At 43.4% G+C, this 72,089-nt stretch overlaps 1 protein-coding gene and 1 long non-coding RNA gene across 4 annotated transcripts; one reads left to right on the forward strand and one right to left on the reverse strand.

The window, feature by feature from the left end:
- The first annotated feature begins 13,672 nt into the window (after positions 1-13,672).
- On the forward strand, positions 13,673-19,492 carry LOC129202579 (uncharacterized). The gene is made up of 2 exons (XR_008575746.1): positions 13,673-13,724; positions 18,282-19,492. It is a non-coding gene; the product is annotated as an uncharacterized LOC129202579 (long non-coding RNA).
- Positions 14,670-51,310, reverse strand: SNX10 (sorting nexin 10). 3 transcript variants are annotated; one of them, XM_054815604.1, is made up of 7 exons: positions 51,241-51,310; positions 34,894-34,949; positions 29,226-29,312; positions 27,108-27,208; positions 26,429-26,527; positions 18,224-18,439; positions 14,670-17,771 (listed from the first exon to the last, which is right to left on the reverse strand). In XM_054815604.1, exons 2-7 carry the CDS (start codon positions 34,915-34,917, stop codon positions 17,693-17,695), a joined length of 606 nt encoding a protein of 201 aa, XP_054671579.1. In that variant the 5' UTR covers positions 34,918-34,949; positions 51,241-51,310; the 3' UTR covers positions 14,670-17,692. The 3 variants fall into 3 exon arrangements, with proteins under 3 accessions (XP_054671579.1, XP_054671580.1, XP_054671581.1); XM_054815605.1 differs by lacking the exon at positions 51,241-51,310 and adding an exon at positions 50,956-51,159; XM_054815606.1 differs by lacking the exon at positions 51,241-51,310 and adding an exon at positions 50,162-50,461.
- Positions 51,311-72,089: the final 20,779 nt, after the last annotated feature.

Genomic DNA, 72,089 nt, shown 5'->3' on the forward strand with positions numbered 1-72,089 from the left:
TTCAAAAAGAAATCCTTCCTAAAGCAGGCTGAAAGGTCCTGCGATGACCTTGGGAAACCTCATCCTGAACATATCTGGCCCAAAATTCGGGGTGGCGTTGATTCAGATGAGACGAGCAGCAACGTAATATTATTGCCCCTTTACTGAGCATAAAAAGACTGGTGCGGAGGAGGCCTGCCATTCATTTGCCCAGGAGGCTTGGAGACAAGTCTCTTCCTGCTATACAAGATGCACCCAAGCCTTATTCCCTGGAGCAAGGGCACCTGAGAGTGCCCGAGAGCTACCTGGGCTGCGGCACAAGGCTGCTGCCTCTTGATCAAACCAGCCACAACCCACTGGGCTCTGGCATACCAAAACCTAGAAGAACAAAGTAAGCCTTAAGCTCTTCTTGTGAGGAGTTTCATCCTAATTATTCATTATTAGGGGATTCTCATGTGTGAGTAGCAAATTCCTCTTTCCACAGTAGTACGTAACACCTCAAGTTGTTTTTTTTCCTCTAGACTTCCCTTTGTTCAGCCTTTATCATCCTTCCTCAAAGGATGCATGCAGAAAACAGTTCCTCTTGGAGAAGCTTTGTTCGATGCTGAATGATCAGGGCATCTCAGCACTGGAACAACACCAATAATCATACCAGTGGTTGAAATAACTGACTTTTTCTTTATATGTTTAATGCCTAGCAGGAATGATTATACAAAAAAAAAAAAAGAGAGAGTGTGTGTGTGTGGTGTGCTAGCTGCCATTATATTTTGCAATGACATGGCTGTGAAAGAAGGTAGAGCTGTTCAAGAATGTGTAGCTAGGTAAAATGGGATGAGTCTAAGCATAGGAAAATTGTGACAGAATATCAGGAAACATTTCCTCACAGTGAGGCCTTCAATTGTGTAATGGTCACCCCAGGGAAGTGGGGCACTTGAGTAATTTAAAATTAGAGTGGGTAAAGCACAGGGGAATATCCTGTTGGGAGCAATCCTGTATTGATAGTTGAATAGGCAGAGTCACCTAATTGGTCTTTTCAGGCAGAAGTGGGAGTCTGCGATGACTGATCTGTCCCTTAGGCATTAGGTTGCAGAATGACCATTTTGCATCACTAAATGCCTGTTCCCGATTTTCTGGTTGGGCAGTTTAATGCATTTCTAAGCTTGACTAGCAGAGATGAATATTGTTGCATCCTATATGGGGCATAAAAATGTTAAGCTTGAAAGAAGCTCTTACGGCAGATAAGAGGATTTGTGATTCTGATCCAAAACGTTGTGATTAAAATCTAACAGTGTGATGCAAAATTTAATGAATTGCTGTCGGTATCCTTTTGCTTAGGGTTCGATTTCACAATCCGTTTAATTTTGCACCGCTCCTCACAGCAGCAACCATCCCACCCCACAACACCGGCAACCTCTGCCTTCCCATCTTCTCCCTTGTGCCAGCACTAGCGACTGTGGGGCTGCATGGTCAGCTAGATCTCTAAAAATGAAAAGTTACCCTGCGACCCCCCCCAAAGACTAGTGCTCAGCCAAATCAGCTCTCAAAGCAGCTGCCTGCTGAGCTGCGTGGATGCTGAGGCCAGCAGAAGCGAGGGATACAGATACGCAGCTTCAGGTTGGGGGCTTTCAGTGACAGCCCAGACTTAGGTCAGCTTCTGCTGATCAGCAAATCCAGCCCTCCTTGTTTTAATGCGTTGAAAAAGTAAGGCACAGCCAGCATAAGCACTTTGCTGCGGTCGCACGGTCAGTCTCGAAGAGCTTTAGCTACCCTAGGGTCATCGCGTGATGACCTCCCCTCTGAACTCCCCAGTGGAAGTCGGATCCCATGCAGACCTGCATAGCGTGGGATTCAGCTCATCTCATTTAGCAGCCCAAAAGTTAGGCTTCCAGCCTGAGCTTTCTGCAGCCCAAGAAGAGAGCGGGTGTCTCCAGAGAGTGATTCACCTCCTGTATCTTAGGCTTAGCCTCAAGCACCAGTTTCAGGCTGGGATGAATCTCAATGACTGTGGAGGGAGCCCAGATGACTAATTCAGACTAGGTATCTAATTTTCGACAGCGAAAGTGAGCTGGGGTGAATGCCTATCCTTGTATATAGAGAATTAGCCCATGAAGTGTTCACGCTAATGATAAGCTTCAAAATGATATTGAAATATTGTTTTAAATATACATTTAGCAATCAAATCTTCTTTCGGAGAGGGAGCTCTGAAAAATACCTTTTGGGATCAAGAAACGTTCTTTGTGGTCCCACAACGACAGTTCTCTGTCTCAAACAGGTGTTTCATCTCTCTCACACATTTTTCTCAGACCCCAAGAGGCATAAACTCACAGATTAATTTTGTTTTGTTTTTTATTAACTAGAACCGTTTTTTCCTTAATCTGCAAAAAGCAGAAACAACTTGACAGCAAGGTAAGGCGAAGAGGTGCTAAGAGTCATGTGGGCTACAGCCCTGCTGTTAAAGCCAATTAGTTTGGCTCGTGTTCCCCTGGGTCCAGGCAGAGCCACGCAGCTCCTCGCTCAGGTCACCTGCTCTCGGCGATACGTGAAGGTTTGTGATTGCGTGGACCAAATCGCCCACGGCCCAAGGAATACTCAGATGCACCACTCCACTCAAAATAGATGGTATCGCGATTGCTACACCTGGCTAACAAACTAGGACCTCTAAGCGATGAGCTTTTATGCTACATATATGTTCTAGGAAGACAGACATTGTGTGCAGACTGTGGCTCTGTGACCTGTGCTAACGCAGGACATGGTAAACAGCACGAGCAAACGCACGCTGTATCACCTGCCATTTTGTACTGGCTGTGTCCTGCCCCCACCCCCCCGACAAATGTGTGGTCACATTTGCTCTTGTCTATAAGCATTCATTCATCACCTTCAGTCCTAAAATACCAGGAGATAAATACAGCACAGTTCTTCCCTTTTAAATCTATAGGAACTTCTGTGTCCTAAGAAAAACAAGGCACAGGCTAGAACATTGGCTTTAAACTACATAAAGCTGCAGAAAACCAGGAAACCTCTACTTTGATAGCTGTCTGTTTGCAGCGTGATGATAAAGCGCAGCTTCCCAGCACAACTTAAAGACTGCCCTTATTACAGGTTTAAAGCAGAGATGAAGGAACTGTATAGCGATTTACTAACATTCTTAGATGATGAAATGCAGTAAGAGAGGAATGATAACTTTCCTTTTCAGCAACTGCTCTAACCTACACTAATGAGTAGACTGTTAGGGATTTTCTTCACTTAGCATTTCTCATTATTAATAAATTTTGCACTGACAACTATAAAGTGAACACTTTGGATTTATGCACCTAACCTAATTACATATGCTGCATGTACGCATTTCATTATTTACTTGACAGATTCATTCCTTGATACCATAAATAATTAAAGAAGGATCAAATATTAACAATCAGATACATGTTAATTCTCCTCAAATCTGGGGAAACAAACACATTTTATTTTCTGTTCAATAAAAATGGAATAAAATGCTTTCATTAGAAGGATTTTAAAATAGGTAAAGTTCTTGAGTGTCATTTTTATTTTGCATACAGCAAAAATTAAAATGTCCAGCTGCTCTCTAGTCCCTTTACAGGAACGTATATAGCAATTTTAATAAGTATAAAAGGTTAGTAATTCCTTTTTGACAGTTTCTAAATGAAACATTTTGGTTTAGTGTTTGTCAGGCAATCTCAGAGGGAGGTGACTTCAAATGTAAAGTCTGATCCTGTCCTCATGAATGTCAACAACAAATTCGTACCGACTTCAGGTAGGACAGCATCCATCCCATTATTTCCTATGCATTAGTGGTTCTTGTTTTTCCAACATGAACCACCAAACTCGTCCCCTCCCACCAAGCATTATCAGCTGAGCGAGGGCCTGATCCTGCTCGCTGCTGAGCGCTGGCAGTGCCCGGGGGTAGCCAAGAGCCCTGCATGAGCAGCACCTCCGGGGTTCAGCCCTGCTGTGAATAAAAGGTGAAATTCTGCTCCTGCCCCCTTCTGCCGCTGTCTTACATCCTCCCTACAAGCATCCTGCTCCAGTTTTTTTTTGGGGGGGGGGTGGTTCTGCAGAGGGTTTCTGCACAGCAGGAACCTGCCGAGGCAACGCTCCCTGGCCCAGGAGCCTGCCAGGTCCGTGTGGCCCCTCCAGGGCCGGCAGTGGCCGGGGGGCACGAGCTGTCCCCCAGCCCCGGGAGCCACTCGGGGCCTCCAGAATTAGGTTTCTGCTCACAAAAGCTACTGCTTAAGCTTTGAGTTATAATTAAATCTTCAGGCGAATTATTTGTGACGGAAAGCTGCTCCCAGTCACAAACCCGTATGAACTGTCTTGCCTGCTGTGCAATTTAAATTGATGTTTAAATATTTTTATACACATTATTCAATATCTCCATTTGATCAAAAATATTCTCCAATTTGAACAAATTTACTTTTGGATATCACATCCCACAATTTTATCATTTTAAAGGTGTTAAAAATTCATAGATTGCCACATTATTCATCATGCAAGATTAATGCCAGCCTGACAGGTTTTGCAAAGATCTGGGGGTTTTTTTTCTTCCAAAGTGCATATACCATATCTGTATGAGATGTACCTTGGTTGTTGAATATTGATTATTCACATCTCCTTTCTTATTTCTGATGCTAAAGAGAGAATATTAGGGTGTGATTGTCAGGGTTAGTGTCTCTCTGACCTACACATGTACTATTAATAATTTATGAGTTGATTTGAAATAGATCTCTGTGAAATGAGCTGGCAATAAGCAGGGCTGTCTAAGATGACAAAGATTCAGAACAGGCCAACTCATGTACATCAGCTTCCCGGTTTCAATCTGAAAACAAAATGAAACAAAACCTCAATATGCCTTACGCGGTAGTTAGGGATTTATTATTTGAATACACCAAGAAATATAACTGCTCCATATTAAAAGTTATGTCTGGATGATGCAATTGATGTATTAGTCAAACTTTCTAAAGTATTATGCTTATTCAACTATATAAATATGATGCAATCTGTTGATCAACCCTGCAGTTGCTTTACGAGCATCTGCTTGCAAATACAGAGCCAGCTCGCAGACTCCTAATTCCATTTAAGAGTTGTGTCCCTGAACCCAAAGAAGATAAAAATAACAAAGGTCAAGATATGCAAAGGCAGCTGCTGGATTGGCTTTAGGTTGCCTAACATCTAATGGGAGCTCCTCAAAAATTAGTGTTATGGGGTTTTTTTTTGCTTCAAAAGCCTTCTTTCCGTACACTTTACCTCTTCATTTAGAAAGCAGACCTGTTGATGTTCACAGGCTTACTGAGGATGCCCAGATAACATTTAAGGGGCGTCCTCAGACCTGGAAAAGGCAGTCTGTCTGCCCATCGTTGACGCCAGGCATGTCCCGACAAAGTGCCTCTGGCAGATCCGCACCCCGCCGGAGCTGCTCTGGGAGAGGAAGGGTCTCCCCTGGCAAGGTGCGGTGGGAGCAGAGAGCCCTGCCACAGCAGGGCAGGGGTGGCCGCCCTCCGGGACCACCCAGTGTGGGCAATAGCAGCAAAAGAGACACAGCTAACCACAACAGGGATGCCCACTGCGTTTCAAAGCGCACTAACTTTGTAGTCACACCATCTCTCTGCCAGTTTGCCCAGGAAAAACACATCTAGTAAACTGCGAGCCTCATCGCCTAGCATTGGGATTCTCTGTGTCTACCACCTTTTCTTGGCTGCTGGGCTAAATGTGTTTGTTGCTGACTGACAAGGTGCATTTCTGGTTCCCTTGTCAGATGCACTGCTGTGATCCTGAGCTCTTAACCTGGATGGAAATACGGCACATAAGGAGGGTTTTTTTAAATGTGACACGATACAAAAATAAATGGGGAAAGTAAAAGTCTAGCTGACCTTACCAGGAAGGAGACTGTTCCTTAAAGTGCAAGCACCTAACAGTTAGGCACAGGGAAACTGGTTAATACCTCATTACAAATCTGAAATGAAGATGTTCAACCAAGGAAATTACATTGAGCAGCAGAAGCTAGAGCAGCACAGAGCAGCGTGTCAGAGTTACGGGGGTGTTACGGTGACACAGAGACAATGAAACGGGATGACACAACCTCTTCTCGGTAGGAGGGTTTTTTCCGTCTGTCTCCTGGGAGTTTTGCTGTGCATCCTTTGTAGGAAACCTTTCCACCAAAAGTGGCAGCAAGCCCTTTGGAAGTCTTATTAATATTCTTCCTTGGTGCTGTAAAGTATGCTGTAGACAGGAGATGACAGTTACCTTACCGTGAGGAAGGGAAGAGCAGGGGGCGAACACCAGCGACTGACATACTCCAGTAAAACTGCATTGCTGGCATCTCGGAACAAGAAATGAATCAGGAGGGAGAATCGACGTGTAATCCCAAGCCCAGCCAGCAGCCAAAGCGGTTATTTATTATTTGCGGTACGGAGCACCGAACGCATGCTTCCCAGACAAATCGGAGGGCAAGGTCCTTGCCCTGAAGAACATACAATTTATGCAGCCGACCCTGCAAGATGCTGCGGGTCCTCCCGGGAAAAGCGGAGCAATTTCATCTCAGGATCATTTTGGTACATCTCAGGAGGTCTCGCCTCTCTTGCTAACACAAATGGTTCTTCTGACCTCGGGGGGTGACTCCTCTAAGTGAGGATGGTTTGGTTGTTAATCTGTGACTGGCAAAAAGCAAAATCCTTTATCTGCCCAATGAGTTTCTGCATGTGCACAGTATTAATACCTGCCTAACTGAGAGGGGAGCTTGAACTCCTCAAATCTATCAGGGGAGCTGCAAAGCATCCTGCATTCAAGTGGCAGAAGTTGGCAGGCATCTCTCAGCAGACCCCAAAGCACCGTTTCCTGGGGGAAAAGCTGGGCAGGGCAAAAAAAATCCCAAGTATTCAGTTCCCAGACCCACAAAATGCTTTGTAGACTCCCAGGCCCTGAAGTAGCCCAGAATACTCCTCTCCTTACAGGATGCAACACATCAGCGCACATCCAGCTCATCAATCCAATGCATCAATGAGTTTGCCATCTTCAGAAGGAAACGTAAACCTTGTCTTTTTACAATGGCTCCAACATCAGCCAGGAACAAGGAGGGACAAACTAAACCAAGGAATTTCCTAATGGCTCTCTTCTGTGGGAAAGAGGAAAGATAACATTGTATTTCTGGCTTTTGGAAAGGACAAGAAGTCTCTTTATTTACAGGCAGTGGCCTGGGCTGATAAATGCATTGTAGGAAGCCATTGTGATTAGCAAGAAACAGGGGAGGAGGGAAGAGCCAGTAAAGATCCAAGTATGGCACAATGCTCTGTCCTTGGCACAGTCTTCATCTCCTGCTCAGAAGTCATCATCGCTTTGTACAAACAGTGCAGAATCAAGGATAAGCTCACAGACCCTTCTGGTGAAGCGTCTCAGTCACTGCCCCGAGAAAAAGACCTGGTCAGAAAGCAAAATATGAACCTTAGGAGATTCTGCTCGGGTTTAATTAAATGGGTTGTTGCAATCTAGAAAATTGTATTTTCTTATTATGCTTGTATTTGAAGTCAATTTTTGAGACTTGTTTTTGCGGTCATATGGAAGGCCAGGTCACAGATACCATCGGCAAAATAAATTCACGTGGTGCGAGGAGCTGGAATCAGCTGAACACACAACACAACTTTGGTACGGGAAGTTTAAAGCCCAGGTTTGCAGTGCTCATTCACATAAATGGTCTTTGCTCATGCTAGCAGTCCCAAATTATTTTAATAAGTGCTGTCATGGATGGATGAATAAAGACTGAAAGATCTGGACAAAATCAATCTTTCCTTTAGTTTTTAGTCAACCTCAGCCCTGCTCCCTTCAGTCCAGTTCCAATGATAATACCATCTGATATCAACAAGACCGCACCACTTCTGCAAGTGTCCCTCAGAGAAAATCCTGTCGGTGCTGCTTACTTAACCAATGCAAACAAGGTACCCTAATTGCTTCTCTCTTCTCACTTCTGTTTTTTTAATTAGCGAGAGGAGTGAGCAACCCCCTTTTTCCAAAATAGACACAAATCTCTGTTCTGAATGCTGCAACCCAAAGGATAATTAGCCCAAAATTTTCAGATGCAACAGATGCTGGAGGGAGTTTGGTTTCCAAGTGCACAGCGCTTGGAAGCAAAACCCAAATCCCTTTCAGGTGTTTCAAGTCAAACATCAAAAACTGGGGGCTCTCTGCTACCTCTTAGGAACACTTTGTGCTGATAGCTGGGGTGAGATTTTCACAAGGAGCGTGGCACGTTGTCCCTCCCAGCAGGTAAAGTGGTGGAGCCCAGCAGCGGGAGGATCCTTGTTCCTCACTTATCTGCAACAGACAACCTGTACATCCCTGTGCGTCACCTCACTGCTCCTCAGTTTCCCCAGCTGTAAAATAGTAGATCCGGTTTATTGTAAGGCTGAATTAATCCCTCATCACAAAAGGTTTTGAGACTCCAGACAGGAAAGCTTTATCATAAACACAGACAAATTATTAACTTCCTATATCCAGCCAGTAATGCGCTAACTCTGGTGCCAAGGGGGGAGCTTTGACTTCCCAGCAAAATTCAAACCATCCAGGAGCCAAACTTGCTTTAAGACTTCCTTTTTTGTGTGACCAAATCGGCAGCGTTTTGATGGATAGACAGTCATATCCCACCTCCCCTCCCAGTGTCTTAGATCATTAGAGGTAGCAAGAGTTGTGGGTCTTTTATAGAGTGGAAAATAGAAATAAAAGAGAACATTCGTATAAACAACACTCATAAGGCATTTCTTGCCATATAATAAGAAATGATCCTATTGCTATATACAGGTTACTCTCCCAACAGAGTTATTTCTTGGGGCTAAGTACTAGTGTCCCAGGGTGGACATCCGTAGGGTTACTTTTCTGTCATAGGACCAGGTGTCCCAAGGCTCTCACATGTCAGGGGAGCAACTAAATTTTCTTAGGAACCAGGATCCCTAAATAACATTAGCTTTTGAGAAAAACTCTCCCCACACCTTAGGTACCTCAGTCTCATAATTCAACACACAGAGCCTTCAAATGAGCATTGGAAGTAAAAAATGGTGTGCAGACACAAATGGGAACGCAGGTACCTTGGACTTCATGGGTGAACTCCTGTCCCACACTGAGGTCTCTAATTAAAGCCCAATTTCATGGTAAGAGTGCTGGGTACAGACCAAGTTGTATGTTACTACCTGACGGCCATTGCCTTCAAGGGATGTAAGCACTGGGTCAGACCAGCAGTCCTTGTGACTCTGAACCTGCTCTTGCACAGGGGCCACCAGCAAATGCCAAGAGAAGACCACAGGGACAAGACTGGCGTAGGGTGATGCCTCCCTCCTGGGACACCTGCCCAGCACTGGCTTCATGGGGACAAAAACACAAGCCCAAAATTTGGTAAAAAAAATAAGAAATAATCATGTATGCAGAAGAACACCACTCAGGGAGTGAGCTGCTAAAATATCTCAGGGGGTCCAGGCCCAAGTGAGGGATGTTCTGAAGAACTCCGGGCTCCATTTTCTAGTGTTTAACACCCCCACCTGACCCAGGCTCTTAAGAGAGCTTGGCCACCTATGGCTGCTGGCTGCCTTGTCCTTCCAGAAACCCTTTTAAGAATGTATTGCTTACACAGGAAATAAAATAGAATCAAGATTCCTAACGCTCAGCTCAGAGGTGTGACTTCTGAAAAATAACAAGTTCTCCTTTTCTGAAGCACAAGGAGATACTGTTCTTTTAAAACTGTTTTAATTACCTGTGTAAATAACAGGAAATAAGAACCTATGAGAGGTCTTAGAAACTGGAAATATATGGCATTTTGAGAGCATGAACATACAAAAAAGAAAGAACAGATCTGATGGTCCACTTTATCATCGCTATTATTGATCATTATCGTGCATTGAAGACTCAGGACTTAATGTAAACATAAGGGCAACAAAAACTTCTAGAATACTAGGAAACAAATCCAGAACTTCATCTACTGCCTATTGTCTTTCAGAAACAAAAATACATGTTCACCGTATTTGAAAATTACTGTTTGAAAATGTTCTCTACTTCAAAGCAGAAACGTTTCTGTTTTCAGGAAAAAGATAAGTATAGCACACTCAAAAAGGCCACCTATTGGTTCAAACAAGAATGTCATTTTTAATCTGAGTGCCATTGGGAAGACAGAATTTTTTCACCTTCAGCATAAGCAGCACAAAGTTTTTTTTCAATTGACTTCAACTGAATCAGCACTTGATATTTCTTAACCACATCTACTGTGAAATTTGCATTTAGTATTTGCACATAAACTAAACCCGGCCTTTGGTATTGGTGTAAGTTACAAAATATCTGAAGCAAATATATTTTTGTTCAGAAGATTTAACTGTGGGTTTTTTCTGTATTCAGTTTTCTGTATCGCGGTTTTGCTTTGCTTTCTGATTAACCATCAAAGGATAAAAATAGTTTAAGAATCTGACAAAATACCCATCTTGGCTGATGACTGTTTTCTTACCTGCAAGCAGGAAAAAAAAAAAAAAAGAGGAGGGTAGGACGCTACTAGTAATAAATATTAGCTTTAATTTTGCAAGCAGCCAAAATCATGGGTGTCAACAGGAAAGTTCTACCACTCAGGCATATTTTAAGTACATCCATGGGAAGGAATCAGAGAAAGTGTAAATACTTATAATCCCAATATCCATTTAAACTTTAAGATGCTTTGTTTTGTTGTTTGAAATAACTCTAAGCTCAGGCATATGCTGGCACATTTAACATGGAAATTAGCTCTGCCTGATCAACATTTTAACAAGACGAACATTTGAGCAAAACCTATAGCTGCAGTAGTACCTGAGTGGTTTGCCGCTCCTGATCGTTAAAAAAAGCAAAGATAGACTCAGTGAGACAATGGTTGAGTCGGGTCTGTGTAGCACCATAAAAGATAAATTATTCCCTACCTTTGGGGGAAATCTGAGCTAGCTGACATGTGTGAAGATTTTTTAATTTATCAGGAGACAGTAAGACAAAAGATATTCTTTGAAGGACCACAGTCAAATTGTAATCCATTGGTCTGGGTAGGTTTTGTTTTGTTGTTTTTTTTTTTTTTAATCAGGGAGATTAAAGCTGCGCTCCGGATTATCAGCTGACAACTATGAGAGCAATGTAAAGGCTACCATAGAGATCTAGCCCCCCAAGGAAGACATGGTAGCCCTTCTCTAAAGGGTTTGCAATTTGGTAAGGACGGGTCTCCAGCACCAAGCGCTCAACCCCAAGGAGATTCCCAAATTTAGGACTGAATGCTCGAGTTTTGGTACCAGGATTTGTGTAATCACCGCAGCACAATGATGGCAGACAAGGCCAATATGCACGTGGACAAAGTTGTCCAGAGGATTTGAGCCACATAGGCCTCATTTGCTGTGTTTTATTTTTAATCTGCCTTTGCCATTACAGTCTTTGCAAACAATTGTGGGTTTACTGTCAATACCCCTGTTTTACGTGTTTTCTCTTCTCCCGGTTATTATACAGAAATGACCCATAAGAGCAAACAGTGGATCTAAGTGATCGTGGAGGGGTAATGTTCAACTACCATAAAGGAAAGAAACAATGAGAAAAGGAAAAATACCCCTCCATCTTTGCGTGGCATTTGTCACAAGAGTAAGTAAACACTTTGCAGGGAGAAATATGATGATGCCTCATGGAAACCTTTTAAAGTAATTTCTAACAACTGTATTCACTACCAACGCAGTCATTAACAGGTTGCCAGGAGAGAAAATAAAAGCTCCTAGACTGTTTCCATACAGTCTGCACTCAATGTTATTACTATTACATCAATGCCTAGAAATGATAATGGGATGCCCCCCCCTCAGCCAGGCACCGTGAAAAACTATGGAGAGGTTGTCGCGAACCAGCAGACAAAGGGAGTTTTCTTCCTCTTTGTCATCTTTGTACGTGGGAAGTTGAGGCGTATCATGTGCGGAGTCACCCTTGTCATGGCTGCATGGAGGCCTGTCCTCGTCCCCAGATGCGGTCCTTACCCACCCTGAGCATCCTTTTCCCTGCTGGGGAGGGCGTCACAGTCCAGGCTGGAAGACAGGTACCTCTCGGTCCCCACTTCCCCAGGATCACAACCCAAACCCCTCTATCCCTAAATCCCTCTGGTCCTTGGCAGCCTGGAGCCAGCTCCCAGCACCGCTGACGCCGTGGCTCCAAGTGCTCGGTGGCTCCGGGAAGCTCCATCTGAAGGTCTGTCTGAGAGGCAGCAAGCCCCATGCTGATGTTGCGGACCTGTTTTTTGGGCACCTTCCCTTCCCACGGCACCAGGGCTGCCTTCGCAGCATTTTCATGGCCATGGGGCAGGAAAGCCCCACTCTGGTGCCTCTGCTCTCCAGGATACGTCCTTCCTCTCCCTCCCCCTGCTCTGCTCCATACATGAATACATTTATCTCTTTTTTTTTTTCCCCTTTTGGTATTTATTTTTTTTTCTTTTTCCCATTACCCCTTTAATGCAGAGCAGGGCTGCTGATTACAAAAGAGGCAGTTTGACTCGAGCAATAGGTCTTCTTCACTAATCCTCACTGTCATGGAAATTCCAGCTGCTACAAGAATAAGAGGCTCAATCCATATTTGCCAGCTCTAATATGAAATCTGTCAGGGCCCAAATTAATGAGTTCCAAATTCCTTACATCACGATAACAGGTTAAGACTGGTCAATTAATTACATAAATCCTTCCCGATTCATTGTGCATTTTCAGGCGAGATTGTCTTACATAACTGGGTGACACAAGGCCTTTTGGCTCTTGTTGTTCCGCAGAAAGGCCTCCATTTAAGTGCAGCCCGCCTGCCACGGAGGCTGGTAAATGTCACACCTTGGCTTTGCGCTGGCCCCTAATTGCTTTTGTATAGAAAAATACTAAAAAAATATGTGTGTGTATATATATATTTTAAAACATTGTGGAGCCCCGCCCCGCCCCGCCCTGCCCTGCCGTGGGGGCCGGTGCGTGGGAGGCTGCGGGGGCTTCCCCGTGGGGAGGCAGGTGCAGCCCCCCGCGCAGCCCCGGCTGAGCCGCATCCCAGCGCGGGGGGCGCCTCCGCGTTTTGCCCGGTTGCGGAGCTGCGCGGCTACGGGAGGGGCTCTGGGATGGGGTGGTGTGGGCAGCAATAAAACCGAGGAATAAACGAAAACTATTTTCTTACGCACCGCGCCCCCGCGGAAGAGCCGCGGATACTCAGCGCGCTGCCAGCGCGGGGATCGCCGCCTCGCGCCCCGCCCGCCTGCGCGCTTCTCGCTGATCCACAGCGCCCCCTGGCGGCGCGACGCGGCGGGCGCTGCAGGCGGGGGGGGGGTGCGCGCGGCGGGGGCGCCGTCTGGGGCGGGAGGAGGGGTAGGGGGGAGCCTGGGGCGGCGGGGGGCGCAACAACGAGCTGCCCGGGCGGCCCGGAGCCGGTTTCCGCGCTGCCCCATGGGGAGAGCCGGGCCGGCGCCTTCCGCGGCCGCGGGGATGGGGAGGGGGCGCTGCGGGCGGCCGGTCCCCCCGTGTTCCCCCCGCCCCCTCCCGCCGTTGCCACGGGCTGCGGTTGCCACGAGTTACCGGATCAAGGCCGGACGGCTCCGCTCCCCGACAGCCGCCCCCTCGCGAGCGCGGGCACGCGCGGGCACACGCGTGCGCGCACGCAGCCGCCGGCCGGCGCGCTCACCGTCGCCGCGATCCCAGGCGGGGGGGAGGGGGGGGAGGCCAGGGGCGGAGCGGAGCGGAGCGGGGCGGAGAGGACGGCGGCCCCAGGTAAGGCTTCTCGCCCCGCTCCGCGGCCGGCGGCCCCGGGGCAGGGCCGGGAGGGGACGGGGAGCGAGAAAGGGCCGGACCGGGGCGCAGCGGCGGGGAGCGGCGCTCCGGCCTCCCGGGGAGCGCGACCTGGGACGGTGCCGGCCTTTGCCTTTTACTCCCTTGCGTTGTTTTTAAGCGCGGTGCCCCGCGGAAGCAGCCGCTGGCGGGCAGAGCCCCCCGGGCACCCGGCGCTGCCGAGGAGAAGCGCTCCCGTGCCCCGAGTGACAGCGTGGGCAGGCGTGTGCACACCCACACACACGCGTGTGCGACGGGCGGCTCGCACATTAAAAACTCGGGGGGGGGGGGGTGGGGTGTGTTCAGCCTCCAGGAGAAAGTTTGATTTCTGTTTTATAAGGTCACTTGAATTATTTCCTAAGGCGGTTTTATTCCAGAAGGCAAGGCAGCACGTTACCGAGCGTTTTTAACATCGACGAAGAGAATAATTGTCTCTTTCCTAAAGCATTCAGGCCTTTCCTGACAAGGATCAGCCCGATACTGGAAACGGCGATTTACACATTTGCAACCTCGTGAAAAAGCCAGTGGGGGGGGGGGGGGGACGGGACGGGGGAGGGGGGGGACACGGACCCCTCGGGTGCCCGAACTTGTGCCCGGTGAGCAGGAGCAGCGCTCCGCGCGCCGCGAGGGCAGGCAGACCCACGCGCCGCGTCCAGCGCCACACCTCGCGCTGCACGAGAGAGCAAGTCACAAACGGGGTGCACCTCTGTCATTTAAATAGGGCTCTGGAATAAAAATTTCCATATATCACATAGTAAAAAAAAAAACCAAACCACAAAAGTGGGACACCGAAGAGTGCAGTTTTACATAGCTACATAAAGTACATTTTTTCCTCAATTTATAGAACTACATTGCTATTTAAATGAAAATATTCATTCTGAAAGACAATTTTTCTCATCTTTCTTGAAGCTGTATTTCAATGACACTGGAAGTAACAGGCTGCTTAAGAGTAGCTTACAATATTCTTACGTTACAGGTTATAGAATTTGATAACATATGTGACTGGAGTTATTTTCACTTCTTTACATTTTCTAGAAAACCAATAACGACAGCAAACCCAAACACAACAGTCCGCATGTGTATATATACACGCATGTTACAAAAATAGTTGAAGAGTAATTACACATGGTAAGTCATAAAGTGATTACGATATCAATATTAAAATAAAGAAAACCTTACTGGCAGGTTTAAACAGAAAATAGAAAGTGGTAATTGTTTTAATTACTTTAAAGCTTTTAATAAATCATCATAAAAATGAGAATATAAAGTTCTAAGCAAAAGACAGAGTGAAGTTTTTGAGCACAGATTTATTGCAATTAAACAGAAATTTAAAATGGTAATTAGATGATATTATAAGCTAGATCTTAGCCTGTTTAAAAAAAAGCAGGAAATATCAGTATTATTCAAAACTAAAGAAAGAGAATCAGAATACCAGTGATCAACTGAAGCAAAATATATTACAGCATTGAAAAAAAAAAAAAAAACCACCACCACACCAAATCTTTGAAGTCACAAAAGGCATTAAAAATAAATTTTCGTACATTTACATTTGTAACAGTTACATTGAAATGTTCCAAATTAAACAAAGTGTCTTAAAGCATTTATATGGAGTTACATACAGCTGATACAAAAAGACATACTAGAGCACAGAATACTTTTCTTTCCCTTTAAGAAAAATTCCAGTAATACTAGCTATACAAACAACATTCAAAAGATAAATATTTAAACAAATTTCTGTCAAAGCTGGGAAGAAAGTTCTGTTATAGTAGTCTTAGCATTTTTGAACAAGGTGACGAAGAAAATAACAACAACAACAGAACTATTAGAAAACAAGTATTTATTTCAGAAACATCTTCATTTGGAAAACACTCACTGGCATACAGAATTAAAAATAGCCACAAAGGCTCTCCAAACCTTGTATTACTGTATTTTTTGTCAGATATTGAGGATGTGTTAGTAGGCCAGAATTGTAAAGTGCTTCAACAGTTTAGCTCAATCTTTTAAAACAAAATAAAAACCCCACTACCGTAATATTATGTTAAATAAAAACATTAATATATTTCTCATAAAAACAAAAACTGGAACAATGTCTATTTTCCCCATGTTTTAAATAAATTTGCTAAACAAATTTTTCTTCTAATGTGCCATCTAAAAAAAAAAAGTCAAGTAATCAAACATCTCTGCCTGGCAATAACAGCTATTTTTTAAAAGCTACTTTTAGTGATAACTTGTTGCTTTAATTAAATGTTATCACTTTTACATTAAAATAGCTTTGCTGCTAACTCACACACAAGCTGAGAAGGTGAATAGATACATTCATGCAATTCAATAAGACCGAGCAAAAAGAAATACGGATGTTTATCTTATAAAAGTGCTACCATCAACAAAACACAGTGGCTTAAAGTAGTTACCTAAGAGATGTTATCCTCGGGCTATTAAAACATGTTTCTAAAATTACACAGATTCCCAGCTGGATGCTTTAAAAAAAAAAAAGCACGCCCACACACGCCAATGCTAACTTTTATTATCTGGCCATTTAATAATCTATTGTTTCTGTAATTCACAGGTTTAAAATGCTCCTTCTTTGAAAGTATCCACAGAATTCTTAAAAAAAAAAAAAAATGGATTCCATTTCTAGGCTGGTAACTACATCACTGAAGTTAATAGGAACTTTGCTAGGGTGATCAGACCCCCTAGCTCTTTTTAATAGCAGTTAAATGTCAAATATAAATACAACACCGCAGTGAAACGTATTCCTTTGACAGAATCTGGGACAAGACACTATGCAGCTGCTGCTAACAATAAAAAGCAAAACTGACTTTTAATCAGAATAAGTGTTGGTGGCTACAAAATTGTGTTCAAGCCTGCCTTTTGTTTGTGAAAGAGTCAATATTCCAGCGTGTTAACTACAGCCGCAATGAATCAGCACCTCCTGTTACTCCCAAAGAGTGGAGAGGTCCACGTCTGTACAGCATGCTATAGCTACGTGATTATCATCATCTCAGAGAGGGAGATACTCTCCATTTAAATTGCTAAACTAAAATATCCCCCCTCCCGGTGTGTTCAAATTTAAGTGCCTAAAGTTAAACGTGCTGGGTGAAATCCTGGCCCTAGCGAGGCTGATGCAAAATTCAGCCATTGGTTTCCATGGACCTCATCCAGGATTTTCACTGGGAACGAGTATCTGTAATTCCCTGGGAACAGAGAATCTCCAGCAAGCCCAGAAATGATGTCATTTTTATTAATATTTCTAAGTTCTAAGCAACCATGCTCAAGAATTTTGGCCTTCAGTTCTTATGCATGATAAAACCAGGCTTTCCATAAACATTACAGCAAGACCAGAGGAAGATATAAATATATCTCGAATTGTCAGCAGCATATAGTTTGTACAAATGTTGTTTTGCTGATGTTGCTGAGCTACTTTAAAAAGTGAATACCTTGCGGGGTATGTAATTTCATCACCAATGTCAAATGACTTCTAAAGATGAAACTTCTCTGATGCAAATTACAAAAAGATGCTTTGAATATATTTGATATGATATACCAACTTCTAAGCTGAGGAATTAAGTTATCTTTATTTTTCAGATTGGAGACATGCAGTCACTAACAGAAATATTTTAACTGCTTGTATGTCAGCAGAGCATGACTTATCCAATACTGAGATTTTAATAGTCACAAAAACCTAAGTGTAATAGGTAGCGCGTAGACCTGAATCAACATACCTAATAAATCAACAAAGAAATAGTATCAAGGTCTGTTTTGAAAATTTTGTAAGGACATACGGTTGTATTGACGACGCATCTTTTAGGTACGCGTTACCAGCCAGCCGTGTTTACGTGGTACACGTAACCAGTAAATAGAGCAGAAACTGCTTTGTACTGTCCTTAAGATAGCAATGCAGGAATGATTTCTCATGATTCTTCAGAAGCTGGGCTTGCTTTACATCCACATGAAACGCTGTCATCACTAGGTCCGAGCCTGGAGGATGAACTGCAGAAAAGGGGAGAGGGAAAAAAAAAAAAGAGAAAAAAATAAAAGGAGGAAATTGGTTTTCACAACACACTCAAAGCCTGAGTAACAGAGGAGAACTTTAATTATCTCCAGTCACAAAGAGAGACAGGAAATTTGGACTTTTAATTAGCCATTTGGAGTGCAGTTGGATATTTTTTTAGCAAGATAATTTAAACGCGAATAATTCAAGTCTGACTAAATGAAATTCACATAATCAGAATGCAGATAATTGAATTTCTACTGCATTCATTAATTCAGTGTGGAGGTGTGTGTGAAGACTTCTATGATGAGCTGTCACAGCTCAATAAAATCTCAGTCAATTAATTTTTTCATTATCTTAGTATTACATCAACAAAAAAAAAAAGTGAAGCATGCGCGTGTGTGTGTGTATGTATATATAATCTCAGAAAGCAAGGAAATACAGAAATCACCTCTCTGAATCGGAGTCCACATCGGTTTTTCCTTTTTTTGTCTCTTCGTCTTCTATAGGAAAACGTCTGTTCAAAGAGGCGAACTTATGAATCGCGTCAGCAACAGAGTACTTGGTCTGTCCAGATACACAAGCCTCCATATCTTCTGGGCTTAGCTGAGTCTGTAAGAAGAGGTGAAGCCTACTGTCTGAAAGCAATAAAGCATCTTGTAGGATCCTGGGAAAAAAGAAGAAAAAAAAAAAAGTCAAATGTTTTTGTATAGATGCACATAGACACATATAGTCTAAAGTGTTTTACCAGAACAAATTCTAAATGATGTCCTGCTTTTAAGTTTTCAGATGAATCCTAAATCAGGAACAGAAGGTAATGACCATATTAAAATGATTAGGTGCATGTTACTTTCTTATTACATTATTTGGAATTTTAGGTGAGTAAAAACACGAAGCTAATAGTTAGGCACAGCTGCTATTAGAATAACTTCAAGGACATTTCTTCCATTTAACCATCTGTTATTACCACGTAGATCAATTAATGATTTTTAGGCAGTTGGAGGCATATACTCTTACGAAAATTTGGTCTCCATTTGAGAACACGGGGTTCTTTGGTTTTTGGTTTTTTAATAGCTAAGCTTTTCTAAAAATTGTAAGTCGTGAATTTCTTTGCTGGAGGAAAGAAGTGTGTACAGAGACGGGACTTCATACACACGCAGTGTCAGGACTTTGAAATACCTGTAAACAACAGAGCCGACGCTAGCCAAAATCATTCACACTTTTACAAATATGTGTACATTTAAGCTAGAAAGAAAATACTGATACTGAACGCTGACTTAAATTTACTTGCAAACAGTTTGCAGGGAATCTTAAATACTATTTCATTCCAGCTGTTTTTTTCAAAAGTCCGTTTTAATCTTTCGTTTGTATGTATTTTAAATTAAGTCTTCAAATAAATTTAACACAGAGTATTTACTTATATCAAGTCCGAGTAAACAAAATACAATACATTCCAGTAACACAAAGTTGTACAGATACTTTTACAAGGACTGAGAATTGAGGATCATCATCACTATTTTGGTTAAAAAAAAAAAGCGTAACTTTGCTACAACATTTCTCTAAAGAAGGAATTCTTAATGCACAAATCCTAGAATGACGAACAAGAGACTCTTTTTTTCTTATATGTACATGTTATTTTACTCATGTAATAAAGTCATCAGAGCCTATGACTATGCCAAACAGCGCTCCACAGAAAATTATTAAAATATCTTTAAACAAATCAAAACTATTAAGAGTTAATATTTACCTATTTCTACCCGTTTAGGTTACAGTCATTACCAAAAAAGTCATTGCTATGCAACAGGAAACAAGAGATGACATTAATGTAAGAAGTAGTAAGAGCACAAAGTAGTATTGCATTCAATAGGTACTCTGACTAAAATGAAAAGTATAACTGCTTAGTTCCCCCTCTCAAACAAGATTAATGGTGTGTTTGGATTGTAATGTTTTAAAACACAAATGCATTCTGAAAACTGTTCTCTAAAGTGGCCAACATTACAATAACATTTAATAAATACACTAACGGATTTCTGGCTTCATCTAAGCCTATAAAAATCTATCAAATCAAAATAATTAATATAAATAAGAGATATCTAACTGAAAGCACGGAATATTTGTGTACATGCACATTTCATTTGCCTAAGCACACGCAGCCTCAACCAAGTAACACAAACTTTGACACCTTCCAATGAGGAAATGTCTGCAATGACCCTAATGATCTACCAGGTGCATTTGAAATTCAGTCTCAGAAGGAACAGATCTCACTGAAGTTCAAAATAAGCACCCTTTCATACCTAGAGAAAGCCTTTTTAATACCATCTAAACTCTCACCATTTTACTTAAAAATAAACAGGGCAAATAGGCATCTGTAAAATCAATGCATGCAGCGTATTAATATACAGAAAAACTTCTTCACAGTCTAAAAAAGCTAGCAAATGCTGTGTAAAAGTGATCCAAAACACAGAATTTACAGGTCTACACACCTTGACAGCAACAGCTTCATGAATACAGTTTGAAAAGCCATCATTCAGCGGCCACTAAAAGAGGATTTCAGCCTTGGTTCTCGATAAACATTCATTCCAAACAAAGACAAACATTGCGACAAAAAGTAAAAATATCATTCCACACAATAAATCCATGTTTATAGTTTATGCAACTGAGGGAGTAAATATTCTCCTTCCTCTTTTCTTCCTCTTAAAAAAAAAAAAAAGAAAGAAAAATAACGTGCTGGAGTTCACTGTAAAGTAACTGGAGTTAACTGTTTTTCCCAGGCTTACGATCACAATGGGGGGATGCACATTTCTGCAATTCTAACATTTGCGTGTCTAATACCAAGTAACCCAGCAAAAAGCCAAGACGTTAAATTCTGTGGATGGCGTTTAGTTTCACAGATTTTCCTCTTGCCGTACCTTCAAAAGTTTCCTGCCAACCAGCGAAAACACAAGTAACTAACTGTTCATGAGATTACACTACACTTACAGCTCTGTTGCTGTTTGAAATGTATTTTATTTTCTTTATAAAATAATGGGTAATCTTTAAAATTGATTTTAGATGGTTTGAGGCATTACACCAGAGAAGTAATGAGCACTAATGTCAATGATATTGGACACAAATTCATTTTAGCTTTATTTCACGTCCAGTACAATTCTGCTAAGCCTTGAACTGCTAAAGCACTGTTATTAACTCGGCAGTAACCTAACACATGGAACAGCAAACAAAAGTGATAAGAGTACAGACTGATCAGGACCTCAAGGCTACTGTCCTTTTTCTGCAGCTATAATTCAATTTCCAATTTTACTTTACATTGGACTCATTATTTCACAGTAATTTTCTTTTCTGCTTCATAGTGCCATCTGGAGGTGAAAGGAGTGAAGAGAAACCAAGGCAAAGAAATGGAAAGATGTTCATAAAGCTAATCACACACGCACCCATATGTATATGTTCACAAGGGGGAAAGGGACCAAACACTCAATGCATTTTTCAAACCAGACTGAAAACAGATATATGAACACCTTTCGCCCAGTCATACCCTTGAAGCATTTCTTCTTTCTATGAAAAAATAACTTCTTTTCCCCCCATCTAAACCAACAGGTTAGATTGCTTTTTAATTGCCTCCTTCAAGCAATCAAAATGAAAAATAAATTCTGTGCTATCCATAAGCATTATGCTTTCCTGTTCAAAACACTCCTTCTTCAAGGAAATAACCATACATTTGTCACCAGACGTTACCAGTAGTATTAAGCGCTGGTATAGTGGTTGCTCTCCAGGGCTTTCACTGTCCTGGGGACTCACTGCGTGAAGGATTGTACATCTAAAAAATAGATTTGGCTCCACAGACTTTAAAAATCAAAATTACAAAACACCGCCTAACAAATTAAAAAGGCAAGAGGAAAGGCGGAGTGTCATAATATTAATACTCGGGTGTCTCAGCAGAGGCTGAACGCGTGCGCAGTTTCAAGACGATGGGTAAGCGCTCCCAGTGCTTCTCCAACAGTTTTATTACAGCCAGTGTCAATGCAAAGCTGCGGTTACAGCGATGTAAATCAGTTCTCGCTGCCATCGCGCTAATGGAAGAGTCACAGCTCACAGTGATAATTCCTATAAACTGACTGGGCATATTTAAGAGAACAACAGACTTTCTATGCACGCCTGGAATAAGAACGAAAGGCTAAATCCTGCAAGTCTTGATCCCATCAGTAGTCATTACTTGTCAGAGATGTCACTCCTCTCGGCCAGATTGCTCACACGCATAATGACCACTTATGTGATTAAGGGGGCTGCAGGATAAGGCTCTACAGTCGAATTAGAGATAATAAAATCATTTTTTATTCGCGGCCATGTGAATCTTTGTTTGTAAGCTTTCTGTAAATGCTCGTGATCTCTAGACCTTTAAAGAAGCAGGGCCGAAAAACGTCACTTTACAACCAAAAGAAATAATGTCATTTTTGAGGAAATGCTGGATACTATACGAGGAGTATTTCTCCTTCCCTGTCTTACGGCAAGAACATTTACAATAGACAAAACATGTGTTTTGTCTTATTTGGACAAGGTCCCAAATCTGGTTTTCTTCAACATGATTTTATTAGGTATATTATACACTGTTCTGCTGGAGGAGAACAACATATGGCCGAACAGCACAACTTAATCCTAACTAAAGATTTCCTGTATCTACTGTAACCTAATACAATGACAGATGCACACTTGCATGTGTGTGGAAGGTTAACACTCCGATTTTGTTTTCGACAAATTTACTCTGCCCATTTACATCATATCATGAGAGCAAAAGGCGAGGAGAGGGGGGGGAACAAAAAAAAATCCCCAAGAGCTGAGAGGCGGGGGATGACAGCCTGTGCTGTGGTGCCCTCTATTGAGCATCCAGCCCCTCAGCCCTAGCCCACAGCAGACAAAGCCCCAGTTTCCTCTTAAAAAATAAAAAAAATAAAAATTAAAAAAGCCGACTGTGTTTCCTCCTTCATTTTTCATAAGGGAGGAAATGTTACTGTGAGTGAGCAGCTGCAAAGCAACTGTTGGGCATCTGATAACGCATATGTTTAAGAAAGGGTTAAGCGACACGCGCCTGCTAGGCATTATTCACTCGCCAGATAGGAAATATTAGCGAGGCTCCATCGGAAAGAGGCAGCCACCACTCGCCCAAGGAGATCCCACCTGCCCCACGGCCGCCGATGCTCCTGCCCAAGCCCGGCAAGGCGGCTTTGGAGCCAGCGTCCCGCTTGCCGCATCCCAGGGGAGACACCTCCGGGAGAGGGTCCTCCAACCCTGCGCCAGCTCCTGCGTGTGGGACTGTGGTGGGGAAGGTGAGGAGGCGTGAGGAGGAGGGCAAAACCCCAGGCACCTCCAGAGTATGGCTCTGCCTTAGGCAGCCGAGTTTTGGGTGGCTTGTTTGGCACCAAGTGAGCCCAATGCACAGCCACTGGGGTGGTGACAATGCGGATGCCCTTCATCTCCTGTGGATCCGAGGGCCGCTTTTCTCAAAACTCCTACTATGTCTTCCACCCCATCATAAACTCCATGTTTGAAAACTAGTTGAAGACTAATCCTTTTTCCTAAACCACATTTTTTTTTGATCCAATTGTATCCAATAAAGAAAGTGTCAGTGATTGAATCCAACTTCATTTAAAATGGTTTTGTTAACTAGTTCACTAATAAGCGAGCATGGATGATCTTCTGTGAAGGTAATCTAAATCCCAAAGTTAAACCTGTGCAGCTATAAAGGGATGAAAGCAAAGAGGATCTCACAGAACCTAATATTATAAAGACAGTGTTTTAATTTTGACCTCCAATTTAAGAATAGGTTTTTCCTGTGAATTTACAGACACCCTCAAAGGTATGAGGATACTTACCAGGAAAAACACATAATTTTCCTTATTCTTATGATGTAATTCATAATTGAAAAGGGGCTAGCCGACTTCCGTTAATGTAAATGGCCTCTTGAAATATTAAATTATGCCCAGACAAGAAGTGAGCTTTACAGCTCTTCATCACTCAGGGATAATAACCTATAAGACAAGCAGGTCTTACCCTGCATTTGTGCAGTAAAGCCAAATCAAAAATGGGACACCCGTTTCCAGATCTCACCAAATTCTAGCGCTTTGCTTTAGCTTCCAGCCGTTGGCCTAATTCTCACGCTACCATGCTCAGCACGGAGAGGCTTCACAAAGGCTCTAAGTAAGCACCTTGCCCTGAGCTAACTCGTTCTGGAGCGATGCGTGAAGGAGGACAAGAGAACTGCATATATGTCCACGTATAGGCAATATGGAGGAGCAACCAGGGCCAGGGGCTGAACGCCAGAGAGCCTACAGCCGCTCGATGCTTAGTCCTCGGGCACGTGGCTCCTGTCCGGGCAGAGGCGGCACAACAACCTGCTCGCACAGCAACGGGCACAAACTGAGACTGTGAAAGATCTCAACGCCACTTCAGAGATGGCTTGGATCCCGATACCTGCACCAAGCACGGAGAGGAGATCAGGTCCTGCATCGCATGTGGGCATTTGAAAAATGTTACCTGCAAACCTCTCTAATCCCATTTCCTCCCACTGTCACAAAGAAACACCAGTGGGGCTGTGAGCTTGTGCACGGTGGCTACCATCATTGCCGGGGTGAATGGGGCACTCAGCTTTGCATTTCTGGGGTACACCACCCCATGCAACTACTGCCTGGCTCCTTTCCCACCCCCTTCCTAATATACCAGGGAGGTCCTGCTTCCCCTGGCATTGCCACGCTACAGAACACGCAGCATCCAGACCCAGAGCTTTACCGAAGTCAAATCGGTGAGGCCCACAAATGCAATTTCAGAGAAAGAAATCATAACTTTTGGTTCAGACTGATAAAAAAAAGCGTGGGGGGTGAGCATCACCGCAGGCTAGCTGAGCCAGTGAAAGGCAGCAGCGGCAGCACAGAGGTGCCAGCCAGCAGAGGGCAATGGCACAGCGCGTAAGGTGCCAAGCCAACTCTTCCGAAAAATTCCTTCCAACTATTCCCCAGGGCCGGGAGAAAGCTGACATCTTCCTAAACAGCATCCAAGTTCAAACATGTAAATCATTACCTTACAACAGAGATGCCTCTTCTTCCCCGCTCCTGGACTAACACTCCACATGCTGTCAGCACCCATTTAAGGTACAGACATCCACAAAATTGGAGAGCGAGGATGTGTTTTAAGAGAATCTACCATCTCTGTTTAGCCTTCTGAAGCACAGACACTACTGTAAATATTTCTGATGCTGAAATACTTTACCTTGTTACCAGATTGGCGCCTCTGCCATTTTAAAATGAGAGCAATTTTGGAAACGCATTACTCCATGGGGCAGCGCAGCTAAGCTAGGACTGCTCAGACCCAGGGACCTGAACTACCATATCCTTTGCCTGACCCTTAATATCGCCTCTAGAAGCACAGCCACACTGTTTCCCTGTCTGTCTTTCCTGAGGTGCACAAAAAACCCCCCACTCTGACCCTTTTCTGCTTTCCCTCTCTCACATGCCTTCAAACCAGTATTTATTGCCTATACTTTTGGCCACGGATCCTACAAAACCGTACACAGAAATTTTACTCCTGCAGCAGCTACCTCTCCCTGCCGTCAGCTGTTAAGCCTAACAAATATACCTCAGGACCAATGACTTTCTGCCAATTTGAGGAGGTTTATAACTATATCACACTGACTGGAAAAACAGGGGGTCTCATATTCCCCTACCCACTGACCACGAGGCTTAAAGCCTACTTACATGATTTGCTTTTTCCCTTTGCTTATGCAGTTCTGATTCATGGAAAAACTGATACCGAAAGAAGATGAACAGTCTTTACTGGCAGTGCTTCACCATGCTCTCACCCCCAGCAGTGGCTAAAGACAGCCTGCAAATGCACGCGCAACCCCTGCCCCAGCAGCCACGAGCAGCCTGCTCCCACGCCGGCAGTGCCAGGGTACTACGAGAACGGCAGAGAAAGCAGAAAATTACATCAACGGGGTCTCTGCCACTGCAGAGTGTGACGTGGTTACAGCAGGACCGAGGGACGCAGTACTGAAACTCGTACTCCGTGGTAACGCAGGTCAGAGTCCAGCTAAGGCTACACCGTTCCTTTACACTAACCCGTTACACGGCCGCACAGATGAATGATTTTAGACAGATTGCAGCTGTACTGAAAGTGGTCACAGCTGCTAGAGCCTGGTTGTGTCAGTGGGGCCGGTAAACAAAAGAATTGGCATTGTAGGAAATATCTGCGTTAGGAGAGCTCACTACAGAATTTTCCCAGGCTCCCAGCGGTTTAGCCCACAAAGACACTGATTTTTCCATGAACATAAAGAGGGAGAGAAGTCTGTTTCTTTCTGTGAGACGACCTAGCTCACTCTTGAAAGCTAGAAATAGACATCATGGTGAAAGATCTCCCAACTATCGCAAAGCGACATAACATTTATAACCAAGGCAATGAAACAAAAGGGAAAAGCCTCAGCTGAAGTTTCCTTACAACCAACAGAGCTGAAGTCACATGTATGAAATATGACTTTGCAAATAAAAAATAAAACCAAATGTGTAACATGTACAGATGACCACACGGTGGCTCTCAAGTACCAGAGATGAGCTATTTTAAACCAGAAAATTGATGACATCATAAAAATGCCAACATCTCTAGGATAGGCTATACTTACTTTTCCAGGAATTCTTGCAGACCCTGGCGGCGATGGTCCACGTGATGGGGGTTGTTCATATTGAAAAAGGGAGTTTTAGATGGCAGTTCAGGTAACTGTCTTTATAAACAAAAAGCAAATACGCAGTTAAAACCAAATCTGAAGCAGCAGAGATAAATGCAATAAGCAAATGCCAACCCCCAGCATGTGAAAATCATGGGTCATGTTCCAGAAGCTCATGAAATCGAATTTGGGAACACAAGGTTGAGAAACTGGAGAGTTTCTCACACACCTCAAAGGGAAAAATAAATTAATCCGATTTTTGTGGTCCAGTTGTTCAGCCTGCATGCATGTCTAGCTGGGTCTCTCATGGTCCTTGAAGAACCTAAGCACATCCTAAAAGTGCAGAGAGGAGGTACGTACAGCTACGCTAGATTGCTACTTCTGCTACCTGTGCGTAGCAAGAGGAAAAACAGATCACATCTGCTACAAATCAGTAGCTCACCAAAGTCTGTCAGTACAAACCACATTCTACTGGGTTTAAAGCAGAGAAAGTGCCTTGTAGAGAATAAATTTGTGCTAGTAAGAAACGCAGGACACTTTCCAGCTCTGATTTCTGCAGTTCTCAGAATTAAGCTGAAACAATCTTCCCCTTCGCTGATGGACAGATTATTAAATAGCCATATATAAAGTTGCTCACATAAGCACTGCATTGCTCTGAAGCCTCTGCCGAAGCCAAACAAACTCTCGAAAGCGTCGTCTAACACAGGATGTTTTCCTTGTAAAGCACATACTGTTCGTCTGTTGGGAAATAAAAAAACATTTTACTTTGTAAATCAGCTTAAGCTACAGTGCAGGCATGATATTAAAAAAACATCCAAGATGCTAATCCCTGAGACACCAATGGAAAGATTCACATGAATTCAGTTTAGATTAAGGACTGTGCTTATCTCAGACAGGACTGGTGACAGTTTGTACTGCTTCTCAGGGAAATATTTTTCATCGCTTTTTTTCTTTTTAAAAGCAAGAGATCCGGATTAAGGTACAACTTGCAGTAACAGGAAAAAAGATCTCAGAAAAAAGTTTCAGCAGATAATGCCAATCTCTGCAGGGGAAAAAAAGTCATGTTTCGCTATTGTAGTTATAATCCTGCAAACATAGAGTTCTTCCAGCGTGCAATCCTACTTAAACCAATGTGACTGCTCTCAGCACTTGGAAATTTTCCCAATGAACGCTATTACTCCATTAGAAAAATGACAATTCATCAAAAGGGAAACATTCACGGAAATTAAATGCTTTCGCCAAATTCTTCTGTGGAGCATGCATTTAGGCAAACCCTCACCTACCACAAAGGACTGCATTACAAATCTGCCATTATAAATCCAACCCACCCTCAATCGCCTGCCAGGAGCCGCAGCTCCTAGACAGCCACATGATGCAGGCTGTAGAAGGCCCAAAGATGCCAGCTTTCTGGAACAGATGAGAATCCGGGATACGTCACAGTTTAAGAAGCCAAATGCTCTAGGAGCTGAGCAGAAGGGGAACCCAGCCGCTCTAAGAGCCTGGCAGACACAGGATTGTGAATCCGCTGAGTAGCCTGGATGGTAGGACTGACCTTGAGACTTGGTCTCTGGAAGCCCTGGCAGCGTAGGAACCTGAGATGACGTGCATCAGCTTCACAGGTGCCCAGTGCTGAATCACATAACACTGGGTCTAAATGACATCACCCCAACTTAGCAGTCACTGAGAAGGCCAGTAATACGCTGCTATCCAGAAACACTGATGCCTATGAAACAGGAATATAGCACCTGCCCCGCCAAATCTATGGAATTTCTGTTTACCAGAAGTCAAAAATATAATCGCTTTTGAATCAGTACTTAAACCACATTGCAAAACGTAAAAGTTTCACAGCTCTGATTGCCACACAGGAGAGAAGTACTTGTCACGCTGGACACTTAATAAGCCATCATTTGACTGCTTGCTCTCATTACACTGAACGCTTCGCTCTCCCACACAGGACGGAAATGCTTCTGGTCTTGTGCCAAGCATTAACCATGTGAGCTGGTGCTCTCAAACTCTTCACCTGATACTTGATAACACTTCACAAAAAAATTTTTACATTGCCATTGAAATCCCTGAATTGCGCTTTAGGAAATTAGGATAACTCCTTCCATATATCATCCACCAAAGAAGAATAATCAACAAAACAAAATGATGTATAGGACAGATTTAACACACAAGAGAACCGTAATGCTAAGTGCACTCCCATTAACATATGGTAGACTACAATTATAAACCCAAATGTAGTTACTTGACATATCGAAGCACCACTAAACTGGCATAATATGAATGTCACGGTACACTGAAAACGACCACATTGCAGCAACCAAATAACCTGGCAAAAAGAAGAACTGAGTAGGATTTAAAGTACAAATAACCACACACTTACTTGAAAAGAAAGTTGTTTTCCCACGCGTACCTGAACGCTAAAATTATTCTATAACACTAAGACATCACTATGACAGGCTTCTAGTTGATAAGTAAAGCTAAGAATAGCCTCTGTTGCAAGATACTGTGCAGTGCACATGTGACCACAATACCAGGTTCGCTTCCCAGCTCTACTACAGACCTACTACATGGCCTTTGGCCAACCCACCTTACCTGTGCCACTGCATCTCAGTCATCAGAAGGAGAGTAATATCCTCCAGCTCCCAGAAGCGGTGTAAAAAAATTCCACTAATACCCCAAAGAGAACCCTGGCTTGGACAGAAACAGCAATAAGAGCCCAAAGAACTTGCGCGGGTATTTTTATACTTACATGAATAAATATCTCATAGTCTATGTAAGAATGCCACGAGTCTTCTTTCTGTGTCCTGGGGTCTCGCACCAAGACAGTTACGAATTCCTGCAAGCGCATAATAAAAATCAAGCAATTAATTTCAGAAGACAAAGGCAGCCTGAAAGACACTCTTGATTGCTCTGCCGCTCCACAAACTACTGTGCTCAGATTAAAAGCTGAACTGCTGTTTTATTGAGTTTTGCAACCCTACAAAAGGGGAAGCAAACAGCAATGAATCATCAGAGCTATACCACATGTCCGGGAAATTCCTTGCTAAACTGCTAGCTGGAAAGGAATATTTCAGATTAGGTAATACTGTGAGAAGTCATACATGCTTCATGCATGGGACATTTGGTGATTTCAGTAGCTACAAACTGAAAACCTAACATGTAAGGGAGAACTAGGCAGGTATTTTAGGCTTTTCTCACCCTTGTAGTCAACATACACAAAGAATGTATTACAAACCTGCTCCACGTACCCAATACTTACATATAGCATTTTATTTGCTCCTAATCTTCTTTTTGTCATTTTATCTGTATTTTTTTTTTAAATCAAGTATTTATATCCACTGATTTCGGGGATCTGAGGTCAGTGCTCAGTAACTCCATGAGAGGCTGAAGAACTGCCTTTTTTCTATACTTCAAATGACTCGCTCTAGCCCAGTGGAAAAGGATGTACTGCTATTAATTGCCCCAGACACAGATTTAATGCATGGAATCAAGGTCTCAAACCAAGCATCCCAGATGCCATGCAGGAGATGAATCCTCACCCTCTGCCATGCCGCACGTCCTTCCTCATATACCAAGAACTTAAGCCACAGAGCACGGCTGAGGATGCAGGACCAGGGCGCTGCTATCCCAGTCTGCCCATCAACCTGCCCAAGGAAGCAACACAGCCATGCTGCAGAGCGTAATTCCCCATTTTCGGGGGACAATGAATAGAGTATTTGTCCTAGATGAGATAGGACAACTTGTATTACCTTGCAACTCCTACCCTCATATGGTAATTTAGAGGGATCCCAAAGGAATGCGAGAGGCCTGTGGGCATTACTGGGCATCACTAATAGGAACTGGGAGAGGCTGAAAAATTAAATGCTGCTAAATATCCTTAGCTAATGATCATGTGAAAGCCTGTATTGTGTTTAAAAAAAAAAAAAAAAACAACAAAAAACCACACAACAACTAACAAAAAAAAACCCGAAAAAACCCCAAACAAACCAAAACCCCAAAAAACAAAACCCCTGGTAAATCTGTATGTTCATAGTAAGATGAAAAAGGTTTCTTTAAAATACAAAGGTTGAAAGTGTGCCTAACTACCTGCTATTTCCCAAGCAAATGAATAGGCTGCCCTACTTCAGTTGCTTAAACCAACCACTTAAACAATGACTCAGTTAAAGAAAAGCATATCAGTTTAAGCTGTAGATAAATTCCCTCTGAGAGGGAGGCACTGCACAAGATCTCCAGGTACAAGAAGCGACTGTGGGAGGAAGGACAGTGTTTCTGCTATATAACATGGGTTTTTTTAGTACGTCTTTGCAGAAATCAAGAAATCTTGAACTAGAAAGCTCTCAAAATGTGTCTCTCCATGCCCAAATCACGTATGTCAGAAATAAAACCTTCACTCTTCAGCCAAGTCTTCTCCCCCACCACGCAGACCTCAGCACACCACCAGCAGCAACCTTCACGGACCAACAGGAGAACAATAACAACCTTGGATGGAAAAGGCATTTTTTTTTCCTGAACAGTCATTGCACTCTGTACCTGGCAGGGAGGGGTCCACAGTCTGGATTAAATCATTTACCATGCTAATTTCCAGGCGCTGCTGCTTCAGGGATGGGGAGGTTGTGGCCCAATGTCTGGATACAGCCCACAGATTTACCTCATGTAGCCCAGCTCCTAGTCACAGGGGTGTTTTCTACATTATTGCTGGATACCATTCTGGTGCGTGTCACGAGCACCTTGCCAAAGAAAGCCCGTTTGAAAGGCTCCCGCCACCTCTGCCGCTTCCTCCCTCGCTGAAGAGCACTGGAGGCCCAATTCTCCTCTGCTTTGTATTCTCTGCAGCTTTTTAACCCCATGCCAACGTGGCACAAAAGGAACAAATGAACAGAGCTGTAATCACTTCTACCAGCTGAGGGTCATGCCTTTACAAACAGAGAAACACCAGAGAAGACAGGAGGAAGTTACTCCCCCTCCTGAGCAGATCCTGGGCAACGTGCTGAACAAAGGAGAGAAAACAGCTTTTCAGGTGGTTTTTTCCTCCTGCCTCACTATCCTGCTAGGTCTATCATACCTAGCACACATATACAGACATCACATACTTTTGGACCCACTGTAACATCTTTTCGTATCCATAGTCTTACCTTCAAGTTTTTGTCTTCCCAGCCTGTACTTCACTCTTCCCCAGAGCTGCAACCACTTCTCCTAAACGTACTTTCTTTTCTTTCCGGATGACTAAACACATCGCTCCTGGAAGCCGGAAGAAGAGCAAGTACAGCAGGAACCTTCAAACAGGTCGCTGCTCTCCTCACCCCTTCGATGGCCCAGGAGTCACAACTGCAGGTACCCTGCTGTGACCTCACCACGGTCCCCTTCCCCTCATCCATCACCACGCCGGCTTCTCCTTGCCCTTCCGTTTGTTCAGGTTCCTCAAATTATTTCATCTCTAAGTAACCTTCTATAACCCTTTGTAGAGATGCTTCTTTCAACCTCTATTATACCGAAGTTTTATGATAAAAAGTTATGTAAGCTACAGGTTACCTTGCAAATCATTCCGGACCACATGATTTACACACAAAAAACCCCACCCCTCTGTATACTTTTAATTTCCAATTAAACAGTTAGAGTTTCAATACTGAGGAAGTCAAGCACCCTTCAGACTCTACCTCCAGAAGAAAGGAGACCTGCTGCACACGCCGCGGTAGGCAGGTGTCTGGGCAGTATATCACTGACCCAAGAGTAAAAATGATCTGTGGTACAGCACCTCAAACTGCAGCCCTCACATGCTGTCAGTTTGAAATACCACAATTTCAGCAGCAGGCTGGGTGTTTCTTTTTTTTTTTTTTCCTTGCTTTACCAAAGGATACCAAGGCTGAGTTCAGAATGAAGCAAGATAAACATTAAGCAACTAGAAAATAAAACCAAAAATGTACAGATTTTCTCAAGATCTAAGGTTACTTCCCCTATAAGTGTCTTGAATCCAGGAAGTGCTAATCCCAATTCCCTTTCTGCTGCCCTGAAACAGTGGCATTGCACACATAGATTATTCTCTTTTGACCTTTAAGCCTTCTCCAGGACACAAGACCCCCCTGGGACAACAATATTGACTGAATCAAAGCAGCCCTAACTGCCCAATATAGATGCAGATACACTGCCGGAAAAGGTGCTTATTCCTCCCTGTCCCTCTAAAAGTAGGCTTGTCAAGGCCAATATTCACACGTAGGCTATGTTAGGGTCCAAACAGAGTTAGGTGGCAGAACATTCCCCTGGGAGATGCTGTTGTATGCTCAGTCCATCCTGCATTCACTGGTCACAAATGGTCCACAGATCACAGCAGTCTGGAGCAATAATTGCCTTTCTCCTCTGTATATACTCCCTTCTCATCTTGCTATAAAAATTAGGATACCCTCAACAGACATGTCTATCTTCAGGTAATGCACTGTCTAACTATGGAGGTGAGGCTGACCTCTTCCTCCCACAGCCCACATGAAGACCAACTTCATCTTTTGTCACAAGACTGCATCACAGCCCAGCCATACAATCCGGGAAGCAGTGCCCAAAGAGAGCCAAGGGGTCAGCAGCTTTTTACTTCCGTCAGCTGCAATCCTTTTCAAGGTGTCTTCTTCCCCCACCCAGTTCTGCTTGGTTTTTCCAGAATTGCAGATCTAGCTATTATGCCATAGCACATATACTTTCCATTTTTTTTGTTGTTTGGTGTCTTTTTTTTTTTTTAATTGAGGGGCACAATACATGCATATCTATTACACATTCAAGAATGATGTTTCCTTTAATGCTTAAGTGCAATAATTCTCTCAAAACCAGAACTTACTCCTGAGAGTTCAAAGTGTCCAACCTTGGTCGTGGAGACCTACTGCACTAGGAAAGATATAGAGTCAACAGAAAGCTACCAGAAAAAGTGGCATTTCCATTTACTCCTCTTCCCTGGAAACTGCTAAATTCATAAGTAAAACATTTCCCATCCAAACTGCTAGTTCTATAGTTTTGATATGGATCCCAGCAGCCACGCTGGCCCAGACATCCTCATGAAGAATTTCAAATCTGCCCCAAAAGTAGTTGTAACTACTACAAAAAGTAGTTGTAACTACTTAACAAGCAGGTATCCGCAGAGCAGCTTCTCTGCTGGATGTGCCTTTTAATTCCTGGCTAAACCGGCCAGTTCAGGCATAGCACTGGGTGGCATTTTGGTACCCTGTCCTCAAGGCCTGGAGCAGTCCAACTAGTTAGGGTCACACATAAATGACAAAATGGCCAAAGTGACCCCCAAGCCTGGTTTACACTGGCTTTAGTCCTGTGCAAAGAGCACGAGTCCTGACAGCAGAGGAAGAGGGCAGCACTGAGGTCATGTAGGCACAAGCACTGGCCACTGAAATGTTCCCATCAGAATTTGCCTCAAAAGGAAGAATATACGATAAAAAGCAGATGAAGCAAAGAAAAAAAAAAATCTTTCTCTCTATTCCTCCCTGCTCCTTCCCCTCACCTTTTCTCCTGTTGGAAATATTTCTGCACCGTGCAATGGATTGCTTACAGACAAGGACAAGCCAGCAGCTCTACTATACAGAATTTGATGAAAACAACCGTGTTTCCGAGAAGGCTATTTTTAATATTTCCCTATTAGGAAAATAGGAAATCTGACATGGAAACACCTATTTTTAATATGGGAAAAAAGCTACCACAAGGAGGAGGAATAAAAATAATCTCGCATTGGATGATTATTTGCTTCATTCATTCATTCCAGCTGCATTTTAATTCAAATCTCCGTGCTCAGGACAGTATCAGGTGATAACCTCATGCTCCATGGTGCCACTGTTACATATCTGATTAGTCAATAACCCCTGAAGAGTCATTTCCCACAAAGCTTCCAAGAAAAAGAAAAAAAAAGTTTCCCCATTAGGTTGCCTAAAAGGATCAACCACAAAGGACATGGGGATTTTCACGTTGGGAGTGTTCGCATCATCTGATAAGAGACTAGCAGCTGAGACAAAATAATTTGTTGAAAGTTTTAACGTGCATTGGGACTCAGCAAAAGAGAATGTGCAAGTGTGATTCTTGTGGTCCATGCATCTGGTAATCAGAGTTCAAATCCAGCTTCAACCATTACGTCCTACAAAACACCTGAAGACTGATGGAGAGAAGACTGAAATCCAAGCCCTTCCCTCCTGTATCAGTGTCTGAGCCCCTTATGCAGAGTGACTTACTCTCCTTCTCTCTGATCCAATGAATATTTGATTCTTCCATCAAACTTTTAACAGAAGAACCTAGCACTGCATCAGTCCAGAATATTCTGTAGCCTGGCAACTAAAAGCATGAAGAATACAACCAATATTTCCTGGTCCATGTGAACCTTACTGAAATACAATCCACAGCACCAAACCAGAATCCTTTTTTATTACAGCTTTAATGTCACTTACTTGTTTTTCATGTTTTGGTGTCATCTTCACTGGTTTGATTTAAAATAAAAATCGACCTGAAAAAAACGAAACAGACATCAGCGTGGCATTTGGCAGTTATTTAAAGGTCATCATCACTTTTGCTAGACATTAGTAGACAGCGGAGAGACCCATGCTCAGTCCCATATATAGCCAAAAACCACATTTGCGTGAACTGTGACTAAGAATTCATTCATTTTTAAAAATCCCATTTTAGAAGCACTAGGTTAGTCCTCTTCTGGGGATATTTGTAGCATGTGACAGTCTGGAGGTGCCCATCATCTCTGGAACTCCGTGCTTTTCTTCACTGCACCGAGAGCCGCCCCGGGGCTCATCCTGACACCCAGCTCCAGCAGCTCTGCACATCCAGCATCCCCAGCGCACAGACGCAGCCTTGTTCCCAAGCACAGGTCTGCGTGACTGAGGCTGAGGTCCAGGGACGCTAAAACATCTGAGTCTGCAGAATCAAAAGCCCCTCTCGACCGTTTCTCTGAAACAGAGATAAGCGGAGAGACAAACCGTTCGGATCCGGCAGGCTAGCTAAAGCTCAGGCTAAATTTCACAGCGTCCGTGGTTTTAAAACCTCCATGGAGGGAAGCGTATAATTAGACCAAATCAAAAAATCCCATCATTAACTTATGTTTTAAATCTACTCTTTCACTGGAAATCCCGATAAATTTTTAACTACCTCTGCAGTCTCACAAACCAGCCGGTTTGCTCAGGACTGGCACCCACACGACAAGAAGCAGGACGGCTTTATTCAGTTGCTAGCTTGCACACACACCTCCTGCCTAAAAACAACCGCCACGGGGAGAAGGATTTGCAGTTTCCCTTTCCCCCTCACCTCTCTCACGTGCCATCCAGTCACCGCCAGCTAACTCCTGCACTGATGCCCAGCCACAAAAGCATCCTATTGCCTCCTCAGCTTTTAAACACCAGCCTCCCCTTTCCAAAACAGACCCAAGCAGGTTCCCTCCTCCACCCCACGGTCAGGAGAGGTGCCACTCGAGCAGGAAAAGTTGGGCAAAATCCTCCCGTGCATCTCTTCGGGCAGGCGCCTTGCGTTGGAAAAGGTGAATTTGCAGCTTTCTTTGGCAATCCTTGGCAGCTGTTGTCAGCTGGCTGCAAAACGTTCACGTGTGACTCGGGAAGACACCTGGCTCTGATTTTGGAGGTGGTTTGCTATGGTTTAGCAATACTGAGCTTAGAGTCACTCTTGTTATGATACAACTATATTTTAGGTCAAGCCTAGCTAAGGACTCCTGGACACCCCACCCCTGCCCAATGCCTCTTACAAACACACCTGACTTTCAAAATTCAACTCCACCTATTTCAATAAAATACACAAAGATAAGCACGCACGTATTTCTTTGTAAGACCAGGAAGTTATTCTGGAACAAAATGCATCTTTGTCAAATTTCTATAGGATCAGTTATATCAAAATAGGATACTCCGTCTCCAAATGGAGATGTCCATACATGGGACTTCTCACATCCTGAATGGTGCCACCGGTACAGCTCCCTTAACAACACCATTTCACTTCTGCAGCTAGGATGGCACTGATAAAAGCATAGAGGACTATCAAAACACTCCCAATAACTTTTCTTTTTTTTTTTTTTTTTTTAATTCCCCCTCAATGTATTTACGCTTAAACGGCACACGTGCTCCAGGCTGATGACACAGAAGAGTACTCCAGCACTTCTTGCTGCGCCAAGCAGCTCTGCAAGCAGGGCAAGGATTCGGCTCATCAGTTAGAGCTGCTGTTAACACTGAAGTGTGTTCGGAGCTTTCCTTTCGGTGGAGATAAATAGCTTTTACCTCTCAGGAGTGTGCCAGCCTACACCACAAAAAAAACCACTGCGCTGGGCTCGGGCTGTTTCTGTCTGCTGCTTCTCCCTGTTGGCTGCAGTTGCAAACCTGTATGATTTGGGTTTGGGGGAGGTTTTTTCTCCCCTTTCTACTCTGGTTTAACGTGTTTGGGTTTTTTAAATGGCAATTCCATTTTTTTTTTCCAGTTTCATATCTTTATTCTATCAGACTCTGCAGCCTCTTTCTCTCCTGTTTCTTAACTGCTGTAAGTAAGAAATTATGCAAGCCCAAAATATATCAATCCTAACACTGTTAGTGAATGACAGGACTGAAATAACACATTTCATTTTGTCGTCTGTTTTCTAATGACCAATTTTATGTGCTGGCACAGGTTAGAAAGAACAGTTTAAACTCCAAATAGCCATTGCAACTTTGAATATTTAATGACTAAAATTAATATTTCAGCACCAAAACCCTTTTGTATTTAAATACATAAATTTTCAAGTAATTTGGAAAAAAAAAAAATGGAAACGCAAGCCCACCAAAGCTACCTTTTCCATCGACTTCAGCAAGTCTGAGATCACCCCAGTCACCCTGCAGCCACTTGCAAACATACCAAGTGCAGTATTCTTCTCTGGTAACAAGTAGTATATTTTAGGATGTCTTTAGCACACGTAGAAGTCAGTGAAGCAGAACAGTTCAACTGTCTGCTTAAGATGATGTCTTTTTATCTTTAGAAAAACCCTACCCAAAATACTGGTGATGGAGAGAAGCAGCCTTCAGAAGACTAACAGAAGGTTGCTGGGTTTTTTTACTCATTAAAAAAAAATTTTCTACTGACAGAAATGAACCAGTGCTGGGAAAAAGAATCAAAAGAGGCAGTGGTAGATTTGTAATCTTGATAAAATGCTTTCTACTGTGACTGGGGAAAAAACCCCATTGCTTTGAGTAAATTTTTGTTCTGCTTCTGATCTATTATCAGACTGAAGACTTTTTTAATTATTATTAATTTCATATACTTAATATAACACCTGGTCCTTGCAGTACATATTTTTGACAGTTCCTAAGTTCCTAATTGCATAACCAATGAAACCGCCAGGGAACGGCTCCACAACTGTCAACAACAACCACTCAAAAGCAAAAAGATTACACAGGATGACTTGCCATACTTCCTGTAGCCTAAAAAAAAAAAAAAAAAAAATCAAGAGGTAAAAAAACCCCAAAACAAACCAACAAAAACCCAACCAAATCCAAGTACTGCAGTGCTTTTCTTAGGGATAATAGATAAACTGCAGTGCTGCTCTTAAGGATAATAGTTAAATACTATTAAGTATTATATTTTATTTCATATTTTAGAGTGGATTTTATATTTTAAAATCTAAATTACAGCAAATTATTTAACATTAGCCAGGGAATACTCTTTTATCATGTAAATGGACTCCTCCTAAAGGAGGAAGGAACTTCTCCCCTAGATTCCCAAAGTGAGAGATGATAACTCAAGCAGTACCACAGACAAAAACCGTGACAGCTTGCTGTAAGAACAGCACAAACACACATGAGCCCTCCTGGCCGCCTCACTAGTAGGTGTGTTTAGTTGCACTGAAATTTTATGATTTCAGTCACTGCTGGGCAGTGGCCTCTGCAAAGTTCTTGCCTGCTCTGGGACTGCTCACAGATTCCACGCAGCCAGTGTTTCCCCTCAAGCAATAAATGTTGATCCACCTTTGGTTATTTCCAAGCATATAACTAAATGACCACCTTCAAGCATAATGGGGAAGAGTGATTTTTTTTTTTTTTTTTTAGACCTTGATGATGATTGAAAAAGTCCTATCCAATCACAAGCAAAGACCTCTGCTGCAATTCCAAGGTTGTTCCCATCATCAGTATCACATGAAACTTTTGTTCAAGGTTTCAATATGACCAAGAAAGAGAGAGATCACAAATCTCTAAATACTTAAAGATCTTTCCTGCATTACTTACTTTAACACTCATAAAAAAAAGTCATAAGAGTTTTAACCTACAGCCTGTAGAAAGTTCAGCTGCATCTGCACATGGAGTACACCATCACAGAACATGCCTGCCTGTACCCAACCACACTATGTTCCCAAAAGGCACGTCATCCATATGGATTTGTAAGGAAAATGCAGGTGCAGGAGGTGACAGGGAGAGGATATGAAGAATGGAGCTGTAATAAAAAAAGATGCTAGCTCTGGAGAGTTCAAAAAAGACTATAATAAACTCAAATAATCCCATGCTAAAATGTAAGTAATAGTTAGATTCAGGGTAGGACAATTCAGATTTCTTTTGGGGAGCATTGATTGCATTTGCAGAAGCCTCAGGCTCTGGACTAATTCTGAAAAGTCAGGGAAAGTCGGTGCTGGGGAAAGAGCATCTTCTGCAACTCCTGCATGGAGCAGAGGACCCGAGAGCCGCCTGTGCCACCGATGTTGCAAGGGGATAGGAAATGAAGGAGCTAAATCCCCACTTAATACTAGCTCAGAGCCAGTCAGAAGCATGGATGAACTATTATTGTAGGTTTCAAATGAAAGGATAACAAGTGGCAGAAAGCAATGTTAACTTGTTTATGGAACAAACCTGCCTGAAATCATAACAGCCATACTGTATATACCAATGGAAATGTCCATCTAGTCCAGCAGTGACTCGGACAGTGGCTCCTAGTGGCACCTCAGAGTATAAGAAACAGTTCAAGTTTTGAGTGTTTATTTCCCAGCTTTGAAGGAAGTAATGTGAAAACTATACATAGGTAGCGCACATATAAAATGTACCATTCCATGATGCCAAACGGACTACATCATAACATATTCTGGCATTTACAGGATTTGGGTACATGGTCATCACAGAACTATAGCTCTTGTTGACTGGGGAAAAAAAAAAAATCTTATTCAAATTCTGTTCCCCAAGCAGGTACTTCCAGTCAACCCAGAGTAACTCAGCCTCAGCAGATGCCCTTCTACTTCACCTGGTCTAGTTTAATACCTGGGGTGAACCCAGCTGCGCTCATCAGACGAGTCATGAGCTCCCCTCTGTCCCTCACTGTCCATGAACAGGATGGTGCGGACAAACTAGACTGTGCAGGTCACAGAGCATCCTCCCTTCTTTCATCCACCATGCTGGTTATCTGCCTCACCTTTCCTCAGCAAATCACCGTAAGGGTCTGCTCGCTAGAAGTGAGAAAAATGAGATACATAAGCATTTTCATCCAAACTCTACACAACACTCAGATGTCTGCAGACCGCTTAGTGAAGTCAATAAAATAAAGCACCCCTTCAGCGAATCCATCTCACGTTCCAGCTCCAGGTACCCGTTTCATCAGTGTTGTATCACAGTAGCAGCAGAATCACTTTGCTGCTGAGCAGGAAATGAAGACACTGTCTAAATTGCTTTTAAAAGGACAAGAGCTTTGCAAATCACTGATAGAATTCACACACCTTCCCTCCAACCACAACGCTGTGCAGAAACTCACTGCCAAAAATCATGCCTTTCGGCTGCAAAATTGAAATTTTGACTTCCAGCCACTGCTGCCAAGATGCTTAGTTAACTGCTCTTTTCCTACAGGATTTCACTCCATTTGGTTGTTAAATGCTTGTTTATGGCCACCAGGTATAAGACAGCTCCTCTTTAAACACTATGTTATCATTTTTCTCCAACCAGCCATTCCCTTGTGCTACAATCTTCCTACTATTGAGACCTATTTTATCAAGATAATGAATTCAGACCATTTAAAAAAATTACCAACGATATTTTCATTAACTTTTTGATTCTCACATTCCTCTGGAAATTAATAAAACGTCCTAATTTCCCTCTCCCCTCCAAAATATATATATGATATGGATTGCGGTGTCAGGTGTGGGCCACATTTCCAATTACAGTGGTATTATACCACGCTTCAAATTGCATCAACTTCATACCTGGACAGCAGGATGACTCACAGGCCAAGCCTCTCTGAAACCTCTAAAAGCCTAAAGATAAACAAGGAAGGAGTACTAAGAAATCTGTTCGCAGTAGGACACAGCATCAGATGTTTCATCACTTTTTTTTTTTCAGTCTCAAATTGCACATGTATGCTCAACCAAAAGGCTTCACGTATATTCTACGGTTTCAGTGGGTTGCTGATCCCAGAGCAACTATTATTTTCTTTTTCTCCCATTAGACAGTACCAATAAGGCTAATGCTGGCAGACTGGGCTTTTAGGCAACGGTTAGACAAGGGTAATTGTGGGTAAAGACACTGAAAGCACAGTATGTGCCAGTCTGTCACGGTAATTAGTTATTACTCAGGGCTGATGCTCGCCACAGCTTCTGCAGACAACCTGAGGACCACTCGAAATTGTACTGCAGCCCCAGCTCCTGTGTTCTCCGGGCAACCTGTCAAGCTGGTCTGCCACGTGAGCCCGCCTTTGCTACTCTTTCCAAACATTATGGTGCATAATAAGCAGCTTAAACTACACTACACAATTTTGTAGTGTAAATAATTGCAGGTTTTGTTGCTAGGGCATTTTCAGAAGGCCAACAAAGAGATGAGGCAGTCTTTGAAGGGAAGCACTGGTGACCTCCAAGGTAAAGTCCCAGTAAGCGTGCTCGCTCCAGAGAACTTTTGAGATCTTTTGAGCTAGGAGAAACTGATTTCAGAAGCAGCAGCAACACTGGCAATCTGGCAAGTTCAACCATCTTTCAACTCTAGCTGTACTCAACATGGAAAATACTGGACAGGCACTCGACTTCTTAGCGATACTTACACAAACAGGGCATACCTCTGGCAGTACCACTCCCTTTGAAAACAAAGGGAAAGAAGCAATTCCCAGGGTAAACCCACTCGCTGACATAGTACCCCAGTACTTTTCCAAGTCAAAGTTCTGTTTAGTTACAAAAGCGACGAGTGAAGATGTTACACGTGTACGGTTTGTGCGTGCACAGCACATCTTGTTGGATACACCAACGAGAACCAGCAATATAAAACCATGGACGGATAACCACCCCTAGATATTTTTATATGATGCCAGTTACAAACAACACATTGGACAGGTGTTGCTTTTACAAGCTGGATTACAAAGAAGGGATTTGTAACTAGACACTGAAGTATCAGCATTTCAGAACACAGATTAAAATCATCAGAAAAATCTTAAATGTTGCTTCTGAAGGAGGGTTTATGTTCAGAGAACGTATGTTTTCCTTTCTTCCAAAACTTCCTGTTTCTTACAGGAATTAAATATTTCATCGCATTAAATCAAATTAAGTTGCCCTAAAAATATCATCTTCCCCATGGTATCTCTCTGCAATAACTAATTTTTACTTATCACGGGAAGAGAAGGGCTGATGGCAGCTGTATCTTTCCTGCTGAGTACGCAGAGCAAAAGTCAGCAAACGCCATGCAGGCTTATTGCAACATTTCTTTCTCAGTCTCGCAAATGCAAATGCTGACATCACCTGACACTTTCCTTCCTGACTCACTCCCTCAAACATTTTGAATATCACGTGTCAGAAATGTCTTATTTTTTGATCATTTTAAATGCTTTTAATCTATGATATGATTTTTCTCTGCTGCTTGAATTGCTGTTACATCGCACTACATGTTTTAGCTTGACTTTCTTCTTGCTGTGGATTTCCTTATTCTACCGAAACAGCTGTTTTTGTGACATGCCACCTGGTCCCATCTAGGAAGCAGTAGGGCTTGATCTCGTCCCTAGAGAGGGAAGCAAAGCAAAAGCAATAGTCTTGGCTGTACCCACAGAATTAGAAGTCCCAGTCTCATGACGTGCATCTGGGGAGATGGCTGGGAAAAGACCAAGCAGAGATACAGTCAAAAATAAAATGAATAGTTAAGAAATAACATCCTGAGACAGCTCGATACTAAGCAGTCTCTATAACTGCAGCTCAAAACAGCGGGGAAGATAGGAAATATTGCAGTCAATACGGCATGCTCACCAAGCATTTTGATCAATACCAGTCAAACCGTTGTGTTTCTTGGGTCTTAAGCTGACCAGGCCCGTGAGGGATCACTACAATGGTCCGGCTGGATCAGCCACCCAGTCTCTCACACAGTGGCAATTCACCCTTCGGGCTCTCTTCCCCTGAGGAACGCATCCGATGGCCCACTGTTACGGCAGAAGCCTACTGGTGTTGCATCTGTGTAGCTGCACCCATGTATTGCACTAGTTTATAAGCTGGACCTATCAACACTTAAATTAACCACTTAAGAATGTATTAACAGTGAGTTCAGCTGGGCAGCTTGCTTGTTCAATGGGCTTTGTTCTCTTTCTGAGCTAGCAAGTGGCATGAAAACAGTATTTTGGAAGTTCCTAGCTTCTAAATAGTGTTACTCATTACTAAAGTAGACAATTTTGAGGAGCAAACAGCATTTGGCAGGAGGAACTCTTCATGAGACTGACCAAAAATCAGGCTGAAAATCAGCGATTTATCCATATCCCTGGATTTTCTGCTTCTCATTTCTCTTCTGTCCACTAAATGTTAAGATATGATTTTGGTTACTTTCACTCCAATTATGGACCCCACTACTGCTCCATGACTTCATCAGACTGGCATCAGCCCTCAGCTGACTCTGAGCACGAGAGAGCACAAGCCTATGGGAAAACAGCAGACCGAGATGAAACTGTTTTAAGTTTGCATTGTTTAAGTAAGGCTTATCCCAGGTTCACTTAAATATATATACTTCAGGCCAAAAAACCCTCAATCCAGTCTTAGAACAAGTGTCAATTTATACAATCACACCTTTAGCTTTTCTGCAGAACTGATGCAATTGGGTCACTATGGCCAACGGAGACAGAAATAACCGTTACTGACGACGTGTTCTGCTTTATAGGTGAGTTTCAAATGCTGCAGGGCATTACACCCCGGCAAGTTCTTTACACACTTGGAAAGCTCTCTGTAAGGACAACACTGTGCTTGGCAAAGGTCTGTTTTACTGATCTAGCAGGAGAACAGGAAGGAGAATGCTTGTCATCTAGCCTAAAAACAACACAACTTTTGTAACTATAAGAGCTACCTATTATCCAACTGCTGAAAACCAGAATTTTATCTGCATTAAAAAAGAATAAGGCCATTTGAGTTTCGAAAGTTAGCTAGTTTAGCTGAGCTTATGGGGAAAAGACAGGGCTCCTTAGAATTAAGCTTTGCTAGAAAGCTAGTCAATGGGTAATCATATACACCAAAACCAATTACGGTTTTCCACACTGCCAACGAACTTGTATTTCAGATGCCTAGGACAAGTCAATCGCCTCCCAAGGTTAGAATGACAGAAGCTCTAGTGATCCTCAGGCGGACAAAATAATTCTGCAGTTTTCAGAAACACACTAGTGGTCGTCACTGTCGTGGTCTGAGAGCAAGGCAAGCCAGAGCTATAAGCGGAGATGGTGCCTTTTGTGACAGACAGAAATATACTTGAGAAAAGAAATGAGCTCTCAGGTTCGCAAGCCCTTCTTCGAGAAATTTCACGGGCTGTACGTCCCAAATCCTCACGTTCCAAGCAGACTCATTACTCTTAATAAAAGATATTTAACATGTAAAACTTGCATTGGACAAAGAGATCTCTGGCTCTGAATAGCCTGGAAAATACAGAATAATAATTTTTCAAAGAAAATCACTGTTTATACCCATAGCCTATAGTACAGCATATTATTTTTCAAATCTTGTATTTAAATTCAAATATGTAATGGCAAAAAGGAAGGTAAAAATCTGTATGTTGACTGAAGACTGCCTTTATGTTTTCTTAAAGATAGCCCACAGTACTCCAAGTTCTCTTTACGGTTATCTTGCATTAGTAACAAGGTTAGATGCATGTACTCAAGGGTAGTTTTCCTGAGAAAGTCAAGATGCTTTCTTTGCAAATTGACCTGAACTATTAACACCTACTTAGCAGGGTTTACATTAAATCCCTGTGATTCAGCTGTGCAAACCTCACTGAAATGACCTCAGCTGGGAGAGAATCTTGCATCCCTAATTTAAGATTTAGCCTCGGACTACACATCTGGTGTAGACAACCTTTTCCTGGCCAGCAGGCCAAACAGATCGTCCTTCCAAATCTACCTGCAAGTGCAATAGCGGTCAGAAAGCTTCCTTGCGGACAAGCAGATTAGGAAGGCTTCGTTTCTACACAAGTATTTTACGTGTTGTGAGCAGTTCTTCATAAAATCCCTGAGTGACATTTTGGCTTTAAATCCTCTCTGATTCTTGGATCTTACTACCCAAATGGAGGTTCATGGTCTGGGAGGTGGAGGGACTGTTTCAGCCACCTGGCTGCCTTCCCCACCATCTTCACGGCAACCCCCACCTTCATCTGCCCAGATTGGGGGACACAAGGGGTTTTACCTCACCCGGAATGAGTGATTTGTCTTCCTGTTTCCCCACCAACCCTGCTGATTCAACTCCACATAGTCATACCACAACCAGTCTTCACTGAGAGCAGACAGACACAACGAATGCAACGCAGTCATAAATTCTCGGGGAGCAGACCAGCTGGTGTCACAGCCATTAAAAGCTGGTCTCATTGTTTCACATGTCTGAAGACATGCAAGGGTATTTTGGGGCTGTGTTCCTCCACATCATGAGAGACAAGGCTATTGCATTTAGCTGTTCGCAAAGCAAGTACGATTGCAATGACACTACACACTGATGCAACTATTTACATATGCGAACGCCCAGCACATCACAGGCTCTGGCGTTATCAAAACGCTCTCCAGCACCCAAGACTCACAGCTATTTCCCTTCTCCCTGTAAACACTCTCCCTACCACCTTGCCTCTTCATGCCTCATTAGCAGAAATTCATTTCTTCTGGGAAGAGGCACACTGCTCTTGGGAAAACAAAGCCCTCCCCTCTGGGAACAGCTGAAGATCTCATTAAAACGGGTACCAAAGTTATGACTAGTTTAAAACCACACATCACCATTATGCAATTAAAATGATGAGACTATTAGAAGGCACAAAGTTATAACCCGGTGACTGTTGTTGTACACGTGGAGCAAGGTAGGCAAGCAGTTAGTGCTTCCCTGAGGGAAAGGAGGAGCAGGAACTTAACTTGAAGGATGCGTTGGCAGCACACACACACACACACACAGAGGTCAGGGTATATTACTCATCGTCAACTCTGTAGTAAAATAGATGCTTTGTTGCTGGAGCAAAACATCCGTTTTGCTTTGAAGCACAGGATACCTGTAAGCAAGTTTATCCTCCTCGACAACTCTGGTAGAGAAGAAAGGGAGAGGAAGAAGTAATTTTCTTAAGCCACAAATCCTTTAAATACCAAGAAATACGAATTTATTCATACCACAAAAAGCAGGCATGGAAAGCAAACTGTGTTCTCTTTTTACACACAAGAGTTACCAGAGAGAAGATCCGTAAGAACTAATAAACCAACAATGACTTTGTTAAACCCATGAAACTCATCAGTATGCATCCCGCTAAATGACTCTGTGGCAATCCGTAACATCAATCACGTAAAAATGCTGCAGCAAAGGGAAACTGCTTTCAAACAGATCAAGTCCTCCCTTTTGGGCCAGGCCCACTGGTTGATGCTGAGTTGTAGAGGTTTTTGCAGGGTTCATGTCTATGGATGAATTCCTCTGTGGTACTGGGAGCCATTTTGAAATAGGTCATGCTGTAGTACCAGCAAGACAGCACGTATATAACGTGTCCAGCAAAGCCAAAAGGAAACTGGTTTCTGGGACCAGAAGCCCTGAGGGCATTTAAGGATTCTGTGAAGATGTATCACTAATTAGACCTCGAGAAGAGAAATACTATTTTGAAGTTCTCCAAGTCAAAAGAGGATCACTGGAGGAACACAGTGGGAAACGCAATTATGTTATTGGATTATGTTTCAGTAAATCTCCCACTAATCGCCCTGTCCTTCAGAAATCTGGATGAGTAGGATTCTGATAGCTAAACATAAACATTCAGTGTCTTTGTGGATGCTCACACGGTGTCCTACTTACTCTTCAGCTGCTGCCCAAGAAGGTGGATCAACTGCAGGTCATGTGTCATGACCCCGGCCTCACACAGATCATAGAATCACAGAATGGTTTGGGTTGGAAGGGACCTTAAAGATCATCTAGTTCTGCCTCCCCCGCCCCCGCCATGGGCAGGGACACCCTCCACTAGACCAGGTTGCCCAAAGCCCCATCCAACCTGGCCTTGAACACTTCCAGGGAGGGGGCATCCACAGCTTCTCTGGGCAACCTGTTCCCATGTCTTACTACCCTCATTGTAAAAAATTTCTTCCTAATATCTATTCAAAATGTAGCCTCTTTCAGTTTAGAGCCATTACCCCTTGTCCTATTGCTACATGCCCTTGCAAACAGTTCCTCCAGCCTTCCTGTAGGCTCCTTTAGGTATTGGAAGGCTCCTATAAGGTCTCCCCAGAGCCTGCTTTTCTCCAGGCTGATCAACCCCAACTCTCTCAGTCCTTCCTCATAGGAGAGGTGCTCCAGCCTGACGATCCAGAGGTCCTGGATCCCCTTGGAAGGCCCTTTTGTAAGGCACTGGTCACCTACATTCAGGCAACCAGCCCACGCCCAAGCTGTGCTGTGTAGAGATTTAGCAAGGAATGCTACAAATAAACAGATCCAGAGCCAAAATACTATGCACCAGACGTGTGCATATAGTTCCTTGTGGTCAACAAGCAACTACATAGCACGATTTGCTTCGCTATCCCGTGAGTTAGCCTGCCAAGAAGTCCGGAAATTCCTGTAGGACACATAGCTGTTTTTTCCTCTTAGTATTTTTAGTATCAGAAGAACAAAAAAGTTGCTGAGTTATTTTTTTTGAGATAATAAAAAGATGCAAAATGTTTAAAAAGAAGAAGGAAAAATCATAATATCCTCAAGTAACCAGATCTCTCTTACTTCTCTGCTTACAAAAGCCAAAAGCTTATGCATACTATGTACCCCATGCATGGAAATAAGATCCATGTGACACATGGCAGAGATATGATACAGCAAATTTGTCACCTGTCCTATCCTACCTACCTACTCCCAGGAAGCAAGGAACACCTCCATCAGCCCATGCTGCTGAGTGAACATTCACAACCTGGGGGATTTATTATATATGGGTTTTGTTGTGGTGCTTGGGTTTGGTTTTGTTTGGTTTTTTAAATCGGCCTGCCAGAGAAGCGTTTCCTTCTTTCACATGGAGAAATTACAAAATTGTATGATAAAAGCAGAGAAGGTTGCAATTACCTGAAATGATGGTGATTAGGAAAAGCACCAAGCAAAAACTGATGAAAACAAGGCTGCAAGACTGACTCAGCCCTTTACAGTCAGAAGGGCCCCAACTTCTGTATCAATATTCTTGACAGCGTCTTTCACTCCACAGGACCAGAGGACCAGCAGAAGGGCTGGCGGAGGGGAACGCCACACCGAAACAAGCGCGTTTGGTGCCAGCAGGTACAGCACCTCGGGCCAAAGGCAACGCTGCTCTACAGCGGAGGCAATAAGCATCAAGGAGAGGTGCTTGGGGGTTGCTTAACTAGGAACAGGATGCAAGAAGCTTCAAAATTATGACTCCCACAACCTTCTCTGGGTGGAAAAAGCTATTTTCTAAGAGATTCATGCGCAGCAGCAGCGTGAGCTCTGCAAAAAAATTCTAGGAACGCAGCCTTCGCCCTTACTACATTCTGGTCCTCATCTGTTCAGCGCTACTACCTTGCATCAGTCACATCACCAGTCCTGGCTAGACGGTCACAGTTCACCCGGAGAAGCCACAGCACAACACATTTACCAACTGCTGGCTTGATTTAATGCTCCACCTCCTCTTAGAATTACTCAGTTCGCCCCAAATCCCCAGTGTTTTTTGCTCTGTGTGACACACTGCTTGGGAAAGGAAATCCCAGGACGCTCGGAGCCTGCAGCACAGCACGGCACTGCTCACGTCCAACCCGTACGCTGCATCTACGTGAAAAGCATCGCGGCGTCATGGGCACGCAGGTACACCAGGACTGGTTAAAGGTGCTGCCTTGGAAATAGCTGTTCTTCAGGAGTTAATGTGGAAAAGCAGAGATGAAAGCAACTTCTAACTGCATTAAAAGATCAAAGGGAGAGGTCTTGAAGAGTAAAGGCAATGTTTACCCAGTTCTGCCTGCAAGGCAGAGAAAAAAGGGAAAAAACCAGAAAACTGAAAGTCTGTTGAGATAGGATCTAGGCAATATTTCATGAAACACAGCAATGCAGTGTTATGATGCTACTCCAGCTTTCTAGTCAGCTATCCCTGACTGACTGTACCATAAACATATCTTGAAAGAAAAAAAGAAAAAAGCAAAAAACCCCAAAACAAACAAAAACATCCACCAAGTCCACATAATTCAAATAAATTACTATCTTACTCAAATATAAAAACTTGCAGCAGATTCTATCACAAAACAGCTAATTTTAGAAAAGAACCTGCAAGCTGTCAACTCCATTTTGCAATGGTAAAGAAGCGCGAATCCTTAATTCCGGTAGTTCAGCTGGTAACAGCTAACTGCAGTTAAACTATAGAGACATAAACGAAATAGGAACCATGACACCAATATAATTTAGGATGGATTTTTCACTTGTACAAACATTTGGAGGTACTTTATTAAACAACTATTTCTGTCTATGTTCACAAATAGCATCTTGTTTTCTATTTCATAAGTTCTCTGGGACCAAGGACCACCTTTTTGCCTGTATTCACACCTCCTACCATGGGGCACAAGAAACCGGATGAGGCTTCTAGGTGCTACTGTTTTCTAATTACACTACAGCACTGGACAAATTATGTTGTTAGTACCTTAGAAGTAATATTTTTAGAACGTTTTTCTCCTTTTAAAAAAAAATACTTAAGTTATTTTGCAAATAAAATTTTAAATCATAATAATTTATAATAAAGCTCACATGTATTATAAGCCCACAAAAGTATATGAATACAGGCATAGCGCACCAATTCTTTAAACTGCATAGTGCACCAGTTTTTTAAATTGACATTCATAAAAACTTCTTAGATTCAATATAAAATATACATGATAAACAAGAGACTTCTGGATTTCAAGCCAAGCATTATTAAATTAGCATAATACCCTAGGCTGAAGTAGGCATAAATATTATTTGCATCTTCTACACAAAGAAAACATCAGTATTTCCATTTTTCTAAAGGAAGTCCAATTTTGTGTCGTTCGGGAAAGCTCTGCCTCGCGTTACTTTTAGTTTCAGTTTTCCCTAGCCCAAATAGGAAGACCATCCTCTTCACTCGAGCTATTTCCTGTCAAATGTGAGAAGCAGAGCAGGCAATGAAAACTCAAGCCGCTCTTTTCCCTGGGCGACGGGTGATGCAGGCACGTGCCACCTGGGAGCTCCAAACGCCCCCGAGGGGGTCAGACCCTGCTCCTCAGCGGCTTGGCTCCACACCTCCGTCCGCCTTTACCTTCTCACCGCTGCTAGCGGAATTAGCCAATATTTACCTAAAATTGCCACATCCTCGAAGAAGCTGTGAGATCACCCAGCCCGTCGCGCTGATCCGATGGCGACTGCGCGTCTCTACGGGGCCGTCCCAGCGGGTGGGTGCGAGACGACAAGCCAACATGGGCGTCTCGAGGAAGAGCGCAGGCAGCTGCCCATGTGCCTCTGTCCCTAATTCCAGTACGGGGCCCAAAGCAAACCCAGCAACTCAGTCACCGGAACTTCCTTGGGCTTATAAATCGGTTGGTTTTAATTGCATGCTGCGCTTTCAGAGGCTTTCTTCATATGTACCCAAAAACGCTCAGGCCGCTTAATTTAAATAACATGTAGAATTTGAGAAGAGTAATGTGGCAGTCTCCTGACTAACTAAGAAGGTATAATGAATGTGATCTATTTCATATTAAAGTATGTCATTGTATCTATTATATGATACACTTTATATATTTATTAAATATTATAAACAATAATATGCAGGATTATATAATGCATATACATAAGAATGTAACACATATACACGCAGAGCTTTTGCACATCCATATAAAGATCACAGTTGCCAAAGGCGATGGACTTGCTTCAGCAAAACAAAAAGCAGTGGCTCGAAACGCGATTAACAATTACTTAAACCAAAGCTTCTCGCTGCCTGGCGTTAATCATTACCAAGAGCAGCCGCTCGCAAAGCTGTAAATCACAGCCGAGCCCCATACCCAAGACCAGGGCAGTAAACACACTTTAAAGGACGGGGGGAACCGAGCCCTGCCACAGCCGGCAGCCCTGCCACACGGCTCGCTGTTCCTACCTGGGCTTTCCAAGCCGGTGCCTAAACCCCGGGTTATTGTAACGAGCCCCGGCAGCGCCTCACCGTCCCCCGGGGAGCAGAGGGGGGCGGATGCAGAACCGCCCAGCCGCGCCGGTGTTTGCGGCTGCAGACATACCCGCACAGACCGAGCACTCCCACCCCGGGCACCCGGTGGGCTCCGCCGCTGTGCCAGCAGCCCGAGCCAGCAACCCCCCGCCCCGCCCCACAAGACCGGAGGGGCCGGCGCCCACCCGCGAACCCCCCTCGCCGCAACGCGCCGCTCACCGCTCGCCGCCGCCGCGCACAGCCCCAGCGCCACCGCTCGCGCCGCCGCCCATAGGCCGGCAGGAGGCGGTGCGTCACAGGCGGTGGGCGGGGCCGCGCTGCCCCGCCCCGCCCCCCGCCATGGCCGGGCGCCGCGGCCGCGGTGAGGGAGCGGGAGGGAGCGGCAGGGAGCGGGGGGCGGGGAGGCCGTTCCGCGGGGAGCCGGGGGAGGGGGGGTTCCCGCGGCCGGTCAGTGCTTAACCCCCGCGAGCTCCACCGGTGTTCTGGACACCCGGAGGTGCAAGGGATGGCTTTCCTCAAAAAGTGCTGGGTTTAGGAGCCTTTCAGTCAAGGGATTAAAAAAAAGGCCAAAAAGAGACGTTAAGACTGATAAATTAATGTTCTAATTATTTTTTTGTGAATAAAATATCTTCTGAAGGTTTATTTTCAGCTTTATTTCATTTCTCAGGAAATTAAAATGCTAGTAGTTATGTTTCCTCTTTTTTTTTTTTTTTTTTTTAAATTTTGCCTAAATCACATCTTTGGTTGCTCAATGTTACCAAGAGGGATTTGAAATACATGATTAATGCTGTGTGCCAGCGCTGGGAGACGGGCTTGGAGACAGTATGGTAACTTCATGCCGCATCTCTGGAATATCTGATTCCTGAGTTTTGGAATCTGGCTTCTGAAAATAAGCTTAACGAGCCCAGGGAAAACATTTCTCTGTGAGAATTCTTGTCTCTTGCTGCTGAGGCTGTTCTTGCGCACTGAAATTGTTTTAAGACGAATAAATAAAAGCACCTTAGGAAATATCTACTAATGAGAGGAAGGAAAAGAGTTGATTTTCTGTTACAACGAGATTAGTAAAAGTTTCTGCTTCTGAAGGGCTTGAATACTCTTTACGTATCTTATGTACCGATAAAGAATCACCAAAGAATCTGAGCAACTTCTCCTTTTTTAAAAAGGGGAAATTGTTTGAATACTATTATACATATTTGCTTATTTTCTAAATATTGAAAAGCCTAAAATCTTTTCTTACTCTTTTTATGTAAACAATGGGGTCATTTTCCCCACAAGGTATTAAAATACGCAGCAAGTTCTGGAATGAAAAATCTGCTAAAAGAAAATGATAATTGTTATTAATTCATCTTGAGCACCCCAAAACTCTCATCTGATAAGAGCCCTTAAGCAAAACACAACAGAGACATGTCGAGATCAACATGAACAACAATTTATTCGTGATGACAGACGACGGAGAATTACAGGGGTCTTACCTGAGGTGTCTACATCAGCTTTTTTCCCCAAATATTTGCCACTTTTGGTAGCGGTGGTTCAACGTCGCTGGCAGTGGGGACCCCGTGTGAGCGTGGACAGGGCTCCAAGCAGCTGCTGGCGTTTGTCCTGGAGAGACGATTCTTGGGGTAGGATGGTGAAAGCGCCGAGGCTGGACATCACCTTTTTTGCTGTTACTGTCAGACGCTGAGCAGCGGCTCTGAGCAACCGTCCCGCCCGAGAAATGATTCACAAAGGAAGGCCAGCATAGGGAATGACTGCGGTGAAAAGGAAAAATTAAGCTAACGGGCAATTAAATAGCTCTCTGTGGGATTGCTAGTATAAACTCATTTTTAGAAATCAGATGTTTTTTTAAAAATAATCTAGCATAACAAAAATTAATGATATTCATAAATCTTAGTTATCTCTGCTTAAATGTGAAATAGTGCTACCTCTATGCCACACAATTTTGCCAGCAAAAAAAATCATAATTAGATAAATTTAGCAAACAGGCTGTACAGGCAAGTGTTCTTAATGAAAAAGGAAGTAACAGTTATGACAGGGAACAATTTTTTCTTTTGGAGAAGGTCTGTTCAAACTTCCAAACTGCTTATTTGTAGGATTTTAGTCCTTAATTCCTTTTCCAGACTTTTTTTGTTCTGTCCTACTTCAGTGTTATACTGAATTACCACCTTTCACAGGGATATGGTGTGCAGATATATTCCAGGAAAGAGTGGAGATTGGAAGGCATCAGGCCTTACTGACATGACTGTTTATGGTGAGCAGCAGAATGAACTTGTGAACGACGCTTCTACAGAAGTTTTCTTCCTTCCTATTTTTATAGGAAATCCTGCTTCAAAAGGACCAGATGCCAATTATCACAATATCCACATTTTGTTGTTTGGAAGTGGAAGATCCATCCAAGACCTCCTTGATGAATTTCCTCAAAAGAGTGGTTTTCTTTTTCCATAGCCTAGTTTGGTCAATGCACCCAGTTTTTGCTAGCATAGATAACATTTTCCTAATCTCAGTCATCTTATTTCCTATTTTATGTTCTGCTGTCCATTTATTCACAGACGATGGGGCCGTATGCTCCAACTCCTTTCCCTTCTTCCCTCTGCCAGCAAAACAGGTTCTCGGTTTGCCTTGAGCTATATAACGCTGTCTGGTGAGAGATCCAGAGGGACCTGTTGGTTATTACTCAGAGCATCTACCACTGGACCTACTGCAGGGGAAACAGCTATCAGCTCAACAGCAAAATTTGGGATTATTGCAGCTGCTAAATAAAAAAAAAGAAAAAAAAAACAAAATATGGTATCTTAGGAATACAACAGGAAAGACTGAGGAAGCAGAAGAAAAATAGGGAGGGGGAAAAAGACCAAAAGACTGGAAAAAGAGGATTAATATACTGAGGGCAGGGATAGAAATCAGAGGCAAGGGGGCCTTTTATAAAACTGATGTTGCCAATTCAGTTCTGTTGCCCATTTAGAATCTGCACAGAGGAAATTCCTGTGCGTTTTCTGTCAAGTTCTCATGCTATTTTTGTCCAGCTTTTTTCACGCCAGCAGCATTGTGTCCTGACATGATGTCCGAGCATGCATTTGCATCAAGGTTTTTTGTGAGCCTTTCTCGGGGTGCAGCTGTAGTGCTGGCATGAACGGTGGGGCCTGCTGCTGATGTTGGCTGACCTGCTGGTCTGAGGGGACTTCTTTCTCTACGCCAAGAACTTGCCTCTCAATGCTATGATAAACTAATTGCTCTTCAGGGAGTTATTGAAGAATAAGATATTTGCTCCATGTTTCAGCCAAAAAAGGGGGGGGACTTTATTCCGCAACAGCTCTCTTAGAATTTCTACTGAAATAAATTACTATTCTGCTAAACATTAGTTTGACTTATTTCAGATTAAATCTGCCACAGCTACGGCCATCCATTTACTTGGAAGGGCAAACTTAAGTGTGCATTCATCTACATTAGCATCTTGTTTCAGATGAGGTATGTATTTTTTGAAGCAAATGTCTGGTTGCCTTCCCTTCCTGCTCTTTGGTTCATTTTCTGGAGCTGCCCCAGAAGACACAGAAGAAGGTTTCACCTGAAACATAACCAAAAGCTGCACCCCAATCACTGATGGAGCCAGCCGGGAACAAACCCTCCAGAGCACACAGAGGATCCTCCGCACAAGCTGGTTTGCACTGCAGAGCTTCTCCTCTTGCTTGCTAACACAGACATAGCCTGAGTCACAGAGTGGTTAAAATGCTGGTTCTGTTACTGCATGTTTGTAATCCCTCAACTATTTCATTAGACTGGAATAAAGCTCTGCATCCAGAAGGTGCTGCAGGACTATCTGGATCCCGACTGCTTGATCACCTTATGAAAAATTTCAGATACAAAGGAAGATTCTTAAATTTGCAAGGTACGCTTCTTTGAACTAGAGAACGAGAGTTAAAGAACAAACACACATGGCATATTATGGACACAAAATAAGAAGAAATATGTTTTTAAGACTCTCCTGTCATTTCCTATAATTTTTGTAGCTAAAACGGGGAGGAAATCATGCAGCGTTAGGCTGCGGTGGGATTCTTAGGCATTACTTTTAGGAAGCACCAATATGTAATGACAAGAGTTGTGTCACTGATTGCAGCTCTAAAGGATGCTTGGTGCTTTCATGTTGTTGGAAGGGAAAGGATTAAGAAAAGAATGAGGAGAAGAAGAAAGGAAGGAGCTCTGAAAATATTTCCCCTTACTGGTTTGTGTTCTGTGGTGGAAAACAACAAGTGTCCCTCAACCATGCTGTCATGTTGTATTTGGTTAGTGAGTTCTTTGTAGCTTGTGTCGTGGTTTAACCCCAGCTGGCAACTGAGCACCACACAGCTGCTTGCTCACCCTTCCGCAAGGAGATGGGGAAGAGAATAGAAAAATGGGTTGAGGTAAAGACAGTTTAATAGGATAACAAAGGAAGATAATAATAATAGTCGTAACAATAACAATAAAAACAAATAATAAAAATAATAAAAGTGATGCGCAAATGCCATTGCTCATGGCGGAAAAACCCAACCCAAGCCCAGTCTGTTTCCGAGCAGCGAACCTGTTTCCTGGCTAGTTTCCCCAGTTCCATACAGAGCATGACGTTATGTATGTGGTAGGGAATGTCCCTTTGGCCAGTCTGGGCCAACTGTCCTGGCTGTGCTTTCCCAGCTTCTTCTGCATCCTGGCAGGGCGTGAGAAGCTGAAAAGTCCTTGACTTAGTGTAGGCACTACACCTACTGAGCAACAGCTAAAAACATCAGTACGTTATCAACGTTATTCTCATACTAAATCCAAAACACAGCACTATACCAGCTACTATGAAGAAAATGAACTCTAACTAGCCGAAACCAGGACAGTATCCACCCCTTATTCCATACCATCTATGTCATGCCCAGGTCCTATACTTCCCAATACATTCCAATTAATCACCACCACTTTTCCTGTCTTTTGATATGTACACAAATATATCATTCTTTTAGTCTGTGGGCCATCGCTCTAAAATGTCCGTTGAGTTCATTTAGTCCAAGGCTTTTGGGCTCCATCTGTCATAACAGTCTCTCAGGGCAGGGGAGATGGTGTGTTGGATTGTTGCATGCTGCATCTGGAGCTCGTAGCTGCTGTATCTGGTGCGGTCCATGCTCACAGTCTGTGGGTTGAAGATGTCAATCTTGAGGAAGTTGCTGGGTGGTTGTTACTGAAGCCAGTTCTGGTTTCATCACCTCTGCACCTTGCTCAGTTTCATCAAAGTTCGTTCTTCATTAGTCTGGGTGATTCTTACTGTAACACCATTGTTATATTATATAGCAATCATAGTAGTGATGACATGCAATATTATGTAGTAATCAACATGGTACAATTTAAATCTTTGGCTGTTCTCACCTAAAATCAAATCCCCTTGAGGTACACATCAGACTTCCCCATCCTTCCACATCACCCACCAAGTGCACCCAGGTCCTTGAGCAAAACCAATCCTGCAGATGGGTTTGCATTTGCCCGAGGCAGGAGTAACCTAGACTGTCTTAACATATTTTTCATGTGCACTACAGGGACTTTATCTCCTTCTACAGTACATAAAAGTTTTGATTGGGCAGGGCTGGCTTGATTGGCAGATCCCCTAGTGTTGACTAACCAGGTGGCCTTTGCTGAATGTGTATCCCAATGTTTGAAGGTCCCACCACCCATTGTTCTCAGCGTAGTCTTTAGCAGTCCGTTGTATCGTTTGATTTTCCCAGAGGCTGGTGCATCACAGGGGATGTGATACACCCCCTCAGTGCCATGCTCTTTGGCCCAGGTGTCTATGAGGTTGTTCCAAAAATGAGTCCCGTTGTCTGACCCCATGCTTTCTCAAGTGCCATGTCACCACAGGACTTGTTTCTCAAGGCCCAGGATAGTGTTCTGGGCGGTGGCATGGGGCACGGGACATGTTTCCAGCCATCCAGTGGCTGCTTCCACCATTGTAAATATATGGCACTTGCCCATGGCTCTCCAGTTGGTGAATCAGCTTACGGATGGGAATCAGGGCGTCTCGGTTGGTGCAGTATTGCCGCCAGTGCACTGTTGCATTAGCATTGGCACCTGTTGTTCTTTGACCCTCAGCAACCCCACAATAGAAGGGTCCTCCAAGAGACAAGGCAAAGTAGACAGCTATACCAGAAGCCCATCGATACCAACTTTAGGTCCTGGAAATACCCTCTCCTCAGGCAGTCTGTGCCAAGGATGCGCAGAGCCTCTGGGCCAGTCACAATGGGGAGCTTTTCCCAGTCATTCCCACTTAGACTTCAGCTTCCACTACAGTTAATTGTTGGGATCCCCCTGTCACACCAGAAGTACGGGTGGGTTCTGCCCCTTCATAGTTTGATGGCGTTAGCATACACTGTGCACCGCTGTCTACTAGAGCTTTATACTCCTGGGGGTCTGATGTGCCAGGCCATCGAATCCACACAATCCAGTAAACCCGGTTGTCCGTTTCCTCCACCTAGCTGGACACAGTGCCTCTCTAGCCCTGCTCATCGTATTTGCTACTGTTGTATGGATTCGTGTGGCGCACGTGGGTTCGAATCTCATCCTTGTTACTCCTTGTAAGGAATCAGAAGCTCCTTCCATAAGATCAGAAGTAAGATCAGTCTTCCTACTCTGTCTGGGGAACTGCCCACTGGAAACTGGAGCAGCAATTTTCCTGGAAGAACCCCTATTTGAGATTGTTTTTCCTTGCAATTCACGTACTCGTGCCTCTAGGGTTGAAGCAGGTTTTCCATCCCACTTCCTCCTGTCATCTCCATGGTCATGTAGGTAAAACCACAGGGTGCCTTGTGGTGTGTACCCTCTATGTCCTCTGTCTTGAGCAGAGGAGCACTTACTCCTAATATCAGAGATACTGGTCCATACAAGCGGGGAATTGGACATATTGCTTATTGCCTATTGTTTGCAATGAAGCATGAAATCAACACATTTGCCCATGTCCTGCTAATATTTTTTATCCCTTTTATGTATAAAAATAAACAGTTGAACATATTTAAACATATTTAAATACTCCTACCTGCAAGTAGGACGTTCCCTCAAGAAGCTTAGACAGATGTTCTGATATCTAAAATTGCTGGAGGAATGAAACTTTTGGCTTTAGTTTGTTCATTTATGTGAGCATAGCCAGGGGAGGAGTTTTGGTTAAAACCAGCAAGTTGTGAGTGCACTGGACATTTTAGTGCCACGAATGTAGTAGCTTTAAACTTGATTTTGCACATGCTGTGCTCTCACATTTAGTAGTGTCTGCTATGTTTGCAGTCTCAAAGGTGCATGGCTTAGAAAAACAAGGTCTGCCCAAGCAAAATTGGGTCAGGCCGTGGGAGGAAGAGGATTATTTGGATTTGCATGTAATATGAAAAAGGGCTGTTTATTTTGTTTCATGTTTTTCTTTTTCCCCTGTAAGTAATTCCAGTTTTGTGTATTATGTCTGACCTGAAGACAAGCTAAAATGGAAGGCCTCGGTGTTTCTAGCACGAAGAACAACAAAATTATCAATTGAGATGAAAAGAACTATTAATGAAATCCCTATGCCATCTTTTCAACTCGAGCAGGAGCCAAATGCCTTATTAAAAACTGAAAACCATCAGAAAGAGCCACATCATCCATCACCACACACTTGGTGTTGCAGAGAGTTGTCTGGCCAACCTGCAAGACTTGCATATATTTTGCAGTAAAAATAAGCAAGGATGAAACAAACAGGAATATATTTAAAGGGACTCCTCCTTTACACGTTTGATAGAAGCAAAGGAATACAGACTTTCTTTTCCCTTCTCCCCTCTAATTTTGCTTCTCACAAGTTCTTCGTTATTTCCTCCCTTTACTTCTAGGCAACTAAACAAACTGCGTAGTTTTGTTTCTGTAGGACAGGTTTAATAAAATAATATAAAGTTACTATGTTTATGTGCACAGATCCACCAGACCGACAAATTAAATTCAGCATCTGGGGCAAACGCTAGAGTAACAAAATACACAGCCCTCAAATTTTGCTTGCATTTATGACTGTTACAGAGCAGGTAATGATAAAGTAGTGGTTGACTGGAAAAGCCTCAGATACTGTTCTTCCATTGGCAGTTTCTTACCGGTTGCATGCTGGTTTCTTGCAAAATATTAGACCAGAACAATATTGTTCTTGAAGGGGATTCCAGCTGAGTGTTCATCTCCATATGTCCCAGTTTCCCCTTCTACTTCTGGCCTTTCTAGTGGGATGCGAGGTGCACAGGCCAAGGAGCTGGCTGCCCTATTTTCCCTGTGTTACTTGTCCCTCAGCTCTCTGTGGTCGAGGCGGATACAAACATCTCCTTCAGACAATTCAGATTGCCTAGGATTTAGTTTGTCCTCTGAAAACGCCTGTGACCCCAATGTCTGCAAAGGCAGCCAAGGGCAATTCTATACCTTCAAGTGGGGGGCAGCTGGGTCAGACTGGCTATAAAGTGGTATTTTTTTCTTTTGGCTTGCAGAGGCTTGGCCGTGAGCTGGCATTTGGTTAGTACAGAAAATGTGCATGTCATGTGAAAGGCAATATCTATGTGGACTACTGTCTACTCCCCACCGTGGACCTGATACATTTATAAAAAGAAGTGGAATAAGAAGATTTGCAATATTCTCAGTCCAAATATTTTCAGTTAATAAGTACCTTTCCTGTATTTGTCTCCTGTTTTTTCTTTTGATGCTAAGAAATCCATGATAAATTCTCACATGCCATTTATTCCACATTTGGAAAAAACCTAAAAAAACCCCAAACATGAAAACATTAGCTGTTCTCTAAAAACTTCAGAGGGAGCCCTGCTTTAAGCAGATTGTACATGTGTATTTCGAATTGAGCACCTGTTTCCTTTGGCAGATTACCCCACAGTTGTCACCACACTCCTGAAAACTCTGGAGCTTGCCTCTTCTGCTGACGGCACCCCGAGCCGGAGGGGCAGGTGGGTCTGACCCAGTGAGGTGACTTCTGCCACTGACTTCTAGACAGTGTCTGTGCACTGACTTGCTGGGACAACTTTTTGTTGCCTGCAGGCAGAAGGAAGTTCAGAAAAGTACCGGCAATGGGAACCAGGGCGGGACAATAAAGAAACTGGGAGGAATTAGTCTTTTTCAGAGGTATTTGCATTGATACTTTTTAGCTGACATGAGCACAGATAGGAAGAGTTGTGTAGGTGGTGAATATTTTATGAGAAGCTGTAGCAAGGTGGCTAGCAGTGAGGTTAGAAGATCAAGAATAGCAGAGACGTAATTAGGAAAAGCAGGTTTGCAAAGACCAAGATTTAGTGGGTCTGGCATTACTGACACTCGTTGTGTTACTGGGGAAAGGATCCCTTTTCCTAACAGCTGAGGGGTGTGTGCTTGTTCTAACTACACACTGAACGAACATTTCCCGTTGGTACTCCGACAGCAAAGGATCAGGGCTTGCGCCTGTGCCGAAGATGTATGTGGCAGCTGAACGAGTTACCATGCGTCAGCTGAGTTACACTGACTCTGCTGTTGGTTCATGTAAATGCCGTATCATACAATCTCATTTAGCAGGAAACAAGAAAGATTTAAGCTAAACGCTATCACCTTGCTTTCCCCATGCTCTGAGATCGTGTCTGTGGGTGGCTCCCACCAGGCCAAGGAACAATGGGAGCTTGCTCCCCTGCAGGGATTCTCCTACCATTATCCCCTTGGTCCTGTGGCCTGGCTACATGCAGGGTTTGTGCTGCTGCAAGTGCCCTTTAGGGGGGTAATGTTTTACCAGAACAAATATACTGCTACAATTCCTACTACTAACATATTATGCTGATTTAAAGCTATCATACATTAGTATTACTTACCCTCTTCTTAGCATGGGCGTAAGCTTATCAATATCATCCTCATGCCAATTTAATGAACTCTTTGACAAGGCTTTATTATTTTGGACAAACCTGCATAGTTAGAATGGTACTACCCTCATGTGGTGGTATGACTCCCGTGTGTAGACAGCCCCTAGTACAGCATTTGACACATCAATGGCTGTCCCTTTTAATTATATCAATACTCCTTACTGCCAATAAATTTTACAAGTACACATGGGTGAAATCTACTGAACCAGCTGGCTTGTTGAACAGAGGAGATGGGCAAGGAAAACCATGTGTTGTTCAGAATCTCCTCTTGACGCTGTAGTTTAGGGGGTCTTGTTTAGTTCTTTCAGTAGTAAGTCAGGCGGATCAGATACCTCCTATTGCCTGGCACAGCTACATCAGACAGGCTTTGTCCTCCCTGTTGCCCACGTATTCAGTCCCTTTCAGAAGAGCTTATCTGCTGCCTTAAAGGCATTACAGTGAAAAAACTGGTATTATTTTCAGACTCATTCTAAAGTCTACATGGAATAAGCAGTCACATCCATGTAATATTTGAACTTACAATATAAATTACATCGTATGCACCAGTATGTTTGAAACAGCTTCTTGATTGTCTCATAAACATCTGCAAGGCCATTTATGGCCACCAAAGTATGTTGTAGGGCGTGAGCGGTGCTGGACTATTGTTGCTCCTTCACAGTTGGCAGTGCAGACTTTGTGAGCCTACACGTGTGAAGCAAGCAGCTTCTGGCTAACTATTACCTCATCATGAAGCCATGTGGTCTATTGTTCCATTTCTTTCATTTTGTACATTTACAATGAAAGAGTAGTGCACTTTGGATTGATCAATACCAGGTGGTTACTGTGAAACAATCTGAAGGGGGGGATTCAAAGCCCAGCAGCTATCCTGCACCAGTTACTCAAGTACATGCTCTTATTTTCCATGACGGATGCCTTTGTTTGCTTTTAACATACTTCACTTCTCATGTGTATTAAGCTAAACCACACAAATGCAGACTTACTGCAAAAAAGTGTCCCCTCGGGGAGCTGTTGCAGAACAGATACTCTGCAGTAGCTGTTCTGAGCTCCTTCCTGTGTAGACGAGTCCTATGGTGTAGATCGTTGCTTTGTCTGCCCTTAATGACTTCATGTGAGGTTTATTCATTATATTACGTGGCAAAAAAAGCTAAGGCCAAGGACTATCTGAAGTGTGTGTTACTTAATTAGACATGCTTTCAGGCATTTGAGTGACTCTTTAGTTTCTGCCTGTGGCTTGATTCCCTCTTTCTGACTCCAAATTTTAATACATTTGGGTTTACTTTTTGATTGTCTTGTAATCACCAGTGTTGGGTACTAGTGTAACTTCCGTGCTGGGAAGAGTGGTATGAATTTCTTAGTTAAATTTTTACAAAACTCATTGGTCTGACCTTAGGATTTGTTGGTATAGCAATATTCCTGGGGAGGTTTGCAATGCCTCCTGCCTTAGCTCAGTTTGCACCGTGGGACTCTACTGTGCGCTTGCTGTGATTTCAGATAAGTATTTCCATGCTGTACTCCCTCACTTCATTAGCACAGTTAAGCAAGAAACGAAAAGTCTTTTTTGCAATAATTTATTTATTTTCTCAGAAAGTTTTCATATAAATAAAATAATTTTAAAAAGCATTTTGCCCCTGTGCATTGAGACCGTGGTAGTTGGGCTTGCTGGTGCAGTTATACTGGTTATACTCTGATTACAGATATGTTGATGTGTAATAGCTGGGGAACCGTTAGAACTGAGATTTCAAGGGAGTACACAAGCAGCTCTCCCTTACCTGTAGCTCTCACCTGCCTTTTCAGAGCATGTTGTCTTTCATATCTGCAAGAGTCAGGGCCTTGATATACTCACCTCCATTCAGACCAGTCTCAGCAACTATGGAATTAATTTCTCACTAAGTACAGGAAAGAGACATGCAAATTTTAAGTGAGACCCTGCTGAGTTGTCTTCATAGTGAGATATGACTGGGTCAGACACAAAAAGATGAAGTGTTTTCCATTTTTGTGCTTATTCAAAGGAGACAGAGGCAGTGAGCAGTCTGCAGCGGCTGTAACTGAGCAGCTTCAGATGGGAAGCAATACGGAGGATGGTAAGGAAGAGCAGGAGGCCTTCAATTGTTTGAATTCCGGTTCTCCACTAACAGAGAGTATCTCTTAAATTTGTAACTCTGTCTTTGAAATCTACTCCAGTGCCGATGGCTTTATGTACATACATTGTTGTCTACTAATTCACAGCTTAGTATTGCCTTAACCTTGTTTTGCCGTTGTAAAGCACTGCCTATAAAATCAAATTGCCTCTTTTTCAAAATCCAGCATCTCTTATTTTGAGAGCGCTTAATATTCATCATGGGAAAGAGCAAGGGACTAGGAATCAAGCCTGTAATGGTGTTGGTGTTGTAGGTTTCCTGCAGTTGTGTGAAGAAAAGCAAAATGCTCCATGGTCTTTCCACAGGACATCCCCAGTATACACTATAATAATTCTATCCATATGAGTAAAGTGCTTTTATTTATTTGCATTGTTTTTCTTCAGCTGGTCTGCTGCATCCAGAAACTTGCATCAGCAGGTCAGGTCTGTGAGTCTACTCCAGCATTTAGAGATGTTACTGCGAAAGGAACAGGAATGTTTCAGTAGGTGCTGCTTCAAGGGCTGTTTTAGCACAACTTTCTTGGAAATATAGTGATTTATTAATGAAATATCTGCATTTTGCAGAGACAACATTTGCAACTGGTGAGAAAGTTTCCCAAGTTCATGCTCACCAGCATTTGCTGTGGTTCTTCTGTGGCTCTTGCACATATGCACAGCAAGCAAACTGTGTACATTGCTACGTACAGCTAGTCTGCAGTCATCCACATCTGCTCCCTACTGCTACTCCACAGCTGTCCTGGATGAAGTTAAATAGCTTCTGCCTCCTGTCCAAATGTTCAGTAAAACTATTTAGAAGCCAAGGAAGCAAAAAGTAAGTTAGGACATCGCATCACCACCAATGTGACTAGCAGCCATGAAATCACAAGCAGGAAGGTAACCATGATTGTCCCAAAATCAGCTTGAGAAGCTGTTCTTTTTCGTTAGAACTATTGGCAGGTGAAGAGAGTCCTTTACAATATCTTTGATTTTAATATTCTAACTAATGTTATCTTATATATCTATTCAATATAAGTTTAAACATTTTAAACTTTATCATTTAGTTGCTGTTCATTCTAAAAATACATTTGCAAACTTCAGCATGGATCTTGTGTGTCTGCCATGGGATAAAGAAGACCAAAGTCTCTTTGTTCAAACCTTGAACCAAATTTAAGCTGTTAATATCAAAGACTTGCATTACTACCTTTATGTCCCAGGCCCACTTACTTCCCTCCCAATGAACAAACACATCCTCTTAATGGAGGCACTAATCTTCATGACAGCATCTCTGACTGCTGATCTGCTGGCAGCAAATAGATTAGTCACTAGAAAGCAATGAGCACAATTAAATTCCTAAAGATGTCAATGCCTGGAACCATCTTGAGGGAAGCAGCTGTTCACCTCTGAAATTCTTTGGCCACTGCTCACCATTCCATTCTTAGGACTAGCTCATCCCCAGTGGAGCATCACAAGGAGATGGCCATACAGAAACAGCTGCTTTCATGACCTCTCTTCTCCAATGCTGCCCACATTATGTCACTGTGGCCAGGCTGATGGCATCTTCCAACTCTTCAAAGTCATCCACCAAGATGGGGGCCAATACACGTGAAGAACTATTCAGTATTAGTGGTTTTCAGAAAGATCATAGAATCATGGAATGGTTTGGGTTGGAAGGGACCTTAAAGATCATCTAGTTCCAACCCCTCTGCTGCGGGCAGGGACACCCTCCACTAGACCACGTTGCCCAAAGCCTCAGATGGTGCACTGTACTTTGAAAATGGCATCCAGAGTGTTAGCGGCAAATTCACAGTGCAGCACTGAACATAGAAAAATGGCACATTGTTAATGTGACCCCAATCCTTAGTATTTTGGTAGGTTGCAAACTGCATCCTATGGTGCAGTCAAAAGGTATAGCATTGCAGCATAGCACGCTGGCTATGAATTCTTTGCAGTTATGTGGGAAAAACCAAACATCACCCCACAGGCATCAGTGCCTTTCTGAAAGAAGAGGAACAGCCTTCAGCCATCTGCTGTTCAAACACAACAGCCTGGGGTCCCTTTAGCCATGAAACTCTTGGCAGAGCCAACAGGAGGATGGCACGAGGGTAAATAACTCCCTGCAAGACCAAGACGCCATTCCCACCATGCACAACGAGGTGCGCTCAGAGATCGCCTGCGCTTCCCCATCATTTTCTCCTCGTAGGTGCCTGCTCGGGCAGTGCGGGTACAGCCACTCCACCTGCTGGGCGATGACAGGGCTGGGTGCAGGCAGCTACATGACTCTCGGGCTGGAGTGCCACCTACTGCATCACCACCACCGTTCCCTATGGCAATTTGGTTAGGGTTTGTAGGTTTAGCCACAGCATTTGAAATAAAGGCAGCTACACATGAGATATCTCAATTATGGGTTATGGCTAACAACACGTATAAATGCTTAAACCTAGCAACTGTACCTTGAACTGCCCCCGAAGGAGTAACACCAGCCGTAAGTCAACAACTCACTCAAAAAAGATAGGTTTCACCATTTTTTTTTTCTAAAATGAGGGGATAGCATACATTTGCTAAGCAGTGATGTGCAGAATACTGACAGAGGTGGCACCTGTGGGTGTGTGTCAATTAGAAGAAACAACAGAATTTCAAAGGGAAGCCCACGAATTCTGCTTTTTATCTAAGGACATATATTATTCTATTAAAGCAGAAACTGTAAGCGCCTCCACCTGGATCATTAATGCTGTGATTATTAAGAGTGGAATGACGCAAGTATGTCTCAAGTGACTGGAAGCGTGCTGGCTGCACACTGTTTCAGCTGGCTTTTGTTCGACAGAAACATCGCATCTTGTCTGGGCTACTTGTGGTGCTCAGCGATGGAAAGAGCAAACGCGTTTTCACTTCTTAACCTTCCCAACACGTTGAGTACAAACAGCATTTTGTAGAGTCACTAGTTCTGGGAAAACTAAAGCTGCAATTCATTGCCTGCCTTTTAGCAGGTATTTTAAAAGGTGAGGGAAAGAAATTCCAGCAGCCTTTGAATTTCAGGCAGCGGAAGAAAAAAAATGAATTTAGTAGTCTCTTGTTGTCCAAGTTGTCCAAACAGATTGGTTCCTTTATAGTAGCCTTTGTAAGTGTATTTATCTTGATTGGTGTCATTCTCTTGGCTTCTTTTGAAATGGATTGCCCACAAAAATGAGATGTATTTTTAGTTTGCTGACCATTGCATGTGCACACTAAGGAGAAATTCTTATTGCCCATGGGACAGAAAAGACAATACAAATCAGTATTGTAGTAGTAAGTGTTAGTGTTGCCTGTAGTTCAGAAATGCATTTCAGTATTTCTCAGTATTTTCCTCTGTTTTATTTGGGTTTAAATTAGTTATCTAGTTTCAACTAGTTTTCTGATGTCATGAAGTAAAGAGAAAAACACTGACTTTCTAGCATCAGTTACAGAATACTTGGAAATTTGTGACTTAGTCTATTAGGACAGACATTACGAGAATTATATTGAAAATCAAAATCTGTAATTCCTAATTTCTTAAGGAAGCAACTCCTCTTTATTCATCTCTACATATGTCTCGGGTATATCTTTGTAGTATCTTTTTCCTTAAATTTCCTCATCTGTAAAGTTTCACTGACCTATTTTTTTGTCTTTGGATTTTATACTGCAGTTAGAGCAATGGGGTGATTGCCAAATACAAAATCCTGAATTCAGAGAGATGCGCTTACTAGAAATCAACCATGCTGTGACTTACCAAAATCCAGAAATGTTCACCAATAGCATCCAAAACTTCAGCTTAATCAAATACAACAGATTTCACTCTCATATGGAATCATACAGAATAATCAGAAGTGCTGCTCAGTAAAAGCCAGTGATGATCCTGATGTATGCTATCCCCTCATTTTAGAAAAAAAAAAAAAAAGGTGAACAATTGCAGAATGTCTGCAACAACAAGGTGAGATGCTGTTTCTCCCAAAACCATCTTTACTGCTTTAACAGGATTTATGGCTTAGTACAAAAATTAGAGTATAGACTTTAAAGGTTCAGCATATAAGGTGATTGTTTTCCTTGCCCTGGTAAAAATTTTCTCCTTTCTAGTTTTACAGGTCTATGTCTGTTTATTTCGATTAATCAAATAAATGGAAATTAACTGAAAACCCAGACTGCAACTCTACTCCTATAATCTGAAACAAATTACTTAATGAAAGTACTATTTCTTAGTTATGCAAAGAGGCTTCCTTTCTGTAGCTATGATTTTACCAATATACACTTTTCTGAAATAGTAAGACTTCATGCTTATCTGCAGAGTTTTTTTGGTTTCAGGTCAATTGTTTTGAATGTTGGAGAGGGACTGTTTACAAGGGCATGTAGTGATAGGACAAGGGGCAATGGCTCTAAACTGAAAGAGGGTAGATTTAGATTAGATATTAGGAAGAAATTTTTTACAATGAGGGTAGTAAGACACTGCAACAGGTTGCCCAGAGAAGCTGTGGAGGCCCCCTCCCTGGAAGTGTTTAAGACCAGGTTGGATGGGGCTTTGGGCAACCTGGTCTAGTGGAGGGTGTCCCTGCCCATGGCAAGGGGGTTGGAACTAGATGACCTTTGAGGTCCCTTCCAACCCAAACCGTTCTATGATTCTGTGATTTTATGGTAAACAATCCACTGGACACCAAGCCCTGAATTACAGTGCAGTCATCTGCGGGGTCTAGTAGAATCGTTAGACTTCACCTAATTCATTATAACAGCTCATTTACTGTAAAACTGGTGTGCAACTCTATGTGCAAAACTGATTCAGTACCTGGAAACATTATGGAGAAGATCATGCTGGATGCTGCTGAAAGACATTTAAAGAACAAGGCAATCATCAGGCACAGTCAATGTGGGTTCACAAAGGGCAAGTCCTGTTTACCTAATTTGATATCCTTCTACAATAAGGTCACGCACCTAGTGAGTGAAGGAACACTGGTGGATGCAGTTTTTCTGGGTTTTAGTGAGGCTTTTGGTACTGTTCCTCACAACATCCTTCTGGATGAGTTGTCCAGCTGTGAGGTGAGCAGGTGCACAGCGCGCTGGGTGAAGAACTGGCTGAAGGGCAGAGCTCAAGGGGTTGTAGTGAATGGAGCTACATCTGGCTGGCGAGCGGTCACCAGCGGTGCTCCTCAGGGCTCAATTCTAGGGCCAGTTCTGTTCAATATATTTATCAACGACCTGGATGCAGGAGATGAAGGCACCATTAGCAAGTTTGCTGATGATACTAAACTGGGAGATGCAGTTGACTCTCTGGAGGGACAAGAGGCCATGGAGAGGGACCGAGATAGATTGGAGCATTGGGCAATCACCAATGGCATGAAACTTCACAGGAACAAATGCGGGATTCTGGGAGGGAGTAACGCCGGGCACAAGTACGAAATGGGAGAGGGGTGGCTGGAGAGCAGCCCTGCAGAAGGGACCCGGGGTGCTGGTCGGCAGCAGCTCAACGTGAGCCAGCAGTGTGCTGTGGCAGCCAAGAGGGCAAATGGCACCCTGGGGAGCATCAAACAGCATGACCAGCCCGTCAAAAGGGGGGGTTATCCCGCTGTATTGGGCGGTGGTGCGGCCTCACCTGGAGCGCTGTGTGCAGTGCTGGGCCCCACCATTTAAGAAGGAAGGAAAGGTCCTTGTACGCGTCCGGAGGAGGGCACCAAAGCTGGTGAAGGGGCTGGAAGGCATGTCCTGTGAGGAGCATCTGAGGACTTTGGACTGGTCTAGTTTGGAGAGAAGGAGGCTGAGGGGTGACCTCATGGCTCTCTGCAGCTTCCTGAGGAGGGGAAGTGGGGAGGGAGGCGCTGATCCCTTCTCCCTGGGATCCAGTGACAGGACACATGGGAATGGCTCAAAGCTGCGTCAGGGGAGGTTCAGACTGGACATGAGGGAGCATTTCTTTACCCACAGGGTGGTCAATCACTGGAACAGGCTTCCTAGGGAGGTGGTCAATGCCCCAAGCGGGTCAGTGTTCAAAAGGCATTTGGACAAAGCCCTTGATAACCTGCTTTAACTTTTGGTTAGCCCTGAAGGGGTCAGCCAGTTGGATTAGATGATCGTTGTAGGTCTCCTCCAACTCAGCTATCCTATCCTATCCTATCCTACCCTACCCTATCCTATCCTATGCTGCACTCACGAGGAGTCGAATAGCGACAAGACTGTTATTTGCCTGAAATGCCAGGGGTTTCAAAAACACCTTCAAGGATACAAATCAGAAACATACAGGTGGAAAAAGAATTTTATTTTATTTCATTCATTTCATTTCATTTCGTTTTCTGTATGCTCACAGAATGAACCAAACTGATTGCATTTTACACCCTATTTAAGTTTTAATTATTTGCTATCTTGGTGGGCTACTCGAACTGCTTTTAGAAAAATACATATATAGAAACCATCTTCACACTTTAGTGATGGTTCTGTAATAGCTTTATTCATAAGGTCAATTATAGAATAAGTGATTTATTTTACTTTATTTTAAAATTTTATTTTACTATATTTTATTTATTTTATTTGCTTAGTTTAGTTAATTTCATTTCATTTATTTTAGTTTAGTTTAGTTTTTTCTTTTAAGTTTAATTTATAAATATAAAATATAAATATATATAATAAAATATTTATATTTAACATGCTCTAAGTGATCCTGCTATAGCAGGGGGCTTGGACTAGATGTTCTCTAGAGGTCCCTTCCAACCCCTACCAACATGTGAATCTGTGAATTTAATTTCACTACATTATTTATATTTTATTTAGTTTAATTTTTATTTTTATTGTATTTATTTCATTTCAGTTGACTTCATTTTAGTTTTTACTTTATCCTATTTAATTTTTAAATTTTATTTTACTATGCTTTATTTCACTGTTATTTGATTTGATTTGATCTTATGCGATTTTTCTCTATTTTATTATTTTTTTATTATTTTTTTTTTATTTTTATTTCATTTCATTTTTAGTTTATTTTTATATCATTATTTTTATTTTTATTTTAGGTTATTTTATTTAATTTCATTTTTAGTTTATTTATTTTTATTTCATTATTTTTATTTTTATTTTAGGTTATTTTATTTAATTTCATTTAGTTTAGTTTAGTTTAGTTTAGTCCTTTCCTTTCCTTTTCTTTCCTTTCCTTTTTTAATTTAATTGGATTTCATTACATTTTTTATATTTTATTTTATATTTTATGGATTTTATTATTTTATTTCAATTTAGTTTGGTTTATTTTATTTTATTTGTATTCTATTTTACTTTATATTTTGTTTTGTTCAGTTTTGTTTTATTTTAACCACCTCTTGATGACCATCATCCTTTTCCCCTTCAAAACCTCCCCCGCGGTGCCCTTGGCCAGCAGTGCGTGCACACGCCAGGTGCTCTCCTGCCTGCCCTGCGCTGGCCTTGCTGGCCAGCAAGGAGCTCTGATGGGGCAGCCAGCCCGGAGCCCTGTCACACAGGCCAGAACCCCAGGGAGATGGGGACGAGGAAGAGCAGAGCTCAGTGAGGAAGAGCAGAGCTCGCTCCCGCTACCAACTTGTGCTGGGAAAGAGCCTGAGAGTGCCGGGGCACGAGCGGTGCCTCTGAGGGGCCAGCGCAGCCGGCAAGACCCTCGCCCAAAGGGCCCTGGGAGCCCTGACAAGGGCTGTGCTCAGTGCTATGGGGGACAAGAAGCAACCCCCGGGGCCTCCCTGGGAGCCCAGGAAGCTTCCTCCCCACAGACAGGGGCACCGGAGCCACCTTCGTGGAGCAGGAGCAGCCGGCACCTGGCCAAAATGGCCGCAAGGAGCCCTGGCGAGGGGCCGTGCTCAATGCTGCAGAGGAAGGCAAAAAACCCCCGGGCACACTTGCTAGCCTGCCATGGGGGAAAAAAAGCCTTCCTCCCCCCAGCTGTGGGGCACGAGAGGCCATCTTCACGGCAGCAGGTGGTAACCGAGCCAAAATGGAGCAGAGGAGCCCTGACAAGTGGTCCTGCTCAGTGTTGCAGAGGAAGGCAAAAAACCCCCGGGGACCAGCGCCAATCTGCCCCGGGGGAAAATTCCTTCCTGACCCCAAAGCTGGCGATCAGCTGTTCCCTGAGCATCCGAGCAGGACCGGCCTCCTCCTCCCACGGGCTGGTCACGCCTCCCAGGGACACCAGCACTGCCCACCCCCTTTCCTCCCTCAACCTGGAGCCATTTCAGGGGCTTCCAAAAGTAGCAAAATGCTCCCAGCCTGATCGACCTTGGGGGCAAGAGCCCTTCCCGTGCCTGGCAGGACACCAGTGGGTGCTCCAAAGCACTGGGGGAGGGCGCTGGGACATCTGTGCATCCCGTTTCTTACAGCTGCTGCCACTGGCTCCACAGGGGATGTGGACAGCAAGGTCGGCAGTGCTCCTCAAGTGCCAAGAATGCATTCCTGTGGTCTTGCCACTGCTGGCCAGCTGAAAAATACTGAGAGCCTTGGGCACCTCCAGGTGCTGGTGGTGGTTGTCATCTCCTGAGCAGCTCGCCTCTGTTCCCCAAAGGCTGAAGCAGGATTGCCATCCATCCATCCATCAGATGAGCTTTGAATGTGGCCCCACCACAAGCTGGAATTGCAGCCAAGAACCTCCAGCAGCCTCGTCCAGCCTCCAGTTTTCCTCCGTCAGCTCCCTCCAAGTAATTCCACCAGCTCCTCAAGTCGTTCCTCTGAGACGTCCTCGGGCTGCCCCCAGGCCAGCTCTGTCCCGGTGGAGAAGCCGGCCAGACTGGCAGTGGGACATGGCAGGATGCCCCTTTATCCTGCGCCAGGGCATTGTGACTGCTGCGTTGCTGGGTGGTGGCACTGTGACATGGGGGTGACAGGGCCCCCGGCAGCCCTGTCTGCCACCCCTCTGCCCAGCATCCCTCACAATTCTATGTCAATGGACCTGTGGTGGATTGACCCTGACTGGACGCCAGGTGCCCACCAAAGCCGCTCTATCACTGCCCTCCTCAGCTGGGCAGGGGAGAGAAAATATAACAAAAGGCTCATGGGTCGAGATAAGGACAGGGAGAGATCACTCAGCAATTACCGTCATGGGCAAACCAGACTTGACTTAGAAAAAAAAAAAATCATCTAATTTATTA

The sequence above is a fragment of the Grus americana genome, chromosome 2 (assembly GCF_028858705.1).
Source record: "Grus americana isolate bGruAme1 chromosome 2, bGruAme1.mat, whole genome shotgun sequence".
Taxonomy (NCBI): Eukaryota; Metazoa; Chordata; class Aves; order Gruiformes; family Gruidae; genus Grus; species Grus americana.

What these genes read in the sequence shown, in the direction of transcription:
- SNX10 (XM_054815604.1), bottom strand. Translation starts at nt 34,917, where the DNA reads ATGACACCAAAACATGAAAAACAA. An exon ending in ACTATGAGATATTTATTCAT is followed by an intron (nt 27,209 to 29,225) that starts GTAAGTATAAAA and finishes ATTTCCCAACAG; the next exon opens with ACGAACAGTATGTGCTTTAC. An exon ending in CTGCAAGAATTCCTGGAAAA is followed by an intron (nt 18,440 to 26,428) that starts GTAAGTATAGCC and finishes CTTTTTTCCCAG; the next exon opens with GATCCTACAAGATGCTTTAT.